This window comes from Ursus americanus, chromosome X (genome assembly GCF_024610735.1).
Source record: "Ursus americanus isolate L20-20 chromosome X, mUrsAme1.1.p, whole genome shotgun sequence".
In the NCBI taxonomy this organism is placed as follows: Eukaryota; Metazoa; Chordata; class Mammalia; order Carnivora; family Ursidae; genus Ursus; species Ursus americanus.
In genome coordinates, this window is record NC_142164.1 from 43,251,074 (window position 1) to 43,323,162 (window position 72,089).

General features: G+C 39.0%; 2 protein-coding genes and 1 long non-coding RNA gene across 8 annotated transcripts in view; all 3 read right to left on the reverse strand.

Annotated features, from left to right (window-relative positions):
* Positions 1–340: 340 nt before the first annotated feature.
* On the reverse strand, positions 341–29,878 carry LOC123796758 (uncharacterized). Of its 3 annotated transcripts, XR_015723258.1 has the most exons (6): positions 29,712–29,878; positions 29,071–29,234; positions 26,405–26,456; positions 25,016–25,156; positions 9,583–9,671; positions 341–2,235 (listed from the first exon to the last, which is right to left on the reverse strand). It is a non-coding gene; the product is annotated as an uncharacterized LOC123796758 (long non-coding RNA). The 3 variants fall into 3 exon arrangements; XR_006780809.2 differs by lacking the exon at positions 26,405–26,456; XR_006780810.2 differs by lacking the exons at positions 9,583–9,671; positions 26,405–26,456.
* An 18,317-nt stretch (positions 29,879–48,195) lies between these two features.
* BEX3 (brain expressed X-linked 3) lies at positions 48,196–49,829 on the reverse strand. Of its 3 annotated transcripts, none has more exons than XM_045804249.2 (3): positions 49,636–49,829; positions 49,162–49,245; positions 48,196–48,761 (listed from the first exon to the last, which is right to left on the reverse strand). In XM_045804249.2, the coding sequence occupies exon 3, from the start codon at positions 48,747–48,749 to the stop codon at positions 48,441–48,443; it is 309 nt and encodes a 102-aa protein (XP_045660205.1). In that variant the 5' UTR covers positions 48,750–48,761; positions 49,162–49,245; positions 49,636–49,829; the 3' UTR covers positions 48,196–48,440. The 3 variants fall into 3 exon arrangements, with proteins under 3 accessions (XP_045660205.1, XP_045660206.1, XP_045660204.1); XM_045804250.2 differs by having other exon boundaries at positions 48,196–48,805; positions 49,636–49,820; XM_045804248.2 differs by lacking the exon at positions 49,636–49,829 and adding an exon at positions 49,425–49,570 and having other exon boundaries at positions 48,196–48,805.
* A 20,558-nt stretch (positions 49,830–70,387) lies between these two features.
* Positions 70,388–72,089, reverse strand: part of TCEAL9 (transcription elongation factor A like 9) — a 2,015-nt gene continuing 313 nt past the window's right edge. Inside the window, exons 2-3 of one of the 2 annotated variants that reach the window (XM_045804247.2) lie at positions 71,657–71,730; positions 70,388–71,268 (exon numbers count right to left, since the gene is read on the reverse strand). In XM_045804247.2, the coding sequence (XP_045660203.1) occupies positions 70,865–71,188 (324 nt within the window). In that variant the 5' untranslated portion in view covers positions 71,189–71,268; positions 71,657–71,730 and the 3' untranslated portion in view covers positions 70,388–70,864. Of the gene's footprint in view, positions 71,272–71,656; positions 71,731–72,089 lie in introns of both variants that reach the window. The other variant, XM_045804246.2, reaches the window with a different exon arrangement.

Sequence of the window (72,089 nt, forward strand, 5' to 3'; positions counted from 1 at the left end):
TGTACTTTTGCAGACTGCTTCTGTCACTTCATAACAAATCTTTGACTGTTTCCAGGCTCTGGAGAATGTGGTGCTATACAAAGTCCAGCTGTCCTGCTCCTTAACTGTGCAGTCCTGGACCAAGTCCCTATTCTCTGTGTCCCTAAGCTTTTCATTTATAATATAAGGATGAGCAACAGTATCTACCTCATGGGGGTGCAATGAGCATTAGATGACTCAATAAAAAAATTCATTAGCACATAAGAAAAATTAGCCATATCTGTTTTTCTTATATGTTTTTATTGGCATTACTATCCTCTCAGGCATGAAAGGTAGGATATACACTGATGTTTATCCACAAGCAATGACATTTGGGGTATGTGGTTAATGAATGTATTAGTGCTTAGAGCTGCCATAACTAATTAACAGGAACTTCGTGGCTTAGAACTACAGTAACTTATGATCTCATAGTTCTCAAGACCAGGAATCTGAAATCAAGTGTTGGTGGGACCATGCTTAGAGCCTGCAGCCTTGAGAGGAGAATCCTTCCTTACCTCTTCCAGCTTCTGGTAGCTACTGGCTTTCCTTGGTTTGTGGTAACATAACTCTGCCTCTATCTTCACATGGCCTTCTTCCTGCGTGCATGAAGTCTCCCTCTCCCTTATTTATAAGGACACCAGTTATTGGATTTGGAGACCAGCCTAAATCCAAAATGATCACTTTTCGAGATCTCTAACTTAACTATATCTCTGAAATATTTCATAACAACAATTGTGACTATGAGCTTTAATTCTGATGTTTTAAAAGATTTTATTTATTTATTTGAGAGAGAGAGAGTGAGAGAGCATGAACGAGCAGAGGGGGAGGGAAGGAGCAAGGGAGAGGGAGAAGCAGACCCCCCCTACTGAGCAGGGAGCCCAATGCAATGTGGGGCTCCATCCCAGGACCCCGGGACCATGAACTGAGCCCAAGGCAGACACTTAACCAACTGAGCCACCAAGGCACCCCTGTAATTCTGATTTTTAAAATGACTTATACTAATTACAAATTGAGGAAAACATAGTCAAGTCCGAAGATAAGTGAATATATAATCAATAACCCTACACATCACTCATTAATTTTGAAAAATATATCATTGTTGGGTATTTCCTCCCATTTATTCTCTATGCATCTACACTTTATATATATTACATATGGGTTTAATATATCTAGAGGCTTAACATTTGGTAAATATCATAAAACCAGTCATTAAATTTGCCCAAAATTTTCCCCACTTGATCTGACTCCTAAGCCCATGTCCTTAACCATTGGGATGTACACTCTTGTTCTGTGTTAGGGCTGAGGCCAGCTCAGAGGAAGTGACTGGCCATGACCCTGCAGGCAAGGCCCAATCTGGTATTTGCAACTCGAGTCTCCTGATTTTAGTCTGTTGTACAGCTGACCCATCTTTCTACTCTGTTATTCTGTCCCATCTCCTTTCAGTGTCCAAGTAGGAGGTAAAAGAAGATGGTAAGAAAGGAAATTAAATAAAATAGGGGATGATTTGCTTTTTCCTCCACAGTATAATCAGATGACTTGTACTACAAAGCAGCAGCCGCAGTTTCTCTCTTATGCATATGTATACTTTCATTCCCTACTGCTTTAAATATAATTGGTTTCTATGAGATGTTCATGTTAAGGTCCTACCTTATGGAAGGAAGAACACAGAGGAGGCCACACATACATTTGTTGAAGTACTACATATTAAACACTTTCTACAGGTTTACTTATTTCTCACTTTCTCTTCACAACAGCCCTGTTAAGTACCAACATGCCCGTTTTACAGATGACCTAGGACAGGCTCACCAGGATCACAAAGGGTATCTCCCTATTACAGGGTCACACACATCTGAGTGGAAGCAGGAATTGGATCTACTACACACATACACACACACACACACACACACACACACACACACATACACTATAGGTAGGAAATACACAACACATGTTCACTTACATGTATTATTTTGTAAAATTGTGATCACATTTTTTAAGCACTTGCCTTTTTCATTCAGGAGGGAAGATTTGAGGGGCGCCTGGGTGGCACAGTGGTTAAGCGTCTGCCTTCGGCTCAGGGCGTGATCCCGGCGTTCTGGGTTTGAGCCCCGCATCAGGCTCCTCAGCTATGAGCCTGCTTCTTCCTCTCCCACTCCCCCTGCTTGTGTTCCCTCTCTCGCTGGCTGTCTCTATCTCTGTCGAATAAATTAATAAAATCTTTAAAAGAAAAAAAGAGGGAAGATTTGAAATCAAAATGGGTTAAAAGAAAAAAGCATACTTGATAATACTAAAGGATAAAATTTACTGAGAAATGTTAGTTATTAATATTTATTTATCCAGTCACACAGGAAAAATATTCAAAGAGATAAAACTATAGGAAGTACAAGGAGAAATATGAAAAACCACACTAATAGACAATTTTAACATACTTACCTCAATCTAAGAACATTCATGTGGAGAAAAATTGAGTAAGTATAGAGAAGACCTAAACAACAACCTCAATGGTATGTCTTATAGACATACTGAACTCTGAAATTTGATATTAAACAATATACTGACTTTTCAAAAGAACATGGAACATTTGTTAACATGGACTCTACCTTAGGCTGTTCGACAAATGTCATGCTCAAATGGAAATACAGTTTAAAATTGCCAAAATTAATGAAAATACAATATTTTAGAATCTACAGCTACAGCAGCTGTCAGAGACTATTTTAAACTTTAAATACCTCTATCAATAGAAATGAAAATAAGTGAATTATATATTCAATTCAAAACACCAGATTAAGAACCATGTTGTAAACTAAAAGAATATGGATGGCAAGAATAATTCAAGGTGAAAGTAGAAATGAAGAGGTTAGAAACAAAACTGCAGTAGAATATATACATGAAAATAAAGGCAGGTTATGGGGAGGAGAAGATAACAAAAACATGAAGAAATGACACAGTCTTTAAAAGAAAGGAAAGTTTCAAGTCTCTTATGTGAAAAATCTGCAGAACTGCGTTCAAGTACTATTGACTTGAACACGACAGGGGTTAGGGATGCTGACCCCCTGCATGGTTGAAAATTGGAATATAACTTTTGACTCCCCAAAAACTTAACTACTAATATCCTACTGTTGACTAGAAGCCTTACCAATAACATGCAGTTGATTAACATGTATTCTGTATGTTATCTGTATTACATACCGTATTCTCCCAATAATACCTTTTTCTTAATTTTTTTGGTATATCTAGGCTACACAATTCATCTGGGTTTTTTTTTTAATTGTTGCAAATCTCCAAAATTTTCCAATAGATTTATTTTGAAAAAGACCCACGTGTAAGTGGACCCATGCACTTCAAACATGTTGTTCAAGGGTCAACTGTACATTTAAAAACATAGACAAAATAGGTAGATTCTTTGAAAATTACAGCTTATCCAAATTGACCCCAATAGAGACAAAGAGTCTAATTAGGCCAATTACATGAAGAAACAATGAATAAGTTTAAATAATTCTCTCATGAAAAAGCACAGGGTGAGATCTTTCCAGAGGAGAATTCTACCAAACCTTTAAGAGTTACATAATCCCAGTGCAACTTAAACTATTTCATGGGCATAGAAAATATGTAATATGCTGAAGTATAAGACTGATTTTAAAAACTGTAACAATTTCACAAAATTTAAATTACACACTAGTATCTATAAGAATATGAAGAAACGTTCTTAAATAAAATATTACCAAACACAACTGAATAGCACATAAAAATAGATCATGACCTTATTAAGCTTATTCCAAAAATGCAAAGGTATTTCAATATCAGGAAATCTATTAATAAATCTACTGTATTCACAGAGCCAAGGAAATAATTATATGACACCTTCATATGCAGAAAGGTATCTATCAGCATCAAAACTCATGTTTTTAAAAAACTCAATAAAACTGGAATTGGTGGGTAATTTCTTAACATGAAAATATGTAGCTTGTTGTGATGAGCACTGGGTGTTGTATGTTAGTGATGAATCACTGAATTCTACTCCAGAAATCAATATTGCACTTCATGTTAACTAAGAAAAATTTAAATTATAAAAGAAAATATGTATACACACTTCAGACAAAAAGCTAGCATTCTACGAAATGGAGAAACACTAGAGGCATTCCTCCTAAAGCCCAGAAAACTAAAGACAAATCATCATCATCATCATCATCATCATCATCCTGAAATCAGGGAGAGAGAAAGAATGCATTACTTAGGGGAAGAAAATGGCATGAAGGATAGCATATTTCTTGTCAAAACTGCTTGGTTCAGAAGGAAGTGGCACATTTTTCAAGTGCTGAAATAAAGGAACTGTCAACCTCAAATTCTATCTCCAATTAAATTATCTTTCAAGAATTAATAGCAATAAAAAGATATTCTTAAATGAAGGGAAACTAAGACAATTTGTCACCAGCAGATATACCCTAAAGAAGGGGTAGGAATTGATACAAGAAGAAATCTAGGAAAATATGGAAGGAAAAAAGAACAACAGAAAGCACAAAAATATGGTTAAATATTTACCTCTTCCTCTTGAGATTTCCAAATTGTTTGATGGTAGAAGCAAAAAGTATAATACTATCTGATGTGGTTATTTTATTTTATTTTATTTTATTTTAATGTTTTTTAATTATATTATGTTAGTCACCATACAGTACATCCCTGGTTCTTGATGTAAAGCTCGATGCTTCATTAGTTGCGTATAACACCCAGCGCACCATGCAACACGTGCCCTCCTCACTACCCATCACCAGTGGTTCTTAATATATGTCGAGGAAATACTGAAGACTATATCACTATAAATGGTAGAAGTTAAAGGGATTGTACTGACCACACCAGCAGAAAGTGCTGGGCATGCAGGTACTCACCACTGTTTGGGGCACCTATTACTCATTCACGTATGAATCAATAAATGAATGAGAGATAACCTGAGATAAGGGCATACCTTTCCCCCATATTCTAAATAGATGGTTATGAACTGAACATCGCTTCTTAAGACATTTGGTTACTTTGACCTCAGTGATCTTTTCTCTTTCCTTAAAAACTTCTCTATTGGAATGCAGTGCTTTCCAGATATTCCAAACTGTGCAAATACTACATATCTTACTTCATCAGATCCATTCCCTGGTTATTAGATACTTCTGCTCTAAGGTCAAAGGACTCACGACACCCTAGGAATCATCCTTTGCATGTTTGTTAATATCTACCTTTGGTAAGCTGGCAGAAAGATAAATTTAGAGATAAATGAAAAGAGCATTTTGGGTCTACCTGGTAAAACACTGAAGCTACCCAAAAAGAATCCAGGATAGGGCCAACTGTGTATGTGGCAACATATGCAGATAACATGACTGAAATCCAGAAATAAACCCACATCCCAGGTGAGATCCTGTGCAGAGATTCTACTGAACACAGTTTAAAAGGTCGGGTAGTGTGAACACATTTTAAAAGGCCAGGTAGTATGGACAATAGCAAAATGCATATTGGGGTAAAGTATGCAGGGCTCATGTTCCTGCCACAGCACAGTTACCCAACCATCAGGGGGTGTTTGGTCAAAAATCCAGTTGCAGTTGTGGTCATGGTGCCACATTTAACCTTGCAGAAATGCTAAGTGTGCAAAAGCAATATGTAAAAGACAGTGACAGTGAATGTTAAATTTTGCCTAAACTTGTCCAAGCAGTGTGGTGCTCTGATATAACCCACCAAACTTATGAAAGGACTTGAGGCAACAAAGGAGGAGTAAAGCCTCACCAAGTGATCTCTGGGAAGATGCAAATGAAAGCATGGAGAGAGAGCTAACACATGGAGAGAACGATTACCCAACATTTGCAGCAACATGGACGGGACTGGAGGAGATGATGCTAAGTGAAATAAGTCAAGCAGAGAAAGACAATTATCATATAGTTTCACTCATTTATGGAACATAAGAAATAGCAGGGAGATCGGTAGGAGAATAAAGGGAAGAAGAAAGGGGGGGTAAACGGAAGGGGGGATGAACCATGAGAGACTATGGACTCTGGGAAACAAACTGAGGGCTTCAGAGGGGAGGGGGGTGGGGGACTGGGATAGGCCAGTGATGGATAGTAAGGAGGGCACGTATTGCATGGTGCACTGGGTGTTATACACAAGTAATGAATCCTGGAACATTACATCAAAAACTGGGTATGTACTGTATGGTGACTAATATAACAAAATAAAAATTATTTTAAAAAAGGAATAGATGTAATAAAAGAAATACAAGACTTGTACACTGAAAACTATGAGATATCATTGAAAAAAATTAAAGTAAGACCTAAATAAATGGAAACACATTCCAAAGTTAAAAAAAAAAAAAAAAGAATGCGACTGCAGGAGGCAGGCAGAAACTTGCTGACAGATGGGATTCTATGAGACCTGGGGTCAGTGAGAAACGAAAAAGTATCATTTCCAGCCAGTGTGGGTATCCATTAATGGTAAATCCTTCCCCTTGATGTCTGCTTCTACTTTAATGAAGGTTTAGGGAGCTGAACAGCAATTCAGCTTTATTACTGTCGGTGCTCCTGGTTTTTTCCTGCCCCCATGGACCAGTGAGACATATAAGGCACTTTCCTTCTGACCAACAGTTGTGTCATTTCAGTGTGTAAAGGGACTATGTAGCATCCCATGGAAGCAAATGTGTCCTTTTAAAATCTCCAATCAATCCTAAACCAGGGTGGTCTCAGCCCCCTGGAGTGTCCAATCAGTTACCTCTGAGCCCTGTCTGCTCATCTGGGAGCCCCTACACTTCACCAGTCAGTCTGGACTCCCTGTCCCCACCCTCCTATTCATCACCCATAACTCCTGCCCTCTCTGCCAGGCACAGTTCCTCTTTGAGGGGTCTCTGATGACTCCAGTGAGCCCTTCCTCCTCTTTGTATATTAAGGAGGTTCTACAAAGGTCACTATAACTTCTAAAAGGGCCAGGACCCTGTGAAACCATTACCATGACCTCTGCGGCCCCTGGGCCACTGAAGGTGTAAAGAGTGATGGATGCTTGATGAATACCTGCATCATGGTGCAGGTCACAAGCAAGGGAAGGAACTCATCCTGGGATGGCTCAGGTACTGAGGCCCAGGAAGAGCTCCTGACTCTCAGTGCAGTGTTCCTCCTTGCCAACCCCCCAGTCACCTCTTCCTGGAGCTTCCAATAGGTCTCAGACTCCCGATTATGTGCAGTCAGGATGTGAACAAGGAAGGCACCAACAGAGGAGAGGAAAAATGCAATTATTATCATGTGAAGAGTGAGGACTTTTCCCCCAGCCCAGCTCCTTTACAATGCATAACACAGATATGGCACCAAATTCCCTACGTAATGTGTGTGTGTGTGTGTGTGTGTGTGTGTGTGTGTGTGTGTGGTGTTCCCTTCTTACATTCCAAAATGCTCACTAAAATATAGTAATTCTATTGAGACTAAGAAACAACATCCTTCTTAAAGAAGAACTGGAACGGGAAGGCAGCAAACATTGGCGTTGTGAATGATGTACGAAATACTGCACTACAATCTCAATGAAGTTTTCTTCTGGAACTCCTCACAACACCCCAAGTGTAAGGACCAGGAGGGACATATGCTACATGTAATTTTAATAAATAGATATAAAGTTAGATCCTATATATGTATATCATAAGTAATAATAATAATATATAGTAAATACATGTTACATATTATAATATTCGTTACATATTATATAATATATTACTACATTATAAATTCATTAATTATATAATATATAAGTATTACATAAGATGTGTTATATAATTATTTTTTTTCTTCTTTTTTTATAATAATTTATTATGTTAGTCACCATACAGTACATCCCAAGTTTTTGATGTAAAGTTCCATGATTCATTAGTTGCGTATAACACCCAGTGCACCATGCAATACGTGCCCTCCTTACTACCCATCACCGGCCTATATGTATAATAAACAATATACATGATATTAAATAATTTTTATATATAAGATATTATGCACAATATATATATTAGGTATATATTAAATAAGTCAGCAAGCTGGAAGATAGCTGTGTATGTAAGCAGTGAAAATGTGTAAAACAGTATTATATTTTATTCACGGACGCTAAGAGAGTAGATCTTAAAAGTTCTCATCACAAGAAAAAAAATTTATACCTATGTGTGGTAACCGATCTCAACTAGACTTATTCTGGTGATCATTTCGTAACATATACAGATATTGAATTATTATGTTGTACACCTGAAACTAATATAATGTTATATGTCAGTTATATCTCAATAGGAAAAAAAGACAATGCACTTAAAAAGCAATATAAGTCCCCAACAAATACTTAGAGACACACCACACATAAATAAAATGAAAAAAGAATCATATTTAGTCAGTCAAACAAGACAATGGGGTGTCTGGCTGGCTCAGTCAGTAGAGCATGTGACTCTTGATGTTGGAGTTCTGAGTTCGAGCCCCAGATTGGGCCTAGAGCTTACTTTTTAAAAAAAATTAAAAATAAAGACAGTCAAAAAATAAAAATATAAGAAAATAATGTAGAATATGAGCCTCATTATGTAAAAGAATATATATATATATATCTCAACATTGATTTATAGATATTTATGTGTGATTAAATATGTTAGTGTATTATATAGAGAGGAAAAAGTCTGGAGAATAGGTATGAATAAATCAACAGTGACTATCTTTGTATTATGTGGGGGGAGAAGGTGAAGACAGAAAGGAGAAACAGAATAATTTTAATTTCTAATGCACTGTGATATTGCTTGATTTGTCTTAAACAATTAAACCATTAACGGCTGACAAATACTGAAAGGTGGGGGCGTGCGTTAGGGTCACTGGCACACACTGTTAAGCAAAAGAAAGGAGTATTCACTGAATCTGAAACAGAGAAAGATATTCCCACACAAGGCAACAAACGTGGCACAGGCTACATGGGCTCTTTATCTCTTGGGAAATAAGTGTTCAAGGCCCAAGGCCCATGCTTGTTGTGACTGAGTGGGAGTTGAAAGACTGTGCACGTAAGTCTTTCCTTCCCAGCAGGCAAGAAGATAGCAGGATTACCATCAGTGTGCAGAAAACTCCAGAAAGTTTTGCCTGTACAATAAAATCAATATACTACCCTCACTCTCTCCCATTACCTCATCCTTTGCCAAGTTCCCTAGAAGAGGCTTTTACACCTGCAACTGACCTGATCACCAGGTGGCATCTTCCTCCATTTTCCATAGGTTATTTTTTTTCCAATGAAAAGGCACAATTTTTTTAAATCAGACACAAAATGTTTTCCTCAAAGCAGATTATGGAACAATAAGTACTTAGTGATCAAACTTTCTTTGAAAAATTCACGTTTATAAAAATACTGAGCAGACATATACATAGTTTCCTGTTCTGTTTATTCCTACATCTCACTAATTTATTAATGTGTATTGCATTTTTACTTTGTGCCAGGCACTGTCAGTTCAATTCAATATCTGTATCCCACACCTTGTTTCTCTTGATCTCTAGATCTGTATAACTGGAAATGTCCACAAGCAGGAAGATGGATATTAGCACTCACCCCATGGGGTGAAGAGACTGGACCTCAAATGGACTCCATTCCAAGCAAATTTAGTCCAACTTTCATCCTGAGTCCCAGAAATTCCGCATCTAAACAGGAAATCATGTGGTTTAGAGGTGAGAATTTGAACCTTGAAAAACTGTTGCACCTTGTAACCCACACCTCCTTCCTCCTGCATAGCACTAACAGGCTCCTACTTCTCCTCAAAGATCTCACTCACAGATAGAAAGTAAAGAACAAAGTCAGTCTTGTTTCTTCACATGGCGAGAACTACCTACACATTTTACTCTTTCCTTTAGCCCTTTGTTAGGTGAGAGTGGTGAATTTCTGAACTGATTTTGTGCCTGCCATATCCCTGAAGGAAGTCCTTTCCACTACTATTGTCAGGTTACATGGAGTTTCTGCTTCATGTTAAGACCTCCGCTCTCAGTTGGAGGGGCCTAGATCCACAGGAGACAGAAAAGAATAGAGCCAGAGTCTCAAAGACAAGAAGGACTAGGACCCTTCTCCAAACATCTAATTTTCCTGATTTATGAAATAGTTTTCATAGACTTCTCACATCATATTCACCTTCCCTCAGGGTTCCTCTTTTTTAAAAAAAATATTTTATTTATTTGAGACAGAGAGAGTGAGAGAGAGAGAGAGAGCACCTGAGCGGGGTGGAGGGGCAGAGGAAGAGGGAGAAGCAGATTCCCTGCTGAGCAAGGAGCCCTAGGAGGGGCTCGATCCCAGGACCTGGGATCATAACCTGAGCAGAAGGCAAATGTTTAACCGACTGAGCCACCCAGGCGCCCCCACTTAGGGTTCCTCTTAGAGAATCTGTGAGGAAGCAAGATTCTGATGCATTGCTGGAAATACAATAAAATCTCTGTAGAGGGGATCTGATGCTATCTAGTAAAGGTACACAGGTATTTAAGGTATACCTACATCCTAGAGTACTATACAGCCATAAAAAGCAATGAGAACTGCCTTTCTCTACTGCTGTGGAGTGATCTCAGGATACATTGTTCAGTGAAAAACAAGGTATAGAAAAGTATGTAAAGCTGTTCCTGTCCAATCAGTAACCACTAGCCACACATGGCATTTAAACTTAATAAACCAAATTAAATTACACAATAAACTCAGTTGCCCATTAGCACTCGCCATGTTTCATATTGGGCAACATAGATACAGAACATTTTCATTTCTACAGAAATTTCTATTGGACTGCACTTGTGTAGAATATGCCAACTTTTACCTATGAACAGGGGTAAAAACTAATATACATGTTATATTTGCTTATATTTTTAAAAACTGAAAGGATTAATAAAACCTGATTTTAAAAATGATTGTCTGTAAGGGGACAGAGAAACAGCCCATGATGGAAGCCAATAATGTATATATTCTCTTCAAAATGTAAAATGGGACTTCTGGTTTCTGGTCCAGCATGTGAGAAGTTGGAAGTCAACACTATTCTAAAAAGTTAAAAAGCTGAATGAACTGAAAAAAAATCAACAACTCATCTTAGATCCATAAGTGACGTGAGATACTAACTACCAACCTAGAATTCTGTACCCTGTGAAATTACCCTTCAAAAATGGAGTAAAGACTTCCTCAGGAAAAAAAATGAGGGAATTTGTTGCCTTACAAGAAATGTTAGAAGTTCTTTAGAAACAGGGAAAATGAAATAGGTAGAAAACTCATATCTACATAAACAAAAGGAAGAACATTAAAGGAATAAGTGAAGGTAAAATAAAAACTTTTCTTTATTCTTAATTGATCTAACAAGTTTGTTCAAAATAATAATAGCAACACTGTGTTTGACTATCTATGCTTATGTATACATTTATGCTTGTGTATAAGTAAAATGAATGGCAGCAGTAAGACCAGGATGGGAGGGAAGAATAAGGATTATTTCGTTATTATGAAGTACTTGCATTACTCATAAAGTTGTATAATGTTATTGGAATGTAGAATAGGATTAATTATAAATATTACAACTTCTAGAACAACCACTTAACAAAGTTTTTTAAAAAATATAACCGAGGGGCGCCTGGGTGGGTCAGTCAGTTAAGCCTCTGCCTTCAACTAAGGTCATGATCCCAGAGACCTGGGATCCAGTCCCACATTGGGCTCCCTGTTCGGCGGCGGGGGGTCTGCTTCTCCCTCTCCCTCTGCCCCTCCTCCCTGCTTGTGTTCTCTCTCTCAAATAAATAAATAATCTTTTTAAAAAATAAAAAAAATAAAAAGTATAATTGAGGGGCGCCTGGGTGGTTCAGTCAGTTGAGTCCAATTCCTGATTTTGGCTCAGGTCATGATCTCAGGGTCGTGAGAGCAAGCCCTGTGGCTGACTCCATGTGTGCAGAATCTGCTTGAGATTCTCTCTCCCTCTCCTCCTCCCCCTGCTCACTCTCTCGCTCTCTTTAAAATAAATAAACAAGCAAACAAACAAATAATTTTTTTTATAAAGGTATAATTGATAGGGGCACCTGGCTGGCTCAGTCAGTAGAGCTTGTAACTCTTGATCTTGGGTTTGTGATTTTGAGCCCCACATTGGGTGTGGAGATTATTTTTTTTTAATCTTTAAAAAAGTATAATTGATACACTCTAAGAAAGGAGAAAAAATGGAGTCATATAAAATGCTCAATTAAAAGTACAAAATGAAGAAAAAGGGTAGAAGGAAAATAGAATTAGAGAACAAGGGCAATAAATAGAATACAGTGCCAACTACAGTAGATGCTAATCAAACTATATCAATATCACTAAATGTACCAATTAAAAGACAGTGATTATCAGAGTGGGCTAAAAAGCAAGACCCAACAATATATCTACCAGAAACCCACTTTACATACAACGACACATATAGATTAAAAGTAAATGGACGGACACCCCTATGTTTATTGCAGCATTATTTACAAAAGCCAAGATATGGAAGCAACCTAAGAATCCACTGAACGATGAATGGATAAAAAGATATAGTAAGTGTGTGTGTGTGTGTGTGTGTGTGTGTGTGTGTGTGTGTGTACGTGCAATGGAATAGTACTCAGACATAAAAAGGAATGAAATCTTGGCATTCATGACAGCATGGATGGAACTAGAGGATATTGTGCTAAGTGAAATAGGTCAGACAGAAAAAGATAAATACCATATGATTTTACTTATGGCTGGAATCCAGAAAACAAAGCAAACATAAAAATAGAAATAGACTCATATACACAGAGAACAAACTGGTATTTGCCACAGAGGAGGAGAGTGGGGGAATGGGCAAAATAGGTGAAGGGGATAAAGAGGTACAAACTTCCAGTTATAAAATAAATAAGTCATGGGGACGAGAGGCGCCTGGGTGGCACAGTGGTTAAGCGTCTGCCTTCGGCTCAGGGCGTGATCCCGGCGTTATGGGATCGAGCCCCACATCAGGCTCTTCCGCTATGAGCCTGCTTCTTCCTCTCCCACTCCCCCTGCTTGTGTTCCCTCTCTCGCTGGCTGTCTCTATCTCAGTCGAATAAATAAATAAAGTCTTTAAAAAAAAAGATTAAAAAAAATAAGTCATGGGGACGAAAAGTACAGCATAGAGAGTATAGTCAATAACATTGTAATAATTCTGTACAGTGACAGATGATAATTACACTTCTTGCGGTGAGCATTTTGTAATATATATACCTGTCAAAGCACTGTTTTACACCTAAAACTAATATAATATTGTATGTCAACAGTACTTCAAAGAAATTTTTTTAAGTAAATGGACGAAGAATGATACACCATACCAACACTAATCAAAAGAAAGCAGGAGTAGCTATATTATTAGAGTAGACATCAGAGTAAAGAAAGTTATCAGGGATAAAAAAAAAAAAACCAGCATCACATAATTATATAGGAGTCAGTTCTCCAAGAAGACATAATGATTCTTACTTAACATGTATGTGCCTAACAAAACACTGTCAAAATATATAAGACAAAAACTGATAAAACTGCAAGGAGAAATAGATAAATCTACTATAGCTGGACACTTCAACAGCCCTCTATCAAAAATTGACAGATCAAGCAGGCAAAAAATTAGTAAAACTATAGTTTAACTCAACAGCACCATCAATCAACTTAATATAATGGGCATCTATAGACTACTTCATCTAACAACAGCAGGGTACACATTCTTCTTAAACTCACATATAACATTCACCAAGATAGATCACATTCTGGGCCATAAAACACACTGAACAAATTTTAAAGGACAGAAATCATACAATGTCTGCTCTCTGACCACAATGGAACTGAACTAGAAATCAATAAGAAGAAAGATAGCTGGAAAATACCACAATACTTGGAGATTAAACAACACATTTCTAAATGATGCATGAATCAAAGAAGAAATCTCGAGAGAAATTTTGAACTAAACAAAAATTACAACTTACCAAGATTTATGTAATTCAATGAAATCAGTAAATAGAAATTTATAGTAGTGAATACATATATTAATTAGAAAGAAGATCTAAAGTCAATAATCTAAGCTTCTACCTTAGAAAACTAGAAAAAAATAGAGCAAATTAAATCCAAAGTAAAAGTAAAGAAATAATAAAATTTAAAGCAGAAATCAATGAAATTAAAAACAAGAAATCAGTACAGAAAACCAATGAAATCAAAAGCTGGTTCTTTGAAAGGACTAATAAAATTGGAGGAGTTAAGATAGTGGAGGAGTAGGGGCCCCTGAATTTGTGTGGTCCCTGGAATTCAGCTAGATAGTTATCAAATCATTCTGAACACCTACGAAATCATCCGGACATCTGGCGGGAGGGGGGAGCCTCCCTAAGCCAGGTACTGGAAAGTATCATAAGCAGTGGAGTGCAAAATCGGAACTTTCAGAAGTCTGCCTGAAAGGTGCTCAGGTGGCAAAGCAGGGCGGAATTCCAGGTAGGACAGCGTGGTCTCAGGATCCCCGGGGTTGCAAAAAGAATGGGGGTGCCTGAGTGCAGCGGAGTCCCCAAGCATTGGAGCAGGAAACCAGCTGAAAACAGCAAGTCCAGGTGATGGCCTTCTGCTTGGTGTTGCCATAAACCGTGAATCACTGCACAGTTGGGCAACCACTCTCTGAGCAGGGCCCCAGAAAAGAGACAGAACCTCGGCAAGAACCCCCTCCCTCCCCAGGGTGCGGGTGCCCACCGCAGGAGTCCATAAAATTTGGAGACTGGAAGCAGGGTCATGTGCCTTAGATAAAGATGCTCAGTCATTGGCTGGGTGAACATAGAGTTCAGACGGAAACCAGGGAGACAAGAGTGATTGACTGCTTTTCCGTGAGGGCTCACTGAAGAGTGGGGGCACGAACTCTCAGCTCTTGGGCTAGAGATTGATGTGCCACCATTTTCATCCTCCCCCCCCAATTAGTGCTGAAAGCCTTCAGGCTCCAAAACAGAGCCAAATACTGCAATTCAGAGCCCCATACAGTGAGCTGGGCCTCGTGGCAAGGATGGTGCAACTCCGCCCAGGCAAAGACACCTGAGAATCGCTCACCAGGCCCCTCCCCCAGAAGACCAGCAGGAACATCAGGCTAATAACAAGTTTACTGATCATAGAGAACTGCGAAATTCCAGTTCTTAGGAAAAACACTATATAGCATTCATAGTTTTTTCTTATTATTCTGTAGTCTTTCAATTTTACATTTTTTCCCTTTTTAGCTATTTTATTTTATCAATTTTTAAGTCTTTTCTAATTTTCATTTTTACATTTACGTTTTATATTTTTTTCATTTTTGGCTTCCTTCATTGTATTCAATTTTATTTTTGTATATATATATATAAGTTTTTCTTTCTTTCCTATTTTGGGATCTAGTTTCTACTAACAAACAGACCAAAATACACCCAGGATCTAGTTTATTGTTATGTTCTGTTCTACTTCTTGTTTGATTTTTTTCTCATTGTTTCTTTGGTTTCTATTTTCTTCTGATTTGTTTTGTTTTGTATCTTTCAGATGTTGTTGTTATTTTTGTATGTTCTCTGTCTCTCATCTATTCTTTTCTGGACATACTGACAAGATGGAAGAACTCAACTCAAAAGGAATAACAGGAGGAAGTACTCACTGCCAGGGATTTAATCAATATGGATATAAATAACATGTCAGAACCAGAATTCAAAACAATTATAAAGATACTAGCTGGGCTTGAAAAAAGCATAGAAGACACTACAGGATCCCTTACTAGAGAAATAAAAGAACAAAATTTAATCAGGCATATATATATATATATATATATATATATATATATATATATATACACACACACACACACACACACACACACACACACACACACATATAGTGGAACATCATTCAGCCATCAAAAAAATGAAACCTTACCATTTGCAACAACGTGGATGGAATTAGAGGGTATTATGCTAAGCGAAATGAGTCAATCAGAGAAATACAATTATCATATGATTTCATTCATTTGTGGAATTTAACAAACAAAACAGAGGATCATAGAGGAAGGGAGGGAAAAATAAAATAAGACAAAACCAGAGAGGGAGGCAAACCGTAAAAGACTCTTAACTAAAGGAAACAAACTGAGGGTTGCTGGAGGGAAGGTGGGTGGGGGGATGATGTAACTGGGTGATGGGCATTAAGGAGGGCACATGATACAATGAACACTGGGTGATACATGCAACTGATGAATCACTAAACTCTACTTCTGAAGCTAATAATATACTATATGTTAATTAATTGAATTTAAATTAAAAAAAAAGAAAAGACCAATAAAATTGATAAGACTCTAGCCCAGCTAACTAAGAAAAAAGAAAGAGGACACAAATTATTACTATCAGAGATGAAAAAGGGGACAACACTATAAATCCCACTGACATTAAAAGAATAATAAAAAATACTATGAACAACTCTTTATCAAGAAATTTGATAACCTAGTGAAATGGACTGATTCCTTGAAAGACACAATCTGCCAAAACTCACACAATAACTGGACAATCTGAGTAGGCCTACATCTATTAAAGAAATGGAATCGATAATTAATAACCTTTGAAAACAGAAAGCACCAGGCCCAGATGGGTTGGCTGCTAAATTCTACCAAACATTTAAGGGATAAATTATACCAATTTTCTACAAACTCTCAGAAGATAGAAGCAGCAGGAATATTTCCTAATTCATTCTATGATGACTGTATTATCCTAATACCAAGACCACATGAGACATCACAAGAAAAGAAAATCACACACCAATATATCTTATGAACATACATGCAAAAATCTTCGACAAAATATTAGCAAATCAAATACATCATTAGTAATGTATAAAAAGAATTATACACCATGACCAACTGGTATTTCTCCCAGGTATGCAAGGCTAGTTTGAAATTCAGTTAATGCAATCCATCACATCAATAAATTAAAAAAGAAAAATCACATTATCATATTAATTGAGATGCAGAAAAAGCATCTGACAAAATCCAACACACATTCATGATTAAAACTCTCAGTAAACGCAGAATAAAGGGGAACTACCTAAATGTGATAAAGAATGTCTACAAAAAACTTACAGGTAACTTTATACTTAATTGTGAAAAACTTGAAGCTTTCCCACGAAGATGAAGAACAAGGCAAGGATGTCCCCTTTTGCCACTGCTTTTCAACATCTAACTGAAAGTCCTAGCTAATGTAGTAAGACAAGAAAAGGAAATAAAATGTATATGGATTAGGAAAGAAGAACTAAAACTGTCTTTGTTCACAGATGACATGATCATCTATGTAGAAAATCTAAAAGAATCAACAAAAATCTCCTGGAACTAACAAACAATTATAGCAATGTTGCAAAATGCAAAGTAAACATACAAAATTCAATAGCTTTCCCAAGTGCCAGCAAAGAACAAGTGGAATTTGAAATTAAAAACACGATAATATATATATTAGCAACCCCAAATAGGAAATACTTAGATATAAATCTAATGAAATAGGTACAAGGTCTATATGAGGAAAACTACAAAACTCTGATAAACAACCAAAGAACTAAATAAATGGAGAGATATCCCATGTCCATGACTAGGAAGGCTCAATACTGTCAAGATGTCAGTTCCTCCCAACTTCACCTATAGATTCAATGCAACCTTGATCAAAATCTCAGGAGGTAATTTTGTGGAAACCAACAAACCGATTCTAAGGTTTATATGGAGAGGCAAAGATGCAGAATAACTGATACCATACTTAAGGAGAAGAACAAAGTTGTAGGACAGACATTACCAGATGTTAAGGCTTATGATAAAGCTGTAGTAATCAAGACAGTATAGATTAATGAAAGTATAGTCAAATAGATCGATGGAACAGAATAGAGAGCCCAGAAATAGACCCAACATATATATATTCAACTGGGGCACCCAGGTGGCTCAGTGGGTTAAGTGTCTGCCTTCAGCTCAGGTCATGATCTCAGGGTCATGGGATAGAGTCCCACATCAGGCGGGGAGTCTGCTTCTCCCTCTGCCCTTCCCCCCACTCATGCTCTCTCTCTCTCACTCTCACTCACTTTCTCTCCTTCAAATAAATAAAACCTTAAAATAAATAAATAAATACATTCAACTGATTTTGAAAAAGGAGCTAAGGCAGTATAATAGAGCACAGATACTCTTCAACAAATGGTACTGGAATAACTGGAATCAACATGCAAAAGAATAAATCCAGATATAGACCTTAAACCCTTTACAAAAATTAAAATAGATGATAAATCTAAATGCAAAGAAGGTAACATAGGAAAAAATCTAGATGACCTTGGATATGATGATAACTTTTTACTTACTTTTTTAAAAAATACTTTATTTATTTGAGAGAGGACAGAGATAGCAACAGAGAGCACAAGCAGGGAGGAGAGGGAGAAGCAGGCTCCCCACTGAGCAGGGAGCCCAAGGCAGGCTGGATCCCAGGACCCTAAGATCATGACCTGAGCCAAAGGCAGACACTTAAAGAACTGAGCCACCCAGGAGCCCCCTGATGATAACTTTTTAGATACAACACCAAAAGCATGATCCATGAAGAAATAATTGACAAGCTGGATTTCATTAAAATGAAAATCTTCTTCTCTAAAAAAAGACAACATCAAGAGAATGAGAAGACAAGCCACAGATTTGGAGAAAATTTTTGCAGAAGACACATCTAATAAAGGACTGTTAATCCAAAATACAAAAAGAACTCTTAAAATTTAACAATAAGAAAACAAGCAACCCAGTTAAAAAATGGGCCAAAGACCTTAACAGACACCTCACCCAAGAAGATACACAGATTGAAAGTAAACATGTGAAAAGATGCTCCACATCATATATAATCAAAGAATTGCAAATTAAAACAAGATACCACTACACACCAAAATCCAGAACACTGATGACACCAAATGATTCCGAGGATGTAGTACAATAAGAATTCTCATTTATTAGTAGTGAGAATACAAAACAGTATGGCCACTTTCAAAGACAGTTTGGCAACCTCTTATAAAACTAAACATCCTCTTACCATGCAATCCAACAATCACAATCCCCGGTATGTACACAAAGGAGTTGAAAAGTTATGCCCTCACAAAAATCTGCACACGAATGTTTATAGCAGCTTTATTCTTAATTGTCAAAATCTGGAAGCATCCAAGATGTCCTTTACTAAATAAATTGACAAGTAAACTGTGATACATCCAGACAATGGAATATTATCAGTGATAACAAGAAGTGAACCATCAAGCTATTAAGACATGGAAAAACCATAAATGCATGTTACTGGTGAAAGAAGCCAATATGTAAAAAGCTATATACTGTATGATTCCAACTATATGACATTTTGAAAAAGGGAAAACATAGTGACAGTAAAAAGATCAGTGGTTGTCAGGGGTTAGAAAGGGGAGAGGGATGAATTGGTGAAGCACAGAGGATTTTTAGGGCAACGAAAGTACTCTGTATAATACTATAATGATAGAAACATTTTTCCAAACCCATAAAATGCACAACACCAAGAATTAACCATAATACCATAAACTATGGACTTTGGGTGATAATGATGTGTTAAAATAGCTTCATCAATTAAAACAAATGTACCACTCTGATAATGGGAGAGGCTATGCATGTGCAGAGCATGGCATACATGGGAAATCTCTATACTTTCCACTCAATTTTGTTATGTGCTTAAAACTGTTTTAAAAAAATAACATATATATTTATATTATATATAAATTATATTCTATAATATGATATATAATAATATATATGATATATGAGATATTATGATATATGATATATAATAATATATTAATATATAGAACATATAATATAATATAAATAATATATTATATATTATATATGGAAATGTATTTGATACATTTGATATATATGATATCAAATATATGATATGTATATATATATATACACATGATATATGTATAAGTATTTATACTTATATGATATATATGATATATATGATAAGTATTTACAGGCTACATGCATTGAAAAGGTCAAGAAACAATGGCTAACCAAGTAGCAATGAGCACCTCTAGTACCCTGACTGAATCCTCTAAAATCATTTCCCACTAAAAGGAACCAGGCTTCCCTGGAGAAATAGTTAATTCCAGGTCTAGGGTAGGAATTGTATCATGAATTATGGACCAAACTATCCTGCCAGAAAGCATATTAAAAAGACTCAGAAGCCAATCTGAAGGAACTTCCACTGGCCAAACATAGAACATTTTGAACATCAAGATGATTAATGACCACAGTGGATTAAAACATCAAATATAAAGATCTATGAGTTCATGATGACACTCTTAACAAAAAGCAAAACAAAATAAAACAAACTCACTGTTCACCTTTGGAGGATTCTAGTAAAACAGATCATTATTTTGAAAAGTGGAAATACTGTGAAAGAATTACACATTCATCCTTCCCTTCCTGTTCAAACCAAGTTTAGCACAACCTGAAAGTCGATTAGGTTAAGTTTCTTTAATATAAGAATTTTAGCTAATGAGTGCAAACAAAATCAGAATTAGAATATCACTATTTCGCAGCCTTTAATGAAATGCAGACCCAGGCAACAATCTTCAGAGATTGCATAAAACATGAGGTGAAAAGCACATGGGAAATTTTATAATCAATGGATCAGGCTAAGAATACTCGAACTCAGTGATGAATCTTAATGTCACAACAGGAGACAACTAGACAAAATGAGCTTCATGGTGTAATACTACAGAACTAAACAACACCACATCTAAGGTACTCTTGCCAAAAAAACTTGAATCTAAACAAGCCTCTAAACCTAATTATCAATTTAAAGGCAATAGAAGGGGCCAGAGGAACATAATAACACAATAAGGATATAACTAGCAAAACCCCAAATTTAAATTCCACAGGACAAAAGATACAGTTTTTTTCAGCAAATAAATTAGAAGGTTAAAAAAATGGACCTTCTTTAGGTTAAAAGAAACAGTTCAGAGAGAGTTAAAGAAAATTTAAAACAGAGAAATTGAAGTTAAAGCCACAGTGACATACCACTACATGCTCACCAGAACAACAAAAATGTAAAAAGATGGAAAATACCAAGTGTTGTCAAGAAACTGGAAAAAACAGAACTCTCACATACTGTTGGTAGGAACACAGATGGGAACAACCACTCGAAAAACTGCCTGTCAGTGGCTACTGAGCTCAACGTAAGCATGCTCTATGACTTGGAAATGCCGTTCTTTAGTATATGTCCAAGAGAAATAAAAATATATATGTCCATCAAAAAATACATAAAAGAACATTCGTAGTACCATTACTCAAAATAAGTAAAAAATGTAGAAATATGTAAATTCACAAAACAGAGAGAGAGAGATTGTGAAATATCCACATCATGTACTTCTTACTATACCCCAATGAGAATGAACAACTTACAACTATGGACAATGATAATGTAAATACACATTATGTTGACTGAAAGATGCCAGTCACAAAAGAGTACATGCTGCATGCATGATTCCAGGAATTTTTCTTCTAATCTCCCAATAGAGATTAGGGACGAAGAGGATAATCAATACCTTATTTCTTTTTATTTGAAGAGACTTAGTGTCTTTGTATATTACTTGCAGATTAACTTAATTTTTTTACTTTTTACTTTTATTTTTTTACTTGCAGGTTAACTTTAAAGAAGCACATATCGTTTGAGCCCTTAAAGTGATTCACTGCACACAGGAACAAGGATAGTGCTATGTCTGATGTACAGAAAACTGAATAGCAGACAGGAGACAAACCTGGCCCCATAGGCCAACCTAACCGACTAACTCTAGGTGACCTTGGGTAAGTCACCACACCTCCTCTAGCTTCACCTATCAAAAGGGGTCAAATCAGCCCTGCCCTCCATCCAACAAAGCCTAGAGCACAGAGCAATGTGACTCCCATCTGAAAAGCACGTGGAGTTCATAAGAGGGAAAAAAATTTACCATGAAAGTCCAAGGAATTATTTTAACAGCTAATTTGTCTAATACATAGAAACTATTGTGATGGGGCGCCTGGGTGGCTCAGTCGTTAAGCGTCTGCCTCTGGCTCAGGGCGTGATCCCGGCGTTATGGGATCGAGCCCCACATCAGGCTCTTCCGCTATGAGCCTGCTTCTTCCTCTCCCACTCCCCCTGCTGTGTTCCCTCTCTCGCTGGCTACCTCTCTCTCTGTCAAATAAATAAAATAAAATCTTAAAAAAAAGAAACTATTGTGATTATTCCTCTTTTTTATATAATTATTACCCTTGATAAAGATTCTCTCATGGACCAAACTAGACAGATTCCTCTTCGCCTTTTTCTTGACTACACCTCAACCCTGGCCAATTAAGTCTTGAATTAAACACTACCATAGTTTCTAACAGCTCAAAGCTTCATCCCTAAGATGACGCTAAATCCCCTTAAAGTGATTGCCTGAGAAAACTCAAGGCTACCAGAACAATTTACTCTTCGTTCCAGCCAACACCTGAAGCTAGAACCCCTGCCTCCAGCGCCTGTGGGAGAGTAGAAATCTAACTTGAATAAAAGGCAGTTAACAAACCCAGATGGGCAAAACCTACTTTCTTATTTTGTAATTTTTCATTTCCTTGACTCTACTGAGCCCCTACTTCCTCTACTCCCTATTCCCCTATACTTCCTTTAAAATGCTCAGTCACCTCTGTACAAATTGAAGTTGTGATGAGTTCACACTCACTCTTCCCTGTTGCAAAAGCATATTACTGACTAAAATCTGTCCTTACCACTTTAACCAGAGTCTAGCTTTGTTCATCGATGACACCCTTTTGTTTCTATAATTATTGCTTTTTTGTTTTTCGTAAATAAATGCCATCCGGTACATTGCAAATGCCTAGTGAAGCATAGTTTCCACCCAAAGAGATACAGATGGCCCTGACCTAACATCACCCATTGTAGGCTGACATAGGGCAACAAATGTCTTTTTCTTCTTCCTAGATGTACTCGTTAGGAATGTGGCTTCTGGAGACAGACCAGGTCCAAATCCTAGTTCTGTGTGAGTTTGAATACTTTTATTCACCTTACAATCACTCAATTTCCTCATGTATAAATTTGGGATTATGTAGTACTGTAGAAGACACAACATTTTAAAATAAATATTGCTTTGTGTTTGGTCTTTACAAGGATAAATAGTCCTGAATCCTATTATTTAAAAAATTCTATGACAAAGACGTCAGGATACCTGGATCTCCGATCTTAGGAGATTGAAAGAAACTGTGCTTCAGTTACCTCTTCTATAAAATGGAGAACACAATCACCCCTATGTCATGGGTTGTTTTGAGAAGTGAGTTAATACACAAAAATACTTAGAACACTGCTAGGTACACAATAAGAGCTCAAAAATGTTAGCTACTTTAAACAAATACAAGATCTGTATAGTTTTATAGTTTGCGTATGTGTTTAATAAAGCATAATAGTTTTACCACTGAATCCCATTCATCAAATGCTACATCTTGTAAATCACTTTCACCATAACCACTGTTGGATACCAAACTAATTATCATGAGAACATCTCAAAAATGCTTGGAACAACCGATGTCAAGAAACAGCACCACCATTTCTGCACTTGGCTGAACAAAAAGCCAAGGGCTCAACCTTGATTCAGCCTTATCCTCACAGACCCCCACCCACAGTCACTGCAGGTCCCACCTGTCCTATCGCCAACATGTCCTATCCAAGACCACACCTGTCCTTTGCACCCTGTGGCAGCACTGGGCCAATCCACCCTCATCCCTCCCCTGGACTCCTGTAAGATTCTCCTAATGGTTATCCCCACAGCCATTTTGTCCTGTCTAGTCCATTCTCATAACAGCTGCCACAGTCACCTTGTGAGCACATGAACCAGATCATGTAACTCCCATACTGTAACCATCCACCATTAGAATGACTCTAATTTCCTTACACAGTGATGGATGTGGCTCCTGTCTGCCCTTTGTCCTCATCTCTGACCATCTGCACTTTGTCTGCCAAGCTCTTGCCACTCAAGCTCATCATCTGTTCCTGGAACAACTGGGACCATGCACATCACAAACCAAAGGGCCAGTCCAGGCCTGGTTTCCTCTTGTTGTTCAGGATTCAACTCAAACGTCACTTCCTGAGAAAGAACTTCACTGATAACCCATCCATAATAATCCCCATCCCCATCATTTCCTATTAAATGGATTCACTTATTTTCTTTAAAGCACTCATTCCCATATGAAATTGTCCTGCTTATTCATTTGTTTACCTGTTTATTGCCAGGGACCCTGCCTGTCTTGTTCTGTGCTGTGTCTTAGCGCCTAGTTCAGTGTTTCATGTATAAATCTCTGAATAAATATTATTTACATGAAGGAATTGTTACTTATTTGACACAGAAGAGCAGACACAGATACTTAAAGCTGAGTTTCAGGAGAAGTTGACAAGGAAATTAAACATCAAAGGATTAAGGATTTTAAGAAGAGTTTGCTGCAAATTCACAGCAGTACTTTCTAAACTTAGATGACTACCAGAAACAACTGGAGGTATTACTCAAAATGTAAACCCTTCCCATTCTACCTTCCTGTTTTTGATTCAGCAGACCAAGAGTGGGCTCAGGAATCTAGAATTTGAACACTACATCAAAAACTAATGATGTACTGTATGGTGACCAACATAACATAATTTTAAAAAAAAGGAAAAAAATAAAAAAGAACTCACTGATGATTTTGATGAACTCTGAGGACTATAGTTGGAGAAATGCTGACCTAAGCATCTGACATTTGTGTACCATTAATTTCATGACTACCAGAGTTCAGTGATATCTGGGGTGTCTCTGTTAATATAATTATTCAAAAGTACACTGGTCCTTCTCTCCCACCTATGACTACAGATTGCTTTCCCACATGGGATCACATTTACAGTCCACAATATTCCCAGGTGATTGGGGGAATTGGGTATTGTTACCCTGTTGTATAGAAAACACTGAAGCAAGGGTAGTGACTTACCTAAATGGTCCCAATGGTAGGATCTTAATCTCCTCACTCTCGCTCTAGGAACCGATCTAGCACACTCAACATCACACTTTGTTCTTCTCTATTGGCTCCTATTCTTGGGGCTCAGAGTCCACAGCCTTGTCTGCTGTTCCACTAGAAGGGAGAGTCAGGGGATCAGACAGCACATGAAACAGAGAAGAAAGTGAGAGGAAGGGAGAACATATGAAACACAGGGGCAATGGGTGAGCATGTGCTTGCCTGTCCCCACTCAGGTCACTGGAAGCTGTGCAGTGAGCCTCTGCCCCTTCCCCAGCTCCTTCCCACAGCCCCCTCCCGCACACAGCAGTGACACTGGAGCTCTCACACCATGGAAATTTGGGCTCATCCCTGCTTGCTGTTCCATGTCCAAGTGTTCTCTCTGGTACTTCTGCTATGATGTTCATGTCAGAAACACTGCCTTGACAGAATGAAGGAGGCAAAATTGGAATGGAGAAATAGCATTCACTGAGGACCTACTAGATGTCACATGCTGTAGGTTGTTATTTTCAGACATTTTCTCCTCAGTTCCTCAAAGTGATGCTCTGAGTTGAGCATCATAATTTTCTTTCTACAGATTAAAAGATAGCCTCGGGAAGCAAAGTAAATGTCGAAAGAATCCTAGGGGGGCCGGGGTGGCTCAGTCAGTTAAGCGTCTGTCTTTGGCTCTGGTCATGATCCCAAGGTCCTGGGATCAAGTCCCACATCAGGCTCCCTGCTCAGCAGGGAGTCTGCTTCTCTCTCTGCCTGCTGTTCCCCTTGCTTGTACTCACTCTCTCTCCCCCACTCTCTGTCAACTAAATAAATAAAATCTCTTTTAAAAAAAAAAGAAAGAAGAAAGAATTCTAAGGAAGTGTCAAAGGGACACAGAAGTCAACTTGAAGGGGCTTCCATTGGCCAATTCTGAGACATTTGAGCATAAAAATAAATAATTATAGCATCAGGTGGTAACTCTGCAAAATAGGAATCTATGAGTCATACTCACATAAATTTTAAAAACAAACAGGGAGAAGAGAAAGCTCTACCTCCAGCCAAATTTCAATTAATAAACCTGGAAGGAATGAGGAAATTAGAAAAGCAACACTTGACAACCATGATCCTAATAAGGGATTCAGGCTAGAATTATAAAACAATGCTCAATCTCCACCAGATCCCACAGCAGTCACTGAGTCACCATGGTAACCATGCTGGCCAAGTGAAGGTGGAAAAAACCAACCACTGTGATTTGCTTCCTATTATGTGCTAGGAAGTGAACATGACTGACATGACCACAGTAAAGTAATTAACCTGAAGTATTCCTCGCATTAAAGATTCCCAGCAGCTTCCACAATATACACGTACATACATTCATACTCATATACGTACATGCTCTCTCCTTCCTCTGTGTCACCACTCAAGAATCCAGAATTCATCAATTCTAGGGGGAAAAAAAGGAAAACCCCACTATTCAACTGGTTCAATTCTAACCACACATATAAAGTTGAAAGCTACTATAACTATTTTCTTTTAGTGACCTATTTTTCTGGAGATGACCTGTAGAATTGTCACTGTGACATTTTTCTCCCTAGTTTCAGTACATTGCCAATAATGTTAAAAAGCTGACAGAAACACAGTCAAGCGCTTGTTATCCATCAGATAGCTTTTTCATCTTAGAGTGTGCTTTCAACCAAAAAGATCCTGCAACAGCTATTATTAAACATTTGGCTGCTGAGGGTTTGATGAAAAATATAATAATTGGGAATTGTATTTACAAAGCCATGTCTTTTACAATAACATCAAAAAGTATGAAATACTTAGAGATCATTTGTCCACAGATGTGCAAAGCCTATTCACTAAACACTACAAAATATTGCTCAGAAAAATTAAAGAAGACCTAAATAAATATAGAGACAAGTGTTTTCGTGGGTTGGAAGATTCAGCATTATTTCACTGTTACTTCTCCCTAAATACAGATCCATATGTTCAATGCAATCCAATAAAAATCCTAGCAAATATTTTTAAAAGGAATTGGCAGGAAATCTGAAGTTTATATGGAAATGCAGAGGATCTAGACCATGAAAAACAACTCTGAAAAAGAATCAAGTTAGAGGATGAACACTTCCAGATTTTAAGACTCAGAAGCCTACCGTAATCAAGACAGTGTGGCATAGGAATCAATGTAGACAAGTAGATCGAAGGAAAATATTTAATAGAGTCCAGAAATAGACCCACACATACACGGACAACTGATTTTTGAAAAACGGGCAAAAGGATTTCAGTGGAGAAATGGGGATATTATCAACAAATGGTGCTGAGACAAGTAGGTATCATATACACAAATATAAATTGTGACCCATATATCACACTACAAACAGACATACAAAGTTCACTCAAAATGGATCACAGACCTAAATATATATCCTGAAGGTATCAATCTTCTAGAAGAAACATAGGAAAAAGTCCTTGTCATCTTGAGTTAGATGAAGATTTCATAGAAGAGACACCAAAACTACATCTGTAAGTGAACTAATACATAAACTGGACTTCCTCCAAGTTAAAAAAAAAAAAGGCTCTTCTTAAGACACTGTTAAGAGAATGAAAAAATGAGGCACTAAGTGGGAGAAAATACTTGCAAATTACATATCTGACAAAGGACCTGTATCTAGAATATAGAAAATCTATATAGAAAGTCAAATAGAAAAAAAAATAGACACTACATTAAATAAATGGAGAACAGACACTTCACAAAACATGTGAACACTTCGCCAAATGAATAGACACTTCACCAAACATATAGAAAGAGCAAATAAGCACATGAAAATATGCTCAACATCATAAGGGAATTGTAAGTTAAAAATACAATTTGATACCACTACACCCCCATGAGAATGGTTATAATTAAAAAGATTGACCATACCAAGCATTGGCAGGGTTGTGGAGGATGTAACTCACAAACACTGCTGGTGGCAAGGAAAAAATGGTACAACCAGTTTGGTAGTTTCTTAACAATGTTAACCTTAAATCTACCATGTGATCCAGCTATTGCACTTTTAAGTATTTACCCTGTGGGAAACACTAGAGAAAGAAAGCATATATCCATGTAAAAACATATACAAAATGTTCATTGGAGCTTTAATTTTTTTAAAAGCAACAAATTTCAAACAAGTTGTAGTATATCCATATACTAGGATAGTACTCATCAATTAAAAAAGAATGAACTATTGATATGTGCAAAAAAAGGGTAAATCTAAATAAATAGGCTCAATGAAAGAAGCCAGACCAAAACCAAAGAAGAAAAAAGAAAACCTTTATGATTCCATTTAAATAAAATACGAGGACATGAAAACTAATCTATAGTAAGAGAAGATCAGTGCTTGCCTGGGTACACAGCGGGGCGTTGCGGGGTGGAGGCCAAGTATTAAAGAACTGAAACTATTATATACAGGGAAAGTAAACATAACTATATTTAAGAATACCTGGTTATTATAGCAGTTATGGCTGGATATAATAAATATATAATAATAAAACACTCTGAAGTATTTTAAAAAATATAAATTCTTTGACATGCTTAACTAATATTTGGAAAATTTCTGGCTTCTTACGTGTTTCATTATAAAATGGATAAAAACGTAGCAGCTACGGAACTATAGTACATTCTCAAACTATATTACATTCTCAAATTGCTAGGAAGACTTTTTTTTTTTTTAGGAAGACTTCCTAATCAAATGCATTTTTCAACACGCATCTGAGAGAAACATGAGAATCACTGAATAATATTTACTCAGGGAGAACAACTTAGGTATATTTATTCCAAATGCATGTTAAAGATCACATTCCCTCCTCAAGCTGGACAATTCAGGGCTTTCAGACAAAAGATTTCTCCAAGATGGGCCTCAAGGGCTACTACAAACCATGCAGCTGCTGAAGGAATGACATTCCACCTGCTAAACCTCTTCTCTCATGATCAAAGCAGCTTCTCTACTTCTAGGCTAGTTTGTGAACCTCACAGGAGCTATTCCACAACATGCTTTTGTTCAGATCTATGAACTCACTTGATCCAGGCATCAGATTCCACCAGGAATGTGAGATATTGGGGCCTCCTGAGGACTGCTGCCCTTGAATCTGGAGTAGAAGCTTCAGCAGCCATCAGGACTCAGATCCTCAGAACCTGCCTCCTTCAGGCACCTGGTATGAGCTGGGCCACTGGTATGAAGAGCTGCACAGGAAGAGACAGATCCAGAAATCATTATGCTTTACTGGTGTAACTATGTGCCCCGTACCATGCTAGGCACTAGGTTACTGACAATGACACTGATACAACTGGGTGGTGGTCGTAACAACCACATGTTTTAATGGGCTTCTCACCAGGGCCTTTTTCTCCTCCTTTCTTGTCTAACTCCTAACAACAAAATTGAAATTGAAAAGGAATAAGAAATGGCCTGAATTCATACAGGCATTCATTACCCCCCAGTAATCACAGGGCTATGGGCTTGCTCGGTTGTATAGCTGACTGCTCTCAGCGATCCTGTGCGTGAAGCATTCTTATCTCCATTGTAGAGGGGGAAGCCGGGGCACAGAATCCTTTTACCTGTCTTCCCGCCCTAGCCCCTGCCTTTTACGGAAAGCAGCTCCAGGACACCCCTGGAGCAAGACCCACACTCACTGGAGCTGGGCAGGACCCCAGCGGCTTTACCTATGAGACAGCCGGGGCAACGAGCCCCAAAGCGGGGAAGAGTTGGACCTGGATTCCTTTGTCTCCTTACAACCCCGGGGGGTTCAGCCCCCACAGCGAGGACCCCCCCGCCTTCAGCTGAGTCCCAAACATCTGAGGGCGGGACCTGCTCTCACGCCGAGGGCAAGTCTGTCTCTAGGAAAAATTCGTCACGGTCGCCCCATGACGTCAAGTTTCTATGGCAACTGCGAAGCGCAAGTTTCTCCACTCCGGAAATGCCTCCGCAAAACTCACCCACCCCCTGGAATCTCGCCGAACATAAAACACCTTCGCTCTTCGGGGAACCACAGGAGAAAGCATAGGAATTAGAGGCTCTAGACTGAAACAAGGACAGTTGTCGGAACTCTGTCCAAGTTGGTGGAACAAAGAATGTCCCTGTCGTAAAGAATTTTGTTTGCTTTAAAGACACAGTAGAGGAGTATTATCAGCACACACGCCCCAAGGAGGTATCTTAAGGTTTTTGGAGATGAGCTAGCCCTGGGACGGTGGACATGTAAAGTTACTCGCCAGGCTAAGCAGTTACCCATTTGTGGCAGAAAACTAAAAGATTGTCTATAATCATGTGACACAAAAGATGTCATTTAAGCAATTTGGAAATTATTTCAAGGAAGCAGGTCTAGAATATTATAGTAATTTAGTAGGCAGAAACTTAGTCAATTGAACAATACATTGGTTTGTACTGGAAAATTCTGATCATTCATTCCTGGTAATTTCTTCCGTATGGAGGGACGTCCATACATAACCAAAATACTTCTAGCCTCTCTATATACCAGGTCTTCCCCCTTCAAATCCTTGGTGGTAAGTTGCCCTTATGGAGCAAAGTTCTGCTCTATCCTCAGGGGTGGGTCTTACAATTCACCTCCTGCTCTTCTCCCCTTTCTGTGTCTTGCTGGCTCGCAACTGTTCCTATGGTTGTGCTCCAAAATGCTTGGGCTTTTAAGGTCCCACCCACCATACAGCCCTGCTCCACATCTGAGCTCTAAACCGACGAAAAAATATGAAAAAAATAATAAGGAGAACAATATATCCACTTTCTTATAAAAGTTATATTAGAGAAAGGGCTTAGAATCTGCAGGCAAAGCATCTCCTATTAATAAACCCCACAGTTGGACAGACTTAGCCATCCCACAGTGTTGCACTGAGAGAGTTACAAAGGCCAAGGACTGCAGTGAGTATCTGGTGAAAGAGCCATGTCCTATGTGTATCCAAGAAAGAAGTTTCCTTGCAAAGCTGTCCTTGTAGCCAGAGAGAGTGTTTCAGGACACCTTCCTTGAGGAATGCTTCTCAAAGTGTATAAATATTGCTTGTTCCGTTTTATTTTTTTATTTAAATTTTAGTTAACATACAGTGCAATATTGGTTCCTGGAGTAGAATTCAGTGATTTGTCACTTACGTACCCAGTGCTCATCATATCAAGTGCCTTCTTTAATGCCCATCACCCATCTAACCCATCCCCCACCCACCTCCCTCCATCAACCCTCAGTTTGTTCTCTATTGTTGAGTGTCTTATAGTTTGCTTCCCTCCCTTTTTTCTTTTCCTCCTTCCTATATATTCATCTGTTGTCTTTCTTAAATTCCACATATGAGTGAGATCATATGGTATTTGTCTTTCTTTGACTTATTTCACTTAGCAAAATCCACTCTAGCTCCGTTCACATCATTGCAAATGCAAATTCTTTTTGATGGCTGAGTAATATTCGTGTGTGTGTGTCTGTGTGTCTGTGTGTATACCATTTCTTTATTCATCAGTTGATGGACATTTTGGGCTCTTTCCATAGTTTGACTATTGTTGATAATGCTGCTATGAACATCGGGGTGCACGTAACTCTTGGAATCTGTATCCTTTCAGTAAATACCTAATAATACAATTGCTAAATCATAGGGTAGTTCTATTTTTAACTTTTTAAAAAGTTCTTATTTAAATTCAATTAGCCAACATATAGTACATCGTTAGTTTCAGATGTAGTGTTCAATAAATTATCAGTTGTGTATAACTTCTTTTAAGATTTTGTTTTTATTTATTTGAGAGAGAGCAAGAGCAAGAGATATCACAGAGGGAGAAGGAGAAACAGACTCCCTGCTGAGCAGAAAGCCCGGCGTGGGGCTCGATTCCAAGACCCCAAGATCATGACCTGAGCTGAAAGCAGACGCTTAACTGACTGAGCCACCCAGGTACTCCTATTTTTAACTTTTTGAGGAAAATCTATATTTTTTTTCAGAGTAGATGAACTAGTTTGCATTCCCACCACCAGTGTAGGGGGGGTTCCCCTCTCTCTGCATCCTCACCAACACCTGTTTCTTGTGTTGTTAAATTTAGACATTCTGGCAGGTATGCAGTGGTATCTTATCATGGTTTTGATTTGTATGTCCCTGATGATGAGTGATGTTGAGCATCCTTTCATGTGTCTGTTAGCCATCTGGATGTCTTCCTTGGAAAAGTGTCTATTTATGTCTTCTGTCCGTTTCTTAACTAGGTTATTTGTTTTTTTGGGTGTTGAGTTTGTTAAGTTCTTTATGGATTTTGGATGCTAACACTTTATCAGATATGTTGTTTGCAAATATCTTCTCCCATTCCATAGGCTGCATTTTAGTGTTGTTGATTCATTCACTGTACAGAAGCTTTTTATCTTGATGAAGTCCCAATAGTTCATTTTTGCTTTTGTTTCCCTTGCTTCTGGTGACATGTCTAGTAAGAAGTTGCTAAGGCCGAGGTCAAGAGGTTTCTGCCTGTGTTCTCCTCTAGGATTTTGATGGATTCCTGTCTCACATTTAGGTCTTTCATCCATTTTGAATTTATTTTTGTGTATGGTGTAAGAAAGTGGCCCGGTTTCATTCTTCTGCGTGTTGCTGTCCAGTTTACCTAACACCATTTGTTGAAGAGACTTTTTTTCCATTGGATATTCTTTCCTGCTTTGTTGAAGATTAGTTGACCATGTAGTTGTGGGTCCATTTCTGGGTTCTCTGTTCTGTTCCATTGATCCACGTGTCTGTTTTTTGTGTCAGCACCATACTGTCTTGATGATTACAGCTTTGTAATATAGTTTGAAATCCGGAATCATGATTCCTCCAGTTTTGTTTTTCTTTTTCAGAATTGCTTTGGCTATTTGGGGTCTTTTGTGGTTCCATACAAATTTTAGGATTGTTTGTTCTAGCTCTGTGCCTTGTTCTGTTTTAATACTCACCAGGGAACCTTCTGAGGATATGGCTTTCCATGTTAGTCATGAAGTTTTTAGCAACAGCATCCTATTCGTTTGCCAGGCATGATTGACAAGGAGGCTCATCTTATAGAGGGGGATTGGAATTAGATTCTAAATTCAAAGAGTAGGGTGAAAATCATATATTGTGAAAATTTCCCATGGAAGTTTTCTTCAAGAAGGAATTGAGGAAATGCTAAAAAGTCTATTGCACATCAACCTACATGCAGACAGTAGCTAAAATTTTAACAGAATTCCTACTAAGCCTTCAAGGATAAGGGAATCGCTATCTTATCCAATGATAACAAACCACAGAAAAAGAGGGAGAGTTCAACAAAACCACATGTTTTGTATATCCATTTCTGTTTAACAGATCACCCCCAAAACAGTAGCCATTTTTATCTCTCAAGATTTTTTGGGTTGGATGGGCTCAGCTGGGTATCTTTCTGTTCCATTTGGTGTCTGCCACCAGGGGCTGCAGTCATCTGGCAGCCCCACTCAGCTGGGACATCCAAGAGAGCTCCCTCAACATGGATGATGAGCCACGCTGGGATGGGGGCTCGGCTGGAGCTGTTGACTGGAGCATCTTGGTTCTACCCCTCATAGCCCTCCATATTTTAATTTGGGTTGCCAAATTAAATTTAACTCAGATAAATTTGAATTTCAGATAAACAATAAAAACTTTCTGGTGTAAATATGTCTCATTCAATATTATTCTGTTTGTCCGAAATTCAAATACACTAGGCATCCTATTTTAGATGTGTCTATTTACTAAATCTGACAACTCTAGGAGAAAAGTCTGTGAATCTGTAATTTTAAAGGCCATCCGATAAGACTCTTCCAATAAGGAAAGTCTGGGGAACACAAACAGATTGAAAATAAAGACATAATATCATAATACCTGGTGGTGGTGGAATGAAAAGGCAACAGACACTCACATACACTGTTGGTGCTAAATGGGTGTACCTGTTTTCTGAGCTATATTATTATAACCTAAAAATTTGAATGGCCTTTGATAGAAGCCCTATTTCCACCAACAAGGAAGTTTCAGGGAGGGTTTAGGAAAGGATCCCAAAGTTGATTCTGACCTGCATTCAGGTTAATGGGCCCCACCTAAGGGAGCAATTCAAGGAACCACATGAGTTTCCTGCTCTGGGGAGGAAAGACAGCTTTTATTTATGAACCAGATGGTTGAACGGGGCCCAGGTCCATGTTCTTCACTTAGTGGCTGGATTTAATCCTCATGACAATCCTGATAGTATGGTATCACTGTCCTCTCTTCAGGGATGTATGTCAGTACAAAGCATGTGCTCCTGAACACAGACACAGACAGCAAAGAAGTTGCTCCCCACACCCACTGCCAGAGCCAGGGGTGGAACCTGGCACCCTGGGCACCTTTAGCTGCTGGTGGCAGAGCTTTAACAAAGATATCAGGACACATACTGCTGAGCTGAGTAATCTCTGTTCTGCTTTTTTACCCTCCCTGTGGTAGAAAGCCAGGCTTGGTGCCTCTTTGCCTTACCTCAGGGAAGTTTGTGCCAGGGTGGGAAGTAGAAGGTGTCTGAAGCCCGTGTTTCCTCCATGCTTTGAGAAAAGTTAAGCTTGTGGAAAGGATTGGGCTTCTTGTGCCTGGTAGGGAGACGAGGGTCTCTGAGGACCCAAGAATGAGGGGAAGGAAGATTTTACTTAGACAGGGGTGAGATCAGAGATCAATATATCCTTCCAGGAGGAAACTGAGTGCTGTTCCGTATCAATGCTTAATATGGCTCCATGGATGGTCCACCAAGGCTGACATCTAGCTATGAGATAGATTGTCCTGTTTGAATTGAGGAATAGATGGCACATGGTCTGGGGGACTGAAGGTACAGAACCAGTTAGGGCAATGGTAACTCCATCCTGAGCAGTGTGGACAGATGAGTGACAATGCAGGGGCCTCTCCAACTGTGTCAGGAGGATAAATTCCATAAGTGAGACTGCGTCGTCAACGAGCATAAACATTTCATAATTTTTAATACTTACACTCTAGTTGAACTTCGAAATCTCTTTACTAATGTGTATTCCAACCCACTACAAGATGAAAGCACCTGTGCAAATGTGTGCAAACAATGGGTTTCATGGAATTTTTAATATTTGCTAATCTGATACCTTGTTAGAATGTTAGATTACATTTTTCTCTATTTCCATATAAATGGTACATTTCACATGTCCATTTCTAAATGCTCAGTTCTATGCTTACTTTATGCTTCCAAACATATATTGAAATAGTTCTTGAGTTTCAAAAGAAAACCTGGTCATTGATTTTGTATTTTTTTCATTGACTTTGTATTTATGCTGCATCCTGTTTACATTGAAACTGTGGAGACATGTGAAATCCATACACTGCTGGGGGAGAACACAGTTGTACACCTCTCTTTTTTTTAATTAATTAATTAATTTATTTATATTATGTTCAGTTAGCCACCGTATAGTACATCATTAGTTTTTGATGTAGTGTTCAATGATTCATTATTTGCATATAACACCCAGTGCTCATCACAATACGTGTCCTCCTTAATACCCATCACCCCGTTACCCCCTCTGCCCACCCCCTCCCCTCTGAAACCCCCAGTCTGTTTCCCAGGGTCCATAGTTTCTCATGGTTCATCTCCCTCTCTGATTTCTCCCCCTTCCCCTTCTCCTCCCTCCCTTCCCCTATGGTCCTCCGTGCTATTGCTTATATTCCACATATGAGTGAAACCATATGATAATTGTCTTCTCTGCTTGACTTACTGTTTACAGAGATATTTGGCAACATCTATGAGAAAAGGACATGAGTTCTTATCAGTTGCTGCACTCTAAGTCTGAACTGCAGAGTCCCGGACACATGTGCAAGTATGCTCATGATAGCATGCTTAAAAATACCAAAACAGTCCCAAGTGTACATTATTACAGAAATCTTAGAAACACTATTTTCAGAGAGAAAAATTTCAATAAGCAATACATAAACATATTACTTATATAATTAGAACTAAAAATAGATAAAGTAGTTATGTGTTTTGTTTAAGGATGTATTCACATCCCTGGATAATGGGTCTCTCTAGGGGTGTGGCATTCAGAGAGTTACACAGGGGCATCTACTTTTTGTAGTGTTTTACTTCCTACATGTTTGTCTACTGTAGTATTTACTATACCTTTTAAAAAGTCTGAAATATAACATATTTGGCATGAATAAAGCTCTAATGGGCTTTATTTCTAATTAGCATGTAATCCATCATCCATTTAGAAATGCAGAATGTGCATTCAAATACCAATGTGAATATATTCATAACCTTCAACCACAGCAAGCACTATAAAAACTATTATGGTAATGTGTTTTCTCTAGTTATCATCTACATCCAAACATCATGGCTGAAAGCTATACTCATTTATTAGCTCACAAGTCTGTAGGTCAGAAGCCTAGTACAGCTTATTTCACTCTACCACATATCAATGAAGTGCACACATGACAAAAATATCTATTTCCAAGGAAGGCTAACAGGGTGAAGTGACTGATCTATGAGACGTGAACATCACAGAGTTATTATTTCGTGTCTGGCACTGGGACCTAAGGAGATCTCCTGTCTCTCTTACTCCAGTGTACTACCTAGCAGACACAGTATTAGGCTTTGATCTTGCCCATCAGGAGCTCAAAAGAAACACTCTTAATGTAAAACAAGAGGGTAAGATAAGGGACTAAGAAAACACAGGAGTGGGGCGGGTGGTGACTTCAGTCCCTTACCCTAAATTCCATGTGTGGGGTACAGGACTCAATTGAATAAAAATGTAATTGTCTTATTCCCTTCCCCCAACCCATCAGGGCACTCATTCCACCACATAGAAATGACACTAACTCACAGTTAAAATAGAAACATGCATGTGTTTTTCTTCTTTTCTCTACATTCTCCAGATCATGCTGCCCCTTAAATATGTTCACATCTGTTGGTCACAATCTCCTGCCTCCTCCACTGCCAGTGGGGTAAAGCTCTGCCAGATACCTAATTCTCAGCAGATCCACCCTCAGACATTGTGAGTCTCCCTTCTCTTTCCTTTCCAATGTACCACTCAGCTTCTGTCTTCCCTGGCCCACTGAGGCTGGAAGGAAAAAAGGCCAAAGTGACTGCACTGTCCCCACTGAACTGTAGGAAGGCACTAGCTGCTTTCTGGTAAGCATTTTTCTGAGCCCAGTGGATCAATCCAGAAGAGCAGTGAGGTGGCAGAATTCACCTGTGGGTAAGGCTGTTTCTGGGCAGGAACTGGAAATCACAGGTTCTTTTTTTTTTTAATTATAACAATATTTTTTATTATATTATGTTAGTCACCATGCAGTACATCCCTGGTTTTTGATGTTCAGTCTGGCAGTTTTAGACATGGAAAGAGTTAGTCATAGAGTAAGGTGGTTCATGGTGTAGATTGTTTTTCTAAAAGAATTAATGTAAGGGCTTTAAGATCCTAAAAGAGTTAATTTAAGGCCTCCTGGCAAAGTGAGGGGAGTTGTCTTTATTGAGGGCTGGGCAAAAGGGCTTCTGAGAAATTACTCCTGCTCCCTGTGAACAGTTGGGGAAGTGGATTGGAAAGAAGACCCTTGAATGAAGTCTCTCCTCAAGGGCCCTGAGGCAAGAAGAACCTATGTTCAGCATAATCCGCCCACAGCAAGAGTAAGGATTTGTGGTAAAGCCCAGAAGGAGACAACCACATGTGGTAAAGCAGTGGTTGGACACTTTTGATGAAAGCTACAGCACTTCTCTTCCCTCCTGCTGTGCTGGCAGAAAAGAATCACAACTCACTCTTCAGTAGAAAAGGAGGAACACTAAATAAATCAGCCAGTGAACAAAGTTCTTAGGAAAAATAGCAGTAGCTCCTCCACCCGAGGCTAAACTGAAAGCCCAGAGCCTGAGGAGCAGGTCTGAATGCTAGGGTAATAAGGGAGGTTTCAGGGTGAACACCATAGGTAGGTAATAATGAAGCTGCCCTGTTGCCAGGCCAACAGACATTGAACTCCTCTGGTCAGACTCCCTTTAAACCTCTGGCCCAAATCACTGTGAATTTAGACTGAGTGAGGAGGGGACAACAACCTGAAGGGTGTGTGGCCGTGGGAAGACTCCTCTTCCAACACAAAATGATGAACTTCCTGATGCTGGCAAAGTGAAGAGATCGCCCTCTTTGAGTGAAATATCCATCCATCATGATGGGTGGTTGGTCAGATATGATTCCCTATCACTGTTTCATGTCGCAGCTAGTTCTCTTTCTTCTGCTTCTCATCACCTTAGCGTCACGCATGGCCCTTCACGTTTGGAAACAACTGTGGACAACTTAACTCCAGGAGATCCAGCCTCTTTGAGATGAAAGATTCTCAAACTCTGTGGTCATCGGCAGCTCTCAGAAGAAAAGAACAAAGAACACGCTGAAAGGGAGAAGAGTATGTAGTTCATTAACATCGCCTTTTGGTACTGAATAGCGGGCTCTGGCTTTGCTCACGAAACCATGGATCTCCTCGCCATTTGACATAAGACCAGAAAACATAAAGAAACAGCAAATTTATTTGTCTCTGCCTCTGCGTATTTTTGTCATTGTCTATCTAAAAGTGTCTCATTTTGTACAGGTGTTGTAAGTAACTTTTACTGTAAATACTCTTTACTGTGTGACAGGGGTTGTGTTAAGTGCTCTTCTTGCATCATCTAATCCTCACCACAGGCTCATGAGGTAGGTACCATTTTTATGCTTGCTTTACCCAAGAGGAAATGGAGGCTGGAGGATTTGTCCACAGCACAGCTAATTTTAAGTGGCAAGGCTGGGACTCATACCCAGACCCTATGACCCCCAGACACACACTCCCAATCCTTAGGATATTCCCTGGTGTGCAGAGAGTGTGATAGTTTTCTGTAATCCTTGGGGGTACAACTTGGGGACATGGGAAGATTTCTCGTGCTGCCTCAACTTGCCCTTAGCTTAACATGAACTCCTTTGGGGCTGTAGCCTGGTGCAGATTCAACACAACCAAGCCTCTTAGCATTTCATAAGTAGCCTCATGACACTTGTATAGAGCAGAGGAATCCCTTACACATCAGCAAATAATGTTTTATTTTATTTATTTTATTTTATTTTTTAGGATGTTCTTTGGAACGTGTCCCTTTGCATATTTTTTTTTTACTGTAACACTGGAGGGTAAATTACTTTTAATTCTAGTATAAAAGTAAAAAGGCAAAAGTATAAATAACTACAAATAAAAATGTGTTCATGGATACACTATGAATAGATTAAATTACAACATCAGTAACACAATATATAGGGGAATAAGAAGTAAGTGTTTTTATATGTGTTTGAAATTAAGTTCTCAGCTTTATTTTTGTGAGAGTTATTGCAATGACATGGATGGAACTAGAGGGTATTACGCTAAGCGAAGTAAGTTCATCAGAGAAGGACAATTATATGATCTCACTGAGATGTGGAATTTGAGAAACAAGGCAGAGGATCATAGGGGAAGAGAGGAAAAAAATGAAACAAGTCGAAACCAGAGAGGGAGACAAACCACAAGAGACTCTTAATCTCAGGAAACAAACCAAAGGTTGCTGGAGGGGAGGGAATTGGGGTGGCTGGGTGATGGACATCGGGGAGGGTATGTGTTGTGGTGAGCGCTGTGTGTTGTGTAAGACTGATGAATCACAGACCTGTATCCCTGAAACAAATAATACATTATATGTCAATGAAAAAATAAAAATAAAATGATAAATGGATAACAACAACAACAAAACAAGGTAACAAGATGTAAGTTCTTTCAGGTTTTCTACATAGGCAATCATGTCACCTGCAAATAGGGGCAGTTTTCTTTCTTCCTCCATTTCTTCTTTACCAATTTGCATGCCTTTCATTTCATTTTCTTGCCTTCCTGCAATGGCTGGAACTTCCAGCACTAGGTTGAATAAGAGTGAAGAGAACTGACATTCTTGTCTTGCTGCCTATTTTAGGAAGACATTAAGTCTTTTACCATTAAGTACAGTCTTATCTGCACACAATTTGTCGGTATTCTGTATCAAGCGGAGGAAGTTTTCTCAATTCCTAACTAACTGAGAATTTTTATCATGAAATGGTTTGAATTTTGTCAAATGCTTTTCTTTGTCATTTGAAATAATAATATATTTTTACTTTGTGGATTACATTGGTTGATTTTTGAATGTTGAATCAGCCTTACATCTCAGGAATAAACCCCAGTTGGTCCTAGTGTGTATACAACTAGACCCCACATATTTTTAGATACTATGTTCTCAGTTTATTACTCTGTTCAAAGTATTTTATAATTCCCTTTGTGAGGTCTTCATTGATCCATGGATTATTTATAATCATGTTATTTAAATTTCAAATATAAGAGGATTTTCTGTTATTTTTCTGTTATTTATTGTTAAATTAATTCAGTTGCCAACAGTGACTGCACTCTAAAATTTTAATCCTCTTATATTTTTTGAAACTTGTTTATTTAAAAAATATGTTTGAATGTTATTTAATGTTCCATGTTCAATTGTAGATAATATTTTTTCCGCTGTTGTTGGCTGAGTAGTTCTACAAATTTCAATTAAGTCAAGTTGATAATGTTGTTCAGGTTTTTTTTTAATTGATAGATATTTCTAGAGCAGTTTTAGATTTACAGAAATAGTAAATTGAAAGTATAGAGAGTACCCATATACACCCTACCCACCCCCAAGATTCCCCTATTATTGACATCTTGCATTAGCATGGTACATTTGTTACAATTGATGAGCCAATACTAATACATTATTATTAACTAAAATCACAGTTTATGTTAGAGTTTGCTCTTTTTATTGTACATTCTATGAGTTTTAACAAATGTACGATGGCATGTATCCACCATTTCAGATACAAAATAGTTTCACTGTCCTAAAAATCCCCTGTGCTCCACCTTTTCAACTTTGCTTTCTTTCCCCTGAATCCCTGGCAACCACTGATCTCTTTACTGTCTCCATAATTTTGCCTTTTTCAGAATGTCATACAGTTGGAATCATATACTGTGGACCCTTTCCAAATTGGTTCTTATCACTTAACAATATGCATTAAAGTATCCTCCATGTCTTTTTGCGGCTTGATAGCTCATGTATTTTTATTACTGAATAATATTCCATTTATGGATGAACCACATTTTGTTTATTCATTCACCTATTGAAGGACATCTTGGTTGCTTTTGTTTTGGCAATTATAAACTACTATAAACATTTGTGTGCAGATTTTTGTGTGCTGATAGTCAGGTTTTTATGTCTTACCTTTTTTTCTGATCTACTTGCTCTAACAATTTTTGAGAGAGGAGCATTGAAATCTACACCCATAATTGCATATTTGTCTATTTTTCTTTTCAGTGTTGTCAGGATTTGCTTTAAGCATTTGAAGCAATTTATTGGATGCAACATATTTAGGTTGTCTATGAACTTGTGATAAATTAATTCTTCTGTCATAAAAAATGTCCTTGTTTTTCTGTAATAATATTGCTTGTTCTGAAGTATACTTTGTCTGATATGAGTATAACCACTCTGCCTTTCTTGTGTTTAGTGTTTTCCTTGGAATATACTTTTCTACTCTTTGAGTTTAGCCTATATGAGTCTTTATATTGAAAGTCCATTTCTTGTAGAGAGCATATATTTGGGTCTTGCTTTTTATCTGGCCAGACGATCTAGCCTTTTAATTGGCGTGTTCATGATACTTTATGTTTAATGTAATTTTCAACAGAATTTGGTTCAATTTTACTATGTTGCTCTTATTTTCTATTTGATTCTGTCTCTTTTTCACATTTTTCCTCTTTTCCTGCCATCGTTTGAATTACTTAAATATTTTTAGTATGTTATCTCCTCTACTGGCTTGTTACTACACTGTTTTATTTTTTACTAGTTTCTCTGGTGCTTACATGCTGTATTTCTAACATATTACTATCTACTTCCAAATAATAATTTAGCACTTCATTTATAAATGTTAAAAATCTTATAATAATCCTATTGCGTTTTCTTCTCCTTTATTGCATTATTTTTGTCGTATATTTTACTGGTATACACACACACACACACACATATACATATGAATTTCACACTGTATTTATACTATTTTAGTTTTTAAAATAATCTTTAAAAATGTTGAAAATAGAGGGACCCCTGGTTGGCACAGTTGCTTAAATGTCTGCTTTCAGCTCAGGTCATGATCCCGGGGTCCTGGGATCGAGCCCTGTGGGGGACTCCTTGTTCAGCGGGGAGCCTGCTTCTCCCTCTGCCGGCCGTTCCCCCTGCTCGTGCTTTCTCCCTCTCTCTGACAAATAAATAAATAGAATCTTAAAAAATAAAATAAAACTATTGAAAATAGAGAAAAAATATATTTACATATATATTTGGTGCTCTTTAGTCTTTTGCACATATTCAAGGTTCTGGCATTACTTTTGTTCAGTCTTAAGTGCATTTTGAAAAATATTTCTTGTATTGCTGGTCTACAGGCAACAAAGTGTTTTAAGGCTTTGTTGAATACTCAAGTATTTGATCATTATTTTGAAGGATATTTACACAGAATATCTAATTCTAGTTTGACAGTTTGTATTTTTAGCACTTCAAATATCTTTCCATTGTACTCTGGCTTTCTATTGTACTGGGTTTTTTTTAAGGATTTTATTTATTTATTTGCCAGAGAGAGAGAGAGAGAGCCCAAGCAGGGGGAGCAGCAGACTGGGGGAGAAGCAGGCTCCCTGCTGAGCAAGGAGCCCTATGTAGGACTCCATCCCAGGACCCAAGCTAAAGGCAGACACTTAACTGACTGAGCCACCCAGGCACTCCAATCCAGTCATTATTTTAAAAGCAAGTTAGGAGATATTCTTTACCACATAATACCTATTCATATTGAAAATATATACGGATCAAAAATGTTGCAGGGATCTACTTGCCTTGTAGCTCTCCCATGAAATATTCATCTCTACAACAAATATCTATCTTCTCCCATAGCTGAAAGGTGTGTTAATTTTCTACTGGATAGCTTTTCTCTGTGTTTTTACTTCTTCATAATTTCTGTTCCCTCCTAATTTCATCTTTCTCATAGAAGATGGAGTTACTATGATGATCTCTCAAGTCTTTAGTATCAGAGACTACATTTTTTTTCCTTTGCTCCTTTCCTTGTTGGTTTTCAACATCAATTGCCTGATTATCTCCATTATGCCCAGTTTTATTCAATGTGAGAGAAGATACAGTTCCTTTGAGAAGAAACAATGGGATTAAGATTTGCCACTAAAATATCTAGAAAACAACCTAATTTTTAAATTATATTTCAGAAAATAGGTAACTACCTCCAGCTATTCCAATCATCATTTTAATGGATTTATTACTCATTTTATTAAGAGCCTGAGAGCGCTGATTCTGGAGCCCAGCGGTTTTGGCTATCTCCACATTTTGCAACTTACTAGCTATACAATCTCAGGTAATCTGTTTCACCTCCATGTGCCTCGATTCCCTCCTATATAAAGTGGAGACGTTGGTGGTATAGCCCTCACAAGTTTCTTTTGGGGAATAAACTGATTAGCACCTATAAATAGCTTAGAACACTGTCTGGAATATGGTGCACACTAAAAGTATGAACACTGTTATTATTACCATTATTTTCTGCATATTCCAAATAAACATGATGACATGTATTCAGAATTGTTTTAATGGCAGTAAGATGGAAGTATACAAAGCATTAAAATAACAAACCTCACATTGAAGTAAATAACAGAAAAATGATTTTTAATCACACAATCATTCCCAAGTCCCATCAGTGATGAATTCCCTTGTGTTTTTTCTATTTGTAATATGTACATTCCCATATATATTTATATACCTTGCTTTCTTGATTATTAGATTACAACATCTGTAACATATACCATTGATTCAAATACTTTTTGAGATAAAAATAAAACCCATCACATAAAATCTACACATCTATTCTGTGATGTATCCCAATGTGAGAAATGTTGACAGATTTTTCAAAATAGAACCTAATATAGAATAAGACAATTTAGGTCATGTTATATATGCATTGCCAGGATCTCTGACATTTTGATGTATTTCTTCGCAGTCTTTTTCTAGGCATGTTTGTATCAATATAATTGTATTTCTACTCCACTACTAGTGGTTCTTCAGTCTCTTATTGTGCTTTAAAATCTTTCAGGGGAGCATAATAATAATGTATGTTTGGGGGCCCAGTTGAAAATATGTTTGATTCATGGAATCTGGGGAAAGCATGTCTATGCCTGCATTATTAGCAAAAGAGACAGGAGGTTCTGAAGCAAGAAGTCTGTGTGGCATGCTTCAAAAATCACTGGTGCATTCTGACAAGGACTCCCCCACTAGACCAAAACTTTAGTCAGGCTCCTCTGAGCCTTCTTTCTCCTAGGCCTTGTCCTGCAAAGCTGTTTTAACAAGGAATTCTGGTTAGCAAAGTGATCAAGAATCCCCCCCACCCTTAATATTAAATTAAGCTTGATACCTAATCACGTTGCTCTTTCCCCACCTTGAAACCTAGTCAAACTATTCTTCATAATTTTCCATCCTCTCTCTCACCCTTCCCATTGGCTGTAAATTCCCAGCTGTCCTTGTATTTAGAATTGAGTTCACTCTCTCCCCTGTATGCAATAGGCTTGATCCCTATTGCAATAATCTTAAGTCTTCCTTGCTATTTTTAACAAGTATCTGATGCAAATTTTCTTTTACAATATGATGCAAAAATTTTGTTCATGTTTTAAATTGCTGTGTCATCCTGCCCCTGCTACAATCCTTGAGAAATGCAAGTCTTTGCCTTTAGAGAAATGATGTGAATGAAAAGAATGAAATTCTTTAGTCAAGAGTAGAACTGGGTTGGGGGTTGAGGATCTCCAGAGTCATAATGGCCACATTAAACATTTATTTAAGACATGCCAGGATTTCTACTCCTGACTAGGACAAAGTAACAAAGATTGGAATTACCTTCCAATCTGAAGCAACTAGAAAACTGGATAAAATCTATGAACTAACTCTTCTCAAAATAGTGGACATTGGGCAACAAGATCTGTGATCCCTGAGAGGCTGGGAACAAATGTTATTCTTATGATTGCCTACTTCCTAGAGAAAGTTTTCAGGCCACAGTGCAAGGAGTGGGAATCCAGGAAGAGCCCAGTGGTATTCCATACATCAAGATAAGAAGTTAGGAACTAGGGAGGCCAAGGCTGCTAGAGTTTGCAGGGCAGAGTATCAAAAAGAAAAGAGCTCACAGAGAGAGAATTTCGATGATCTGCTCAGCATCCTCTTTGAATAATTATCTGAGGAATCTATGGCCGAACAACACTGAACGCACCCTGTCTCATCTGAATAGTTATCTGAGTACTGATTATTTAATGCCTGTGAGAAAACTACCCCACACCAAGGAAAGAACCACCCCAAAATGATTGAAGGGAACAACTTAAGTTCACACATGTTTAGGAGTAGTGTATGTTCCTAATAGCCAGACTTGAAGACCTCATAATTCGTGGGACATCAGATAGAGTACTCAGAAGGATTTTTTCCTCATTAGTGGAGTACAATTAACTTTAAACACTACTCTGGTCCAGCCTTACGAAGATTGGAATCAAGAACCTAAAATATCAAACTGTTTACATGTAATTTAACTGTGTCCCAGAATAAAAACCAATATATTTACGGGGATCCAAAAATATCTAGCACTCAAAAGTTAAAATTAACAATGTCTGGCATCCAAACAATTCCTAGCCCTGCAAAGAAGCAGGAAAATCTAATCCACCATGAAGAGAAAAATCAATCGAAACTGACTAAGATATTAAGAAGATGGTAAAATTAGACAAGGAAATGAAAAGAGATATTATAACTGAATTGCGTATGTTCAAGGAGCTGTGGGGTGCCTGGATGGCTCAGCTGGTTAAGCATCTGCATTTGGGCTCAGGTCATGATCTCAGGGTCCTGGGATCGAGCCCCACGTGGGGATCCCTGCTCAGCAGGGAATCTGCTTCTCTCTCTTCCCCTGCGTCCACCTCGTGCTCATGCTCTCTCTCTCAAATAAAATACTTTTTTAAAAATAATAAAATAAAATATTTATTATATCAAGCACCATACTAGAAACTGAGCTCCAGAGTGATTAAGACAAAATCATTGGTGTAAAAGGGCACAGGCTTGCATAGAAATGATCATGCCTACCTTATTTAATAACTTATAATTATTATATACTTAATAGATTCACGATAATGCATTACTTTAATAGGATATTTGGAAAGATAAATAGCAGTACTAGTTTATAGATATATATTGATTGTTTAATGCAGTCTGATTTGGGAAATACTATATTTTGGAAAGGTAAATTCATTGTATTATCAAATAAGCAAGGTAATTTAGATCACAGTTTGTAAAATGCTGTAATCATTGTTAGTGTTTCTCTATGCCTATGTTGTCATAACTCAGATGCATCAGAATCACCTGAGGAACTGTCAAAAACAGTAGTTCCTGATCAGGTGATTCAAGAGGTGATAATGGGGGTTGAAAGTGGGAAGGGCACGCAAGTGTCAGCATTTTTAACATTTTCCCTACGTAATTATGATGCAAGTAAGGGGTCTGTGTTTACATAAACACTGGTGTACAAAAGGTCTTTTAAAAGAAATTACAGATATTGGGGGTGCCTGGGTGGCTCAGTTAAGTGACCAACTCTTGGTTTCAGCTCAGGTCATATCTCATGGTCCTGAGATCAAGCCCCACATCGGGCTCCATGCTAAGTGCGGAGTCTGCCCGAGATTCTCTCCCTCCCCCTCTACCTCTCCTCCTGGCTCGGTCTCACTCTCTAAAATAAATAAATAAAATCATTAAAAAAAAGAAATTACAGATTTTGGGTTAGAGACTTTTCTTGCCATGTTCCTCTGGAAATTAAAAGTAATACTTTCCAAGTAATTACTTCCCTTAGTACACTTAATTAAGGACAGTCAGGAACAATATTAAGATGGGCTCCTAACTCCATTATAGTTAACCAATCAAAATGAATAATTGAGTATCTGCTATGCCAGGGACTACACTAGAAACTGAGCTCCAAGATGATTAAGACAAAATTATTGTCCTAAAAAGAGCATACACTCACATAAAAATTATAATGCCAAATATTTAATATAGTTTTTAAGAACTTACAAAGCAATTTCATGTCTCAGGTGTGGAAGGAATAAAAATGGGAGTGTTTCAGTTTTAAAATGTGTCCCCCTAATGTAATTTGGACATTTTCTGGGTAAGTCTGTTAAACTGGTTGGGTAGGCCTGCCCAGACTCTTTTGCGATAATCCCCCCAAAGGGTAAAAACACTGGCAAAGCAAAGCTTTCAGCCCATTTGTGTTTGGGCGGTTTGAAGTAGTGTAATTCTAGACACACCTTGGTGAGACATCTAGATAGTATCTCCTGAGCCAGGCCCCAGTGTATTCATGTCTGAGTTCTCTGAAGAGGAGGAGCACAAAAATAATACAAAAAAGGGCTATTTTGTTAAGAATCAACAAAAGTCCAAGAACCATGGGAATGGTTACTCACTTGGATAAATATAACTTTAAAGGGGGGAGAAAGACTTCTCCAGACTGCTATAGGAGTCAAAGGGGTGGGGTTTAGCTCACAAGGAACTCAAGAGAAATCAGTGGGCTTTTGTTACCTCGAGGGCTCACATCAGCAATGGAAACAGAATCAGAACCCAGAAGGTTAAGTATGCCTAACTGACATGGTCCTAATCAGGGGGAAAGTACTGCAAATATCAGAGAAATGCCATCCATTTTTGCCCTTTGGAATTGGGAGCATAGGTGAAAACTCCCCTTAGTCCTTCCCAAGTACCTGGTAAGAGTTGCATAGTAGGCAGCCCAACCCAGTTCTACACCTCATCTATTCCACTCAGCTGCCCTGTAAGGCAAGCATTATTCCCCATCTCACAGAAGAGATTGACTCTTAAAAGAAATGTATCTGTAATAAAGGGAGGGTTTATTCTTCCAGTTAAAACTGGGAAATTCAAGTTTGTTGAGCCAGTATTATACACCTGTACTATTTTTGGACTCCTTGAAAAATTGTTTTTGCTTCTAAAACTCCAGATAATAAAAGGAAAAAAGTCACATATTATCCAACTACAGAGAAACATGACCCAATGAACACCCTGAGACGTACGATTTCTGATACGAGGGGAGTAGTGTCATATAACATATACATATGCTTTTAAAGGAGACAATAATAAATGTACAGATTGTTTTTTAACTGCTTTATTAACTTTACACATTTTCATGCAATTGGGTGACTCTACTGTTGACAGAAACTTAGACTGGGTGCCAAGGCAATCTTCATTTGGAATCTGGTAACACAGAACCCACTTGACACATGGAAATTACATAAGGTTCACAGCAAACGGATCAGTAAAGGCATATCAGGAAAATGCAAGGAAAAAGAAAACAGTGTGAATCACAGTATTAATCTCATGGAAAATGGCAGGAGTCAAGGCATAAGGCAAAATTCATCATGATGGTCATGGTGATTAGAGAGCTCCCCCATCAGGATACGCAGACAATTCCTCAGCTGCAGCTCCCTAAGTTTTCTCCTGATTTCTCTCATCTCCTCCATGAACATTTCCATATCATCTCCATCTCCACCCATCCCATCATTGGCCTGCCTATTGGGTATGGCCCATCGGAAATTAGGAGCAAGTCGGCGAGCCTGTCCCCGTCTATTATTTCCTGCAGGTTGGTGGCCTTCTCCCCCTCCCAAAGGGCGGTCTTCCTCTCCATTCTGCATGGGCTGCTCCATTTCTTCGTCTTCCTGGTGGATATTTGCCATGAGATTTTTTTTTCCTGGTTGTTTTTCTTTGAACACAAGTAAGACAAAGGCAAGGAGAGAGACTGGATGCTTCGTGCACTGACCAGCAGGATTCAGAGCTCTGATATCTAAGGTTTTATAAATTTTATTTTTTTTTCCCACCTTAGGAGCTTCAGGCGTCCTCTAGGGGGCCTCCGAATCGAGCCCCTCCCTCCAGCTCCCTCCTTTTCCCTCCCTCCCCCAAAGCCCACCATTTTTCCTTTCCCAGGATTCTTTCCCCGCGCTCCGCAGGCACCAAAATGGAGGATGGGGGGCAGAGGGTGGGGGGCCGGGGATGGGGTAAATAGGAGGGGGTCTCAAACTGGGCTCTGCACCCATCCCCCACACTGTCCCCCGCACCGACCTGGGCCTATCCTTGCTGTCTCCTCCTTCTGCCGATTCTCGCCGTAAGTGCGCCGCTGCGACACTTGACACCTACACCGCAGACCTGCAGAGGGCCGGCGTGGAGGGAGCGGAGACTGTTGAGAAGCGCTTGGCGCCGACCGGCCACCACCTGGTCCCTTCCGGGTCCCGGGCCCCCCTGCCACCCCCCATCTGCATCTCCCGCCCTCACCCCTAGCCTCCCCCCGACCCTGCCCCGGAGGTACACCATTTTACTGTACGAACTCGGGGGTGATTTCCAATCGCTCTTAGTTGCTCTGCTGCCCTCCCGGGCGCCCCAGAACCCCCACCCCAGGGGGCCACTACTGATGTTCCCAAGAATGCCGGGTGTGGAGAAAGCTGGCCGGGACCCGCTGCGCTGATCTCCTGCGCGGGCCTCCGGGGCAGGCCGACCGCTGCCGCCCTGGCCCCGGCGCACGGGCCCCGGAGCCCTTACCTGCTCCTCTTGCCTCGGGCCCGATGCCAGCCCGCCAGGCGCAGGGCAGCGGGGAGCCGGGTACCCAGACGGGAATGACGACTGCACCGAAGGCTGCGTCGCTCTGCAGCTTCAGATCACGTGAGGGCCCCGCGTCACCAACGCGCTTGCCCCCCAACTCCAGCGGCTTGTGCGGTGGGAGTGCCCGCCCCCACCCCTGGCCTCACGCACACACGCAGGCAAACCCCTCCGCCTCTTTCTGCGCTCAGCCCCAGCGCGCACCGCCCTGTCACTCAGCTCGGTCCTCTCCAATTTGGGGGCCGACTAGTGCCTGACCTCCCAGCGGTTGGAGTTTACCCTTCTCTGGTTACCCGGGAGGGTCTGCAACACCCTCCACCCCTCCCACTCCCGCCCCGGCCTTGAGTTTGGCCTGTTCTGCTTTCTCTCCCCTTTTCGCTGGCCGCACCCCCTCTTTCCCCCACCCACCCTCAAGTGCACTGCAACCATTGCCACTGCGCCCCCTGAATTCAGATCCCCAGGAAATTTAGAATGAGGTCTGGGGTGGGGTGGGAGCAGGGGACTTGTCAGGCCAGGAGACAGAGTGAATTCTTCCAAAGAATTCTCTTTTATTTCCTTTTTTTAAAACAAAAATCAGCATCCCTCAAAAAATTAAAAATTGCGAGATTTCACTTTTGAAAGAAACGATTCATCTTGAGGGATGAAAGCCTCATTTTTTCATTATATTCACCTGTATCACACAGAAAATATTTTCTGAGTTCCACACAACATTAACATCCCTTTTGAAACATACTAGCAGGTTTCAAATTTCTATTTTGAAAAAAGAGGCATCTTTATGTTCACAGTTGGTATTTTCAAAATGATCTTTAAAGTGAATATTTAGGGAGATGTCCAACTGTCAGATATTAGCCATTTAATGTAAATTTGTGATGTTTTTTGATACCATAGTCTTTGGAGAAAAGGAGCCTTTTTTACTCCCTGCTTTCCTTTACAAACTTTCCAAACCACCCCTAAAAATATCTTCTTAGAATGATCAGAAGTATTCAATATGCAGAAGTTAGTTCCACAGACATCTGCCTTTTGATATAAATGTTTGAAAAAATATTAGAAATAAACAGGGGGTTATGATCTCACTTATATGTGGAATTTAAGAAACAAGGCAGAGGATCATAGGGGAAGAGAAGGGAAAATGAAACAAGACAAAACCAGAGAGGGAGACAAACCATAAGAGACGCTTAATCTTAGGAAACAAACCGAGGGTTGATGGAGGGGAGGGGGTGGGGGAATAGGGTAACTGGGTGATGGACACTGGGGAGGGTATGTATTGTAATGAGCACTGGGTATTATAGAAGACTGATGAATCACAAACCTGTACGCCTCAAACAAATAGTACATTATATGTTAACTAATTGAATTTGAATTTTAAAAAAAGAAATAAGCAGGGGGTATATGAGGCAACTAAACTCGAGACTGAAATTCACCTTGAGTGTAAATGTTCCTTTCTCCACCTTGAAGTAACTAAACAAATTTTATCACAGTTAGAAAACAGATGTCTTTAGGAAAGCAGCATTTATTATTTAAAAAAATTATTTAGTAGGTGTTGGTTGTGATAAAGGAAGCAAAAAAGTTACATGCACTGAGACAAGACAGGCTAGACAAATGTTTACTGCCCCTGGTTTTGGTTCCAAACTCCTGTGTAATCTCCTACTCTGTTAAAGTAGCTGGGACATGGAATAAAGGAGGAATATACACCTAGTGCATACATAGTTTGAGGTTTTTATGCTTTGGAGATGTTTTGATATATAGCTTGTGAAAAAATAAAATTCAACCAAGTAAATTTGAAGATTTCATTGGCTTGTTAAATGATCCATGAATCAGGAAGCATCCCATCTAGCAAGCAGAGGGGAGCTCCAATAGGCTACAGAAAAGGAAAGGTTTTGAAGGGCACGACAAGGAAGTCCTAAACAGAAAAAGAAGGATTATTTCACCTGAAGTCACCTTCATTTGGGGACAAATGGGTCTTAATACATGAATTACTTGATTTTACTTTGAAGAAATGAAGAAGGTCCATGTGACAGGTTTACCTTATTGGTGCTGACCAGAAAATTCCTGACTGACTGGTTAAAGGTTAAATTCCTAGGGGTTCAAAACTGCAGTTAGGTTAGGTATTAACTCTTGGTTTACTACTGACTGGGGCCTTAACCTAAGCGATGCCATTTGGGGCCTGTGGTTCTCTTTTTCACAAGTTCCAAAAGCTCAAATTACATAATCACTCCAAAATTGTCTTTTAAAGGAATAGTGATTCCTGGATTGTTTCACAGTTCACAACTCTTCATACAGATAGTTCTATTATTGACATTGGCTGAAAGGATGCTGATTGAAAGCGTGAGCTGTGGTATCAGACATGTCTGGGTTTGAATCATACCTGCTACTTATTTCAAGTGTGGCTTTGTATCAGTTACTTATCAAGGTCTTTGTGCTTCCTGTGTGAACAGGGATTTTGTTAGAAGTAAATTATACATATCAAGTACTTACCATAGAACCTAATAAACCTTCAATAAAAGTTGACTTTTTTTTACCATTATTAGATGGTTTCTAACAAGATTTGAAGAGTAGGCAGAGCATAATTCTTTCCTTAGCTAAACCCTCTTACCTTAAAAATCCGTGAGGGCCCAAAACATATCTGCTTTATTCTACTTTGCATACCCAATGACTTAGAAAGTTCTTGTATGAAGTGGGTGATGAGTGAATATTTGTTGACTGAATGCACCCACTACTGAGACTAACTAGTTGCTTTTCATTCACGGGACTGTATTTAGAGCAATACAAAAAAGCTTTTATGAAAATTAGGAACTACCTAGAAAGAATCCCTTGAAAGTAGAAAACCACTGTGATGTAACTATTGAATATAAAGTTTAGCAAGAGTATTTTTGTTTCTCACAATGGCCAAATGCTTTGCTGTTGTCTTTTTCACCCATCTCAAATAAGTCTTTTGTTTGAAACTGCCAAATTTTCTTAGATAAAAATATACATTTTATATTTTTCCAGATCAGATACTATGCTATATAAGCAGTTGGTTGTAATGAAGTGATGTTTTAAAGACAGGTGAAAAATGCCCTGGAAATGTTATCTTTACTAACATGTTGTGAGCTGTTGATTGAGATCCTTTCTTGTCCTTGGAGTTATCTGAGGAGTTGGAGACAGGCAACCTGTTGAGAACAAAATTTAAAATTTCCCAAGGCTGAGTTAGAAAGACACAAGAGGGGCGCCTGGGTGGCTCAGTCGTTAAGCGTCTGCCTTCGGCTCAGGGTGGGATCCCGGAGTTCTGGGATCGAGCCCCACGTCAGGGTCTTCTGCTAGGAGCCTGCTTCTTCCTCTCCCACTCCCCCTGCTTGTGTTCCCTCTCTTGCTGGTTGTCTCTCTCTCTGTCAAATAAATAAAATAGATCTTTAAAAAGAAAAGAAAGACACAAGAGTCTTAGTTTGGGACTCATGTGCCCCAAGGACAGAGAGAGAGAATGAACTAGTTTGGTGGCTCTTACCCCAAAGCGATAGAAAGGTGGTGTAGTACTGGGAAAGAGGAAACTAGGTTCGCATTTTAGGAAGTGCAGTGTTTGTGGGAAGAACCTATCCCCTGTCCGTATCTCCTATAATTATGATAGATGATGGCACTTGATTGGTTCCCTTCCCCAAAGCCAAGAGAGTGGGGTCCCAAAAAACTTGTACATCAAGTTTAGGGGTATCTACAAGATGGTAAGGTTTCCTTCTCATTCCTCTGCTGAGTATCTGCTTTACCACTGGGATTTTGAGCTACCTATAAGCTACAGGATCCTGGAAAGAACATTTTAGAGAGATGATGTGGTGGTACGGCCAGGTGGAAAAGGGCTAGGATTGAACCCCTACCTAAGTTCTCAATTCTGGAGAGGCATGAGAAATAAATCTTACCATGCCTATAGGCTCTGGAGTTGGAACTGGGGAGGGAAGTTATTGAGATGTGGGCTTATCAGAAACTGTTACAGAGCAGGGCAAAGAGACCTGTGAATCACAGGAATGCCCTGTGAGGGTCATCAGCTAGGAGCCACATGCAAGATATGGGCCAGTTTTCCAAGGTGCCAACAAAACCTAAGGGAACTGCTTGCGTGTTGAGTCCTTATCAGCAGTCTCCATAGAAATTAAACTTGAGCTTCCTTGGTGATTAATCACATAGGGACAGCAGTTACACTAGGTAGTCTGATAAAGAGTTGTTTCTGTATCCCTATCCTCCAAACTCTCAAACCATCTGAGTAAACACAATGAAGGAGGGTGTGATGGTTAATTTTATGTGTCAGCTAAGCCACAGGATGCCAATATCTCTGGTTAAATATTATTTATGGGTGTGTCTGTGAGGGTGTTTCTGGAAGAGGTTAGTATTTGAATTGGTGAACTGAGTAAAGCAGATGGCCCTCCCCAATGTGGGTGAGCATCATCTAATCCATTGAGGGCCTGAATAGAACAGAGAGGCAGAGGAATATTGAATTTGCTCTCTGTCTAAATGCTGAACTATGGCATTGATCTTCTTCTGCCCTTAGTATTCCTGGTTCTCAGGACTTCTAATTCAGACTGGCATCTACACATCAGCTCTCCAGATCTCAGGCCTTTGAACTACACCATTGCCTTTCCTGGCTGTCCAGCTTGCAGACAACACACTGTGGGACTTCACAGCCTCCATGATTGTGGGAGTCAAGACCTTATAATCAATGAATCAATCCATCCATCCATCTCTCTATCTATAGATATAAATGTAGATAGATAGATATAGAGTATATTGATATAGATCTCCTAGAGGGATGAGGAGGATTCTAAATTACCACTGAGATTCATATTTTAAAATACTTAGAACCAAATTTCTAACAGTCCAACAGAGACTATTTTAATAAGCAAAAGTGACTAACAAGTTGGGGAACAGGACCGAGTTATAAAGAAGCCCATTTCCCAGTAGAAAGATGGGGAGGGGCTTGACAGAAAGAGCACTATTGAGACAGCTACTGGGGGGAAAAACCTGTTGTGTAACTTTGCCTTAACTAGTTATCCCTTAATCAACCCGTGGAGATGTCAGATTAGTATCCCGTCAGAGGAAGCTCTTTGCTGAAATCTTTTTGCATGTCACCATGATATAGCTCACATGTATTTGGCTGGAAATGCACCCAGCTGGGTTATAGTTATTATCCCATTTTTCTCTCATTATCCCTTCCTGCGTGAATTCCAGCCTTGGGGTATGGTGGTCTGAGACCTGATGAGCTCTGTCGGTGTGGGTATCTCTGTTCCAGCCAAGAATAGTTCTCTCTGTGTCTTCTTGATGCTTCATTGCTGCACTCTTATTCTCTTTTTCTCTAAATTTAAGCACGTATTAACAAATTAAAACTAAAGATTAAGAATATAGGGAATTATGCCTACTCTAACTTCCCTGTAAGTTATGACCATTATAACTTTGATGCCAATAAGTTTGAAGAATGGAGAATGGACCTGATGAAATTTTAAGGGTGTTCCTGTAAGAATTTGGAACATTTGAGAGATAATATATTTCATTCAAGAGATCTAATCTGAAATAATAACATAGCTATAAGGCTAAGATGTCTCAATATGAAAGCAACAAATATTCAACACCTCATTATCTATTAGAGAGCTTTTCTTTATTTCAGGGACTGCAGATGATATCTTGAGACACTAGAGACCCGTGGCCACTCGCTCCTGTTGTTTAAGACTCTGGTGGAAAAGAAATTCTGTTTCCTAAAGTGATTAACTGAGCTGGACTGTGTATGGGCCAAGAGAATTATCTTGGCCCTACCAGCTTCAGATTTTAGCAAGTACCATTCCTACTTTCCCGTAGACTTTGGGATGAACTTAGAGGAATATCAGGAAACTTACATATCAATGTTCATGACATGACTTTACCTGGCCTTACTGTTGCTAGTGCCTTGTAAATTCCACTGATAATATAATTTTAGCACTTAGCAAGGTCTTAGTGCCCAGTAGGTCATTTTGGTTCAAGGATTGCAACTCACACGGTCACAGGTAACATATACGTGAGTGAAGCCTGCTGAGTCTGAATCTGGTTAAACTGGAGAGCACATGCTCTATCAAAATGGTACAGCCTCTTCTTACTTCTTGCCAATTATTGTTAGGAGGCGATTCAGGCCCAAGGTTGGCAAATATTCCTTCTCTTTTTCAATAGATGTAAGAAATACAAAAATGTATGTGATTCCCCCCCAAAATGAACTGCTAAGTTAAAACTCTGCATTCGTTTTCTCACCTTTCCTCACACTTGCCCAATTCCATTTGGCTGACTTGATAACACATTGGCTTCATGACTGTTGTGTGCCTATGGCTATCACTTGCAGCACGACGTGTAGCTCTTCCAAGTTTCTACTGATAGGTAACAACTCTCCCAAATTCACTGGTGTAAACTACAACTGATATTTATGCTCACAGATTCTGTGAGTCAGAAATTCAGAAAGTACATATCAGGGACTACTCCTCTCTGCTTCAGAACGTCTGCAGCCTCAGCTACCATGGCTTGGCTGAGGGTACCTTGAAAGGCTGCAGATGACTCAAACAGCTGGATCCTGAAACAGCTGAGACCGACATGGCTTAAGGACAGGTTCATTTGGGACTATCAACCAAAATTCCTGTATATAGCCTGCCCAACATGACCATCTCAGGGCTTTTAAAGCAAATCTTCCCTGTAAACAAGGTGGAAGCTATATGGCTTTTTATGATCTAACCTTGAAAGTCACATAGAATCAAGTTCTATACTCCACTGGTCAAAATAATCATAAGTCCTCTTCTAAGATTCAAGGAGAGGGACTATAGCTTCCAACTTTTCATGAAGGAGTGCAATTAATTTGTAGCCATGTTTTTTTTTCTTCTTTTCTTTTTTTTCCCATTTTTATGTTTTTATAGTAATTTTTTATTATGTTATGTTGGTCACCATACAGTACATCCCTAGCTTTTGATGTAATGTTCCATGATTCATTACTTGCGTATAACACCCAGTGCACCATGCAATACGTGCCCTCCTTACTACCCATCACCGGCCTATCCCATTCCCCCACCCCCTCCCCTCTGAAGCCCTCAGTTTGTTTCGCAGAGTCCATAGTCTCTCATGGTTCATTCCCCCTTCTGATTACCCCCCTTCATTCTTCCCTTCCTTCTCCTACCAATCTTCCATAAATGAGTGAAACCATATGATAATTGTCTTTCTCTGCTTGACTCATTTTACTTAGCATAATCTCCTCCAGTCCTGTCCATGTTGCTGCAAATGTTGTGAAATCGTTCTTTTTGATGGCTGAGTAATATTCCATTGTATATATGGACCACATCTTCTTAATCCAGTCATCTGTTGAAGGGCATCTTGGCTCCTTCCACAATTTAGTTATTGCGGACAATGCTGGGTAGCCATGTTTTAAAACCATCGCACAGCTTACTGGTGTGTGCGTCTTACAGTCCCTTTTTTACCCTCCAGCTAGATAAGGCAGTCAATATGTTAAGTGATACTTGTTTGATTAAGTACAATCAAATTAACTATTAAGTACAAAATAATTTTTGGGTAGGACCTAGAATGGAATTTCCACAGCTTTGTTCCACCCGTATTTTTCCTACTTTAAGGATTTCTAATAAATTAAGTTCTTTAAAGATTTTATTTATTTATTTGTCAGAGAGAGAGAGAGAGTTCGCAAGCAGGGGGAACTACAGGCAGAGGGAGAAACAGGCTCCCTGCCAAGCCTGGAGCCAAATGTGGGACTCGATCTCAGGACCCCAGGATCATTACCTGAGCCGAAGGTAGATGCTTAACCCACTGAGCCACCCAGGCATCCCCTTAGAAATTGATTTTTACTGGAAAAATGTTTAGGATGTCTGTCTACAATTATCCACCTGTGTAACTGATTGGTTACTGATGTGCAGAGTCATCAGAAAGGATTGGAAATACAATAAAATAAACTGCGAGGCCAAAAGAATGGATTAGCATGCTTATAGAACATCAGATTCTATAGTCATGTTTTCTATGCCTTTGCCTAATTTTGGATTTACAGAGTATGATTTATAGTATCACTAGCAGTCCTACACTTTCACAGATCATGTATTGTTAAAACTAGAACAACTTTGGGGCACCTGGGTGGCTCAGTCGGTTAAGCATCTGCCTTTGGCTCAGGTCATGATCCCGGGGTCCTGGGATGGAGTCCCACATCAGGCTTCTTGCTCAGTGGGGAGCCTGCTTCTCCCTTTGCCTGCCGCACCCCCTGCTTGTGCTCTTTCACTCTCTCTCTCTGACAAGTAAATAAGTAAAATCTTTTTTTAAAAAAGAAAATAAACAGCACTTATATAAATGCTGATGTATGCCTGGCATTGTGTGTGTGTGTATTATTGTATGTATATGTATATATACATATATATTATTGTATTATATTATACATATATTAAACATGTATAATATATACATGTATAATGTATAATAATATATATGTTAATATATATTATGTGTATATATTCATTATTGCATTTTATTTTCCCCCAAATCCTATAATATCCTAATATTATCCCCCATTTTACAAATAATAGAATTGCAGGACAAGTAAGGCAAGGCTAAGCAACAGATAGGAAATGATAGAACAGGAATTCAGATTCATATAGTGTAGTTCCTATGTCCATGCTCTTAACCTCTACTCAGTTTCATTTATTAGTAAGTCCCAAATCTATATCTCATTCATTCTTTTATCCATCCATTGTTTAAGCCCTTTTCTGTGCTAAGCACTGCCTGCCCATTTCACATCTCAATCTCACTACCATATTTAGCAGTGATTCTAAGGACACAGGACTTTCCACTTAATAAAAATATAAGAACTATACTTTCAGTTCAACCATAATTTATTGAGCATCTACTACGTGCCAGGCAAGGCCCTGGAGATATAAAAGAGAACACAGCAGATATAGCTTTTATATTCTTCTGAAGTTCATGATTTAATGGGAAGAAACCAGAGGAAGAGTGTAGTAAGTACTGAAGGGACAGTTAGAGCACTTAAGAGGACTTAATCCATTTGCCAGCAAAATCTTCCAGGAAGAAGCAATGTGTAGAAAGTCGGTTTCTGGAATGACAGCAGTAGGAGCTCTGCCAATCTGCTCTCCAGTGAAACTGGTGCAAATTATAAAAACAAAACAAAACAATTTAAAGCCTCTGGAAATGGTCTTAAGGGCATACATCAAGTAGAGAAACATCTATTTAAGAAAATCTATTTAAAAATCCATAAGAAAGCCAATGTTCATAGCAGCATTGTCCACAATAGCCAAACTGTGAAAGGAGCTGAGATGCCCTTCAACAGACGAATGGATAAAGAAGATGTGGTCCATACATACAATGGAATATTACTCAGCCATCAAAAAGAACAATTACCCAACATTTGCAGCAACATGGACGGGACTGGAGGAGATTATGCTAAGTGAAATAAGGCAAGCAGAGAAAGACAATTATCATATGGTTTCACTCATGTGTGGAACATAAGAAATAGCAAGAAGATTGGTAGGAGAAGGAAGAGAAGAATGAAAGGGGGGTAAACGGAAGGGGGAATGAACCATGAGAGACTGTGCACTCTGGGAAACAAACTGAGGGCTTCAGAGGGGACAGGGGTGGAGGGAGGGGCTAGCCCGGTGAAGGGTAGTAAGGAGGGCCCATATTGCATGGAGCACTGGGTGTTATACGCAAACAATGAATCATGGAACGCTACATCAAAAACTAATGATGTACTGTATGGTGACATAACATAATAAAAAAAAAAAGTGAGAGTCCGTGGTATTTGAATCTAGACCTCTCCCTACCTTCTCACTCCCAGGTTGGGGAGGAATAAACTGCATTCCTAACCACCAGCCAAAAACATAGAACATCCTCTCCTGCAGCTCCCAGCCATGGGTATTTCTTCCTGGGAAGAGGAGGACATCAGCATTTCTCATCCTGCCCCAACTATTGATATTGTAAGGTCAAGCTCCAGGTGAGTGCATTTGAGAGGTGAGTGCTCTTTTCTTCCAGCCAGCCCCCACTGACAGAATGGAGGCTGTCCTGTGAGTGTGACATCACTGAGAATACCAGGGCCCTGTTCCCTCTTGGCTTGGCTCATAAGGTATGGTTTCACACTATGAGAAGCAAACTGAGAGGACCTCAGGCTGCTGTTTCCTCCCTACCTCCAATGAGACATTAGCTCCTAAAGCATGAGTATCACTCTGAGAGAAGAGTGCCATTGTCCTCACCCCCAGATCCAGAGTCCAGACTCAGAGATTTTGCCTGGGAAAAGAAGAAAGCCACAAAGCATATAGGTTCTAACATTTCCTGTTGAAACTTACTTCATTTTCAACAGAGCATGGAGAAGTTCAAGCCACAAGATGCTCTAAAAACAGTGATGGTTGTGGTGGAGGCAACTGGGAAGTGATTAATACATTCAGTGAAAATACAAGTTAACTGTAAGATGGCTAGATTATTTTAAAGATCCAGGAAAGGAGATGGCTGGAAGGAGTCCTCTTCCTTGGGTTGGAAAAAATATCAAGTACTGACCTTTGAAACAGCCCAAATTTGATTGAATTAATCTGCGGAACAATTGATGCCCAAGGACATTATTGAAAATAATAGATTAATCAATCAGCAATTAGAGGAGCCTAACGTCTGGGTATGGTCAGGGCTGTGGCCTTCATAAGTGCTTCTCAGTTCCCCACCCCACTCTTACTTAAGTGAGACAGGATGGCTAGAGGGGCTTGGAGTTGGGATGTTTCCCTTCGTCCAGGTCAGCTGGTCTCTGATAAAATTCTAGTAGGTTAGGCTTGGTGAAAGTTTCTCTTGAGTGAAAGCCTTCTTAAGACTAGGATGTTCCAGGGGCGCCTGGGTGGCACAGCGGTTAAGCGTCTGCCTTCGGCTCAGGGCGTGATCCCGGCGTTCTGGGATCGAGCCCCACATCAGGCTCCTCTGCTATGAGCCTGCTTCTTCCTCTCCCACTCCCCCTACTTGTATTCCCTCTCTCGCTGGCTGTCTCTATCTCTGTCAAATAAATAAATAAAATCTTTAAAAAAAAAAGACTAGAATGTTCCAGATGTATTTAAAAACAGTTACTTTTCCCCTCTCCCTGCCAGAAACATGAGGGGGTTTTTTCTAGAGTATTCACGGTGAGACCCTCATAGGGATCCTGGAGGTAAAGCTCATAAAAGTGTGGGAACATCCCCTAAGACTGGGCCTATCTGGAGTTTTAACTCTCAGATTTGTCCCCATTGAACTTCTGGCAATTTGTCAATTGTAGTTTAGGTTTATCTACCTCCATACTGGTTTCCTGGAGAAGTTTCTGTTCATGAAGTTTGCTCCAGCAAATTGTGATTCTCTGTATCTGCCTGTCTGTCTCTTCTTTTTTGAAGCAGTGATTTGCTTGGTGGCCTCAATTCTCTAATGGATCTAAGAAGAGTTGTTGATTTTCAGTTTGTTCAGTGTTTTACTTGTTGTTAGGGTGGAGGGATGGCTTCCAGGTTCTTTACATACCAAACCAAAAACCAGAAGCAAGAGGGACATTTTATAATGATAAGAGTCAGTCCATAAGGAATATATAACAACAATTACAAACACCAAAATACATGAAGCAAAAACTGGCAAAAATGAAGGGAGAAGTAGATAATTCAACAGTAATAGTTGGGAGACTTTAATACCCCCTTTTAATAATAAATAGACAAAATAGGCAGAAGATCAACCGGGAAATAAAAGACTTGAGGACACTATGCACTAATTAGACCTAATAAATATGTAGAGTATCCCACCCAACAACAGCAGAATGCACCTTCTTTTGAGTACACATGGAATATTATCATGGTAGACTATGTGATAGTCCATAAAACAAACCTCAAATAAATTTAAGGCTTAGAAATAATGCAAGATATATTATTTGACCACAGTGGAATAATATTTCATATCCATAACAGAAAAAATTAGGAAACTCATTAATATCTGGAAATTAAGCGAAACACTCTTAAATGGACAGTGCATCAAAGAACAAATCAAAAAGGAAATCCTTTTTGGCAGGTAGAAAATACTTTGAAATGAATGAAAATGAAACACAACATATGACATACCAAAACTTATGGAATGGAACTTCGGTATCTTAAGATACAATATACCAAAACTTATGGGATGGAGATAAACCTATACCTAGAGGTAAATGTATATCTTCAAGTGTCTATATTAAAAAAGAAGAAGATCGCAAATCAATATCCTAACTTTCCACTTTAAGACACTTGATAAAAAAGTGAACTAAATATAAAGCAAGCAGAAGATAGGATAATAATAAGTAGAGCATAAGTTAATGAGATGGAAAATGGAAAGAGTAGAAAAAACTAGTGAACCAAAGCTGGTTCTTTGATGAAATCAACAATATTGACAAATCTTTAGCTATATTGATGGGGAGGGGAGAGAGAAAAAGAGAGAACTCAATTTGATAGAAATGAAAGAAGGGGTCATTACTACTGACCTTATGGATATGAAAAAGAATTATAAAGGAATAATATGAAATACTGTATGACATTACATTAGATCACTTAGGTGAATTGGACAAATTACCCAAAAAGCACAAACTGCCAAAACTATCTCAAGAAAAAAATAGACAATCTGAAAAGAACTATAACAAGAGATGGAATTAGTAGTAGTAGTAGTAGTAGTAGTAGTAGTAGTAGTAGTAGTAGTAATGCCTGCAAAGTAAACTGTAATAAACTGCCCGCAAAGTAAAGTGTAAGTCCACATGGCTTCACTGCTGAATTCTACCAAACATTTAAAGAAGAATCTTTCACAGACTCTTCCAAAAAATAGAAAATGGGAGAACACTCCTCCTCTCATTTTATGAGACCAGTATTACCCTAATACCAAAACCAAAAAAAGATATTGCAAGAAAAAACTATAGACCAGAATCTCTTAAAAACACGGATGCAAAAATCCCCAACAAAATACTAGGAAAACAAACCTGGCAACATATAAAAACAATTATACATCATGACTATGTGGGATTTCTCCCAGAATGCAAGATAGGTTTAACATCCCCAAATCAGAAACTTCCTCAACATGAGATAGGGCATTACCAAAAAAAACCCCAGCTGATATCACACTTAGTGCTGAAATACTGGATGCCTTACCCCTATGATCAGGAGCAAGACAAAGATGTGTGTTCTCACCACTTCCTTTCAACATTGCACTGAAGTTTCTAGCCAGGGCAATTAGGCAAGAAAAAGAAATAAAAGGCATCCAGATTGAAAAATAAGAAGTAGAACTATATTTATAGATGACACGATCTTGTACACAGAAAGTTTTATGGGATCCGCCGATACAGTAATAGAATAAACAACTTTAGCATGGTTACAGGATGCAAGATCAATATACAAAACTTAATTGCATTTCTTTTTTTTAAGATTTATTTATTTATTTGTCAGAGAGAGAGAGAGCACAAGCAGGGGAAGCAGCAGGCAGAGGGAGAAGCAGGCTCCCTGCTGAGCAAGGAGCCCGATGTGGGACTCCATCCTAGCACCCCAGGATCATGACCTGAGCCGAAGGCAGCCACTTAATGGACTGAGCCACCCAGGTGTTGCTCAATTACATTTCTGTACACTAGTAATGAACAATCTGAAAAGGAAATTAAGAAAGCAATTCTATTTATAATAGCAACAAAAGAATAAAATACTTAGAAATAAATTTAATAAGGGAAGTACAAAATTTATACTCTGAATACTGCAAAATATTATTGAAAGAAATTAAAGAAGATGGGGCACTTGGCTGGCTCAGTAGGAAGAGCATGCAACTCTTGATCTTGGGGTTGGGAGTTCGAGCCCCATGTTGGGTGTAGCGATTACTAAAAAAATAAAATAGAATAAACCTTGGGATGTCTGGCTGGCTCAGTCATTAGAGCATGCAACTCTTGATCTCAGGGCCATGAGTTCAAGCCCCACATTGGTCATACATCTTACATAAAAAAAGAAAAAGAAGAAACAATTAAATGGAAAAAAGAATCTCATGTTCATGAATTGCAAAATTTAATATTGTTAAAGTGGAAATACTCCCCAAATTGATCTACAGATTCAGTGCAATCCCCTTCAGAATCCCATCTGATTTCTTTGTAGAAACTGATGGAATGATTCTAAAATGCATATGGCATTGCAAGGGACTCTAAATAGCCAAAATAATCTTGGAAAAGAATAAAGTACATCAACTCACATTTCCTGGTTTTGAAACTTACTACAAAGCAATAGTAATCAAGATAGTGTGATACTGGCACGAGATAGACATATAAGTCATTGGAATTGAATCAAGAGTCCAGAAATAAAACCATGTGTCAGCTGACTTTCAATAAAGGTACCAAGACCATCCAATGGAAAAAATCGTCCTTTCACAAATAGTGCTACAACAACTAGATAGCGACTAGCAACTAATATTAGATCTCTACCTTACACCATATAAAAAAATTAACAAAAAATAAATCAGAGACCTAAATGTAAAAACTAAAATAATACAACCATTAGAAAAAAAAGCATGGGGGGGGGTGCCTGTGTGGCTCAGCCAGTTAAGCGTCTGCCTTCAGTTCAGCTCATGATCCCAGGGTCCTTGCTCCGTGGGGAGCCTGCTTCTCCCTCTCTGCCTGCTGCTCCCCCCACTTGTGTGCGCTCTCTCTCTTTGTGTCAAATAAATAAATAAAAATCTTAAAGTAAAGAAAAAAGCATAGGGGTAAATCTTCATGACCTTTGATATGACAAAGCGTTCTTAGATATGATACCAAAAACATGACCAACAAAAGAAAAACTACATTGAACTTCATCAAAACTAAAATCTTTTGAGCATCAAAGTGCACCCTCAGGAATGTGAAAAGACAACTTGCAAAATGGGAGAAAAATATGTACAAATCGTATATCTGATAAGGAACTTGATAAAAACCTGATAAAAACTTACAGCTCAATAATAAAAAGGCAGATATCCCAATTTAAAAATGGCTAAAGGATTTGAATACACATTTCTCCAAGTAAGATATGCAAATGGCCAATAAGCACAGGAAGAGATGCTCAACATCATCAGTCAACAGGGAAATGCAAATCAAAACCACATTGAGATACCATTTCACCTCTCTTAAAATGGCTAGAATCAAAAAGCCCAATAATAAAAAAGTGTTGCTAGGGATATGGGGAAACTGGAAATCTTAACGCACTGCTGATGGGAATATCAAATGGTCAGCCAGTTTAGAAAACAGTATGGCTGTTCCTGAAACAATTACGCGTGGAGTTACTGTATGACTCAGCAATTCAATTCCTAGATAACTACCCAAGAGAAATAAGAACATGTGTCCTCACAAAACCTGTTCATAGTAACACTATTCATAATAAGCAAAAGATGGAAATAGCCCAAATATCCATCAATGGATTAACGGTTAAACAAAATGTGACATATCCATTCAATAGAATATTGTTCTGCCATAAAAAGAAAGAAGACATACTTGCTACACTATCGATGAACCTTGAAAATATATGCTAAGTGAAAGAAGCCAATCACAGACACCACATTTTATATGAGCACACTCTTATGAGATGTCCAAGATAGGAAAATCCGTCGAGACAGAAAGATTAGTATTTGGTTAGACCTGGAGGGATAGAGGCATGGGGGAGGAGTCATAGCTAAGGGTATGGTGCTTGGTTTTGACTTGAAAATGCTCTAAAATCGACTATGGTGATAGTTACATATAACCGAATATAGTAAAAACCACTGAATTGTACATTTTAAGTGGGTGAGTTGTATGGTATGTGACTTGCAGCTCAATAAAGCTGTTATAAAAAAAGAAGTAACATCTGGTCTGAGATGGATGAGTAGGGGTTATCCACGCTAAGTGTGTGAAGAGTGATTGAGAGAATGTTTCAGTCAGGGAGAACTGTGGGAACCAAGATCAGGACTCAAAAGGGCATGGAACTTTGAAGAAATAATAGGAATTCTTTAAGCACGATGTTGTTGTTGTTACTATTTATTAAATATCAACTGTTGCAGAGTAGAGATTAGAAGCAAGGGCTTTGACCTCAGGCAGGCATTTCATTTACTAGCTGGGTGACCTTGGTCAAGACACTTAATTTCTCTTGGCTTCACTTTCCTTTTTTATTAAATAGTAGGCTAATGACTGGTGCAGTCACTCTGGAAAACAGTATGGAGGTTCCCCTAAAAGTTTAAAAACAGAACTACCCTATGACCCAGCAATTACACTACTAGGTATTTATCCAAAGGATACAAAAATACTAATTCAAAGGACCCCAATGTTTATAGCAGCCCTATCAACAATAACCAAATTATGGAAAGAACCCAAATGTATGTCTACTGATGAATGAATAAAGAAGGTGTGGTATATGTATACAATGGAATATTATTCAGCCATCAAAAAGAATGAAATCTTGCCATTTGCAATGACATAGACGGAACTAGAGTGTATTATGCTAAGCAAAATAAGTCAATCAGAGAAAGACAAATACCATATGATTTCACTCATACCTAGAATTTAAGAAACAAAACAGATGAACATAGGGGAAAGGAAGGAAAAGTAAAATAAGATAAAAAAACAGAGAGGGAGGCAAACCATAAGAGACTTTTAAATATAGGGGAGCCTGGATGGCTCAGTCGGTTAAGTGCCCAACTCTTGATTTCAGCTCAAGTCATGATCTCAGGGTCCTGGGATCACGCCCTGTGTCGGGGTCTGCACTCAACACAGAGTCTGCTGGAGAATCTCTCTCTCTCCCTCTCTCTCTGTTCCTCCCCCCTGCGCTCTCTCTCTAAAATAAATAAATAAAATATATATTTTTTAAAAAAGAGACTCTTAAATATAGAGAACAAACAGGGTTGCTGGAGGGAAGGTGGGGGGGATGGGCTAAATGGGTCATGGGCGTTAAGGAGGGCACTTGGGATGAGCACTTGGGATGAGCACTTGGGATGAGCCACTAAATTCTACTCCTGAAACCAATACTACACTCTATGTTAACTAACTTGAATTTAAATAAAATCTTAGAAGAGAAAAAGTAGTAGGCTGATGATACAACATCTGGAAAAGGACTCAGAGTTCATGGAAGGGAAAAAGGACTCTGTAAGTCCAAGAAAATATTTTGACAGTTACAAAGCAAGGATAATAGAATTATCCATTAGGAGAAAATTTTAAACATAATTATTTCTTAAATAACCAGATAGCAGAAGGTGTGTTGAGATATCAAAATGCCACTTAAAAAGACATGATCATTCCCTTTAGTGAGCTAAAGGGCTTCGTCTTCATATTTGTGGGGATGGGTATGTGTGCGTGTGTACATATTTTTATACTGTCCCTCCTGTCCTTCATTTCTCTTTTAATCATGGCTGGTAAATGTGTAGTACATATGGATCTACCTTATTCCTTTAAAGATTCCTTACCTACACTATACTGAAAATATTGGCAGGGGGTACAGGCAACATAGTTGAACAGACATTTCTCAAAGTAAAATGTAAACATGGCCAGTAAGTACACAAAAAGATGCTCCATACCCAACTAAATTATCCATCCAATGGTTCAGGTGTTTTTGCTAAGGCTCTTGCAAAATGCTGGTGTCAGAGTATCAAATAACTGCTTTCGGACACTGTTATGAGAGGCCCCACCCTCCATCAACCCTTACCCTACCTTGAACTTTCCTTGTAGAGGGAACAGAGCAGCTTTTCTCTTGCCTTTTGCCTTTTCCTTTTATAGAGGTGTGGTGATTATGTGTGTGTGGGAACTGAGGCTGTTTTCTTTTCTTCTTCTTTTATTTTTTTAAATATTTTATTTATTTATTTGAGGAGGAGAGAGAGAGACTGAGAGAGAGAGCGCGTGCGCATACATGAGCAGGGGGAAGGAGAAGCAGACTCCCCACTGAGCAGGGAGCCCGATGTAGGGCTCGATCCCAGGACCCTGGGATCCTGACCTGAGCTGAAGGCAGCCGTTTAACGGACTGAGCCACCCAGGCACCCCAAGGCTGGTTTTCAAGCACACACTCTCCTGCCAGTTTCTCAGTGAAAAATTTTGCATAAGATTACTCCTGTCATTAGCGTCCTCGTAAATCATCTTGCTCCTCTCCTTTTATTTTGTGCATCATGGCAGCTATGTCTTATTGTAACTTTAAAGTTCCTCATAGGCTATTTACTTTTAGTTTCTTAGTTGTTCTTTTCAGTTAATTAGGATTCATTAAAAATCCTATGTATTAAGTAAAAATTAGAAAGTTACAAATGCCCTGTTTACACTCTACCGTATAATGCATTATCTGCTTTATCTAACTTGGAATTGCAAATCCAAATTTGTGCTGTTAGGAAAGGTTACCATTCACATTAAGATTTTATTGCACAGAGAAAACTGTTACTGGGAGTCAATCCACCTTGGATCCTGATTACCCCTGCACATTTTTATTGCGTATACAAAGCATGTAAGACCCTGAGCACTCGTTATGCAGGCGGCAGGCCATGTCTCAGAGCTGTTTGCAACAAGCACTTAGACGAATGAGGCAACATCTTTCCCTGGATACAGAGCAGGCTTGCTTCTGTTTACCGTGAAAGCAATGAATTCTCCAAACACAGGGTTTCTTTCCTGTTACATAATGCACTGCATGTGCAGACATCCATAAAAGGGCCTGTGTCACCCCATAGGACTTGAGGATTGTGGAGAACTAATACAAATCAATATGAAGCTCGGGCTATGGCTCTTGCCATGAGTAATAATGTCCTTTGACCTGGGATTCTAGTGTCTTCTGCCAGTATCCATTAACCAGTAGCAGGTTAACTTGTTAAATTTTAAGTAGGGTAAAATCTCAGGTCACATAATTCTTGACAGGTGTTTCCAGATATTATCCCTCAATCAGGTATGCTAGTGCAGTGTTTCCCACTAGGATGATTTTTGCTTTGTCCATGTACCGCCTGTGCTCTGAGTATTGTGTTCTACTTCATGTCTGTCTTCAAACTGACTCGCTGACTTAGTTTGAATACTTTTTTGAAAAGGAAACTTTATACCATGCTACATCTATACTATCATCATTTGCCTGAAACAGAGTATTCATTAATGCACATTCAAATAAACACATGAATATCACAATGTGATATATTTGGGTGCTATCTAAAATCATTCCCACCCACCACCAGGCCCTCTACTTTAACCCCAAGCTGATTGCATCCACAGGGGTCATGGCTGGGACAGACTATCACAACCAGTGTGTTTAGTTAGTCAATTTTGAGGTCTTATCTTCTTCCCTATAAAAAGTTCTCATCAAGCCCCCTCGTGAAGGAAAAAAGGGAGAAACTAAGGCTAGTGCTCTGACCTGCTCCAGGGACAGTCGTCATCTTCCAGGTAAGTCTATCCAGGACAGCCTGGCCATCAGCTGAGGAGTCTAGTGCCTACTTCAATCCGAAGCAGAGAAACCAAAGTCAGACACACCCTGGAGAGGAGTGTGGCTTGGACGAGCCCTTCTGTATCCTGCCTGAGTAACACCCCTCGGAGCACCCGGGGATTGGATTCATCCTGTCTTATAAAACTGGCAGTGAGCCCCTGGAAGCTTATCTCACTCCAGTCAGAATCCAGCCCGACCAGCATCCATCAGGCTGTTGCGACCTTGAAGAATAGTCTGGAGTCATGAATTGCCCCAAAAAAGAGTATCACAGAGGAAAAATAAAATAACACACAACTGGAAAAGCAATGAGCCATATATATATATATATATACACATACATACATACATATATAGTTATATAGATTTGGATGTAGATATACACACACAGTCTTACATAGCATTCTCACATTTCCAGTTAAGGATGGCAGTATCCCCAAATCTGACTTAACCTCCCTTGAAAATTTACACAGGTCTAGAGGCATCTGTTGAACTGGTGAGGAGGGCCTGCCACCAGTCTTCTGGGAGAGATCACTCACCCTAAGGAAACAGAAGATAAAACCATAATCTTTAGACTCAAAGAGAAGCAATTCTGACTAAAGCATAATGTCTGTTACTCAGACTTGTCTTCTGGTCCAATCCCCAAACTGACACATTGTTGTCAGAGTCTTATGGGGGAAGTTCGGGCCTGTGGTTAAAATTCCCCAAACTGTCAAGATATCTCTAAGATATCATGACCCAAGTTGCCCTGCATAACTATCTCTCTAAACTGAAGAAATGGGCATTCTCCCCACTTCTGTAGGTCAGTCTGAGCATTCAGCCAACTGAGGTTCTGAAGAAATATGTTGGGCTTCACTGTTTGAGAATTCCAGAACATCATCAGCAGATAGGTGGGGGCCTGGATGAAGGCCCAGAACTACCCAATACGTATGATAATATGGAGAGGAGAAGAAAGGGAGGTGGGGCAGGCACAGCAGGAAAGGAACATAAAGGGCGCACCCACATAACAGGTGCCTGGATTTATTCTTAAGCACAAGTGAGAACTACTTTCTCCATCGTTCTAAATAGCTGATACAAAGCCCTTGGAAGTTGGGATCCTATATGGGCCAGTGGGGAAAAAACCCTGTTAAAATAGAGCTCAAAGTCATTACCTTATTTGGTCCTCACATGATCCCTTAGAGATTATTATCTCTATTTTACGGATGAGAAAACATATAAAATGTATTCTTCTAGCTAAGTGGTCTGGTGGTAACTTGGAATTCACATTTGCTTCTAAAATTCTGTCAACAAATATTAAATGCGCCCAATGCCTTTAGAAATAAATTAAGTGCTGTAGATTACTCTTTTGTCATAAAACTTTTATTACTTTAACAATAATGTGTGTACGTTCTAGGAATAAGGAAAAATACAAATAAGCAGAATAAAAAAATTACTCATAATCCTACCACTGACTACACTTTTTGTCTTTCATCCTTCACACATTTTTTCTGTGTATATATGTAATATACAAATGTATTCTTCCTTTCAAAAATATGATATTCACATATTACTTAGTAACCTTTTTTCATTTTATATCCTGTCAGGAACCTCTTTTTGTACAAATGAGTAAAGCTCTCCTATTAAAAGACAGAGACTTGTATATTGGCTCAAAATATGATAAACAATGAGATGCAGATTAACAAGAGATGCATCTAAAATCACTAATAGCAACAAGTTAAAAGTAGAAAGATGGACAAAGGTATATCAGGAAAATGCAAATCAAAAGAAAGCTATATGACAATGTTAAGATCAGAAAAAATTAAAATCAAGGCAAACTACATTAGATAGGGGTAAGGATGGTTGCGGTTAACCTTCCAACGCATGACTATAAGTTTGTTTCTTACTCTCCTTATCTCATCTATTTCATTCACTTCTCTAAACATATCTTCCTTGCTTAAATGCCTGTTGTGTATATCTTCTTTAAATTCCTGGAGAGACCGAATCAGCCTTTCTCTAAAAGTTCCTTCTGTTTTTTCCTCCTCCTCTGGCTCCTCTTCCTCCTCTTCCTCCTCTGGCTTTTCCTCAGGCTTTGGCTCTTCCTCAAGCTTTGGTTCACTCTCATTTTCTGGTTTTTCTTCAATGTTTTGACAGGGTTTCATCTTGCGAGTCTCTCTTTCTTCCTTCTTTCCTTTTCTCTTCCTTTCTTTTTTCCTGATTTATTCCTCTTTGAATACAATGACTTCTAGGAAGCAAGGTGACCGTAAGTCAAAGGCTTGGGGAATGGACCAGTGCTCTGGACAGAGGTCTCAGCATTTACTTTCTCTGATTCAGGGCTATCATTAAATTTATCTGCCACTTGGGAGACTTAATCAGCAATCAGGGCTTCCCTGAGCCTGCGGCTCTAACCTCCGCTTTCCACCTCCTTACCTCTCTCTTGTCCCTCCCTCCAGCCTTTTTCAAGGCCCTCCCCAACCATTTCCCCGCACAAGGCAAAACACAAGACCCTCCTAGAACAGAATAGGTCGGGAGAACGCGCGGGGGTGGGGGGAGGAAGAGTGGGGCCCACAACCTCTGTCCTGCCCTCGCCCCCTTCCACCCGGGGGTCTTTAAAATTTCCTCTCACCTACCTGTACCTATCCGATCTGTTTCTTCCTTCCCTTTTCTAGCCTTGCGTAGCGCTAGGAACGACAGACCTGAAGACCTGCGGACAAACGGGAAACGGGAAGCGAAGAGGGAGGGTTGGAGAAGGGGGGAGGGTTGGAGAAGGGGGGAGGGTGGGGGAGGGGCGAGCCCTTGGTGGGCCCACCCGCACCATGTACCTTTCTCCTCATTAAGGTATTTGGTTATGAAAACTTTCCCACCTTCTGTCTCTCCCACTCCTCCCCCCCGCCCCACAGTGCAAGCTAGCTCGAATTTCCCATCAGACAGGGAGTAGGAAAAACAGATTATTTCCAAACTACCTTTAAGACTGAAGCGGGGGTTGGGGGGAGGGTAGGTCTTGGGAAAGCGGTCTGAAGTGGCAGAGGATGATTATTTTTAAATTATCACAGGTCTCCTTGC

Excerpts from the sequence above, each read along its gene's own strand:
- BEX3 (XM_045804250.2), bottom strand. The coding sequence starts at position 48,779 with ATGGCAAATATCCACCAGGAAGACGAAGAAATGGAGCAGCCCATGCAG.